General features: G+C 56.2%; 3 protein-coding genes across 8 annotated transcripts; 1 reads left to right on the top strand and 2 right to left on the bottom strand.

The window, feature by feature from the left end:
* The first annotated feature begins 18066 nt into the window (after window positions 1-18066).
* On the top strand, window positions 18067-29466 carry ZFP92 (ZFP92 zinc finger protein). 2 transcript variants are annotated; one of them, XM_032620704.1, is made up of 5 exons: window positions 18067-18479; window positions 23616-23743; window positions 23937-24063; window positions 24422-25231; window positions 25571-29466. In XM_032620704.1, exons 4-5 carry the CDS (start codon window positions 25204-25206, stop codon window positions 26836-26838), a joined length of 1296 nt encoding a protein of 431 aa, XP_032476595.1. In that variant the 5' UTR covers window positions 18067-18479; window positions 23616-23743; window positions 23937-24063; window positions 24422-25203; the 3' UTR covers window positions 26839-29466. The 2 variants fall into 2 exon arrangements, with proteins under 2 accessions (XP_032476595.1, XP_032476594.1); XM_032620703.1 differs by having other exon boundaries at window positions 18093-18479; window positions 23613-23743; window positions 25127-25231.
* A 9540-nt stretch (window positions 29467-39006) lies between these two features.
* Window positions 39007-39664, bottom strand: TREX2 (three prime repair exonuclease 2). Its single transcript, XM_032620964.1, is given in 4 exon segments — window positions 39007-39146; window positions 39149-39270; window positions 39272-39630; window positions 39632-39664. Coding segments are annotated over 4 exon segments (651 nt in total). The 5' UTR covers window positions 39662-39664.
* Window positions 39665-41908: 2244 nt separating this feature from the next.
* HAUS7 (HAUS augmin like complex subunit 7) lies at window positions 41909-59953 on the bottom strand. Of its 5 annotated transcripts, none has more exons than XM_032620230.1 (10): window positions 59831-59953; window positions 58783-58889; window positions 54432-54499; window positions 51911-51972; window positions 48948-49039; window positions 48358-48516; window positions 48147-48243; window positions 47476-47700; window positions 46516-46630; window positions 41909-42224 (listed from the first exon to the last, which is right to left on the bottom strand). In XM_032620230.1, the coding sequence occupies exons 1-10, from the start codon at window positions 59927-59929 to the stop codon at window positions 42154-42156; spliced, it is 1095 nt and encodes a 364-aa protein (XP_032476121.1). In that variant the 5' UTR covers window positions 59930-59953; the 3' UTR covers window positions 41909-42153. The 5 variants fall into 5 exon arrangements, with proteins under 5 accessions (XP_032476121.1, XP_032476120.1, XP_032476122.1 ...); XM_032620229.1 differs by having other exon boundaries at window positions 58774-58889; XM_032620231.1 differs by lacking the exon at window positions 59831-59953 and adding an exon at window positions 59553-59705 and having other exon boundaries at window positions 58774-58889.
* Window positions 59954-68898: the final 8945 nt, after the last annotated feature.

Genomic DNA, 68898 nt, shown 5'->3' on the forward strand with positions numbered 1-68898 from the left:
TGTCACAGCTTCCCCTTCCCCTTCCCCATATCCTCAAGTCCATTCTCTAGTAGGTCTGTGTCTTTATTCCTGTCTTACCCCTAGGTTCTTCATGACGTTTTTTTCCTTAAATTCCATATATGTGTGTTAGCATACGGTATTTGTCTTTCTCTTTCTGACTTACTTCACTCTGTATGACAGACTCTAGGTCCACCCACCTCATTACAAATAGCTCAATTTTGTTTCTTTTTATGGCTGAGTAATATTCCATTGTAGATATGTGCCACATCTTCTTTATCCATTCATCCGATGATGGACACTTAGGTTGTTTCCATCTCCTGGCTATTGTAAATAGAGCTGCAATGAACATTGTGGTACATGACTCTTTTTGAATTTTGGTTTTCTCAGGGTATATGCCCAGTAGTGGGATTGCTGGGTCATATGGTAGTTCTATTTGCAGTTTTTTGAGGAACCTCCGTACTCTCTCCATAGTGGCTGTACCAATTCACACTCCCACCAGCAGTGCAAGAGGGTTCCCTTTTCTCCACACCCTCTCCAGCATTTATTGTTTGTAGATTTTTTGATGATGGCCATTCTGACTGGTGTGAGGTGATACCTCATTGTAGTTTTGATTTGCATTTCTCTAATGATTAATGATGTTGACCATTCTTTCATGTGTTTGTTGGCAATCTGTATATCTTCTTTGGAGAAATGTCTATTTAGGTCTTCTGCCCATTTTTGGATTGGGTTGTTTGTTTTTTTGATATTGAGCTGCATGAGCTGCTTGTATATTTTGGAGATTAATCCTTTGTCAGTTGCTTCATTTGCAAATATTTTCTCCCATTCTGAGGGTTGTCTTTTGATCTTGTTTATGGTTTCCTTTGCTGTGCAAAAGCTTTGAAGTTTCATTAGGTCCCATTTGTTTATTTTTGTTTTTATTTCCATTCCTCTAGGAGGTGGGTCAAAAAGGATCTTGCTGTGATTTATGTCATAGAGCGTTCTGCCTATGTTTTCATCTAAGAGTTTCATAGTGTCTGGCCTTACATTTAGGTCTTTAATCCATTTTGAGTTTATTTTTGTGTATGCTGTTAGGGAGTGCTCTAATCTCATACTTTTACATGTAGCTGTCCAGTTTTCCCAGCACCACTTATTGAAGAGGCTGTCCTTTCTCCACTGTACATTCCTGCCTCCTTTATTATGGTCATCAACTCGTCCCTTTTAGGTGACTGCAGTGGCCCTTCCCTCCATGGGCTGTGATTCTGAGCTCATTGGACCCCAGCTGGGCCAGGACCTTTACAGTCCTTCTCAGTTCCTGAGTAAGCATAATGGAATTCTAGGTACGAGGGACTTGTACAGCCCTTACAGGGATTGAATCTTTTAGGCTGGCTTCCCAGTTCTTACATTCCATTCGGATTGTGCTGTAAATCCCAGCAGAAAGCAGAATTTTCCAGAGGGCGCAGACTCTTCCCTGGCTGTGCTCCCAAGGCTTCTGCACCTCCTGTACTGCTGAGAGCCCCTGTAGCCAAGGGCAGTGGACTTGTGGTGGCCCCCAAAAGATGTCTACGTTCTAATCCCTGGAACCTGTGAATGTGACTTTATACGACAAAAAGCACCTTGCAGTTGTGCTCGAGTTCAGGATGTTGAGACCGGGAGACAACTCTGGATGATCTGTGAGTGCCCTAAGCGATCATGTGAATCCTTATAAGAGGGTGATCTGAGCCGCAGAAGTGAGAAGGCAAAGTGATGGCAGCAGAGAGAGTTAGAAGATGCTGCACCACTGGCATCAAAGATGGACGAAGGGGCCTCCAGCCAAAGGTTGCAGGTGCCTCTAGAAGCTGGAAAAGACCAGAAAACGGATTTTCCCCTAGAGCCTCCAGAGGGAGCACAGGCTTGCTGACACCTCGATTTTGACTCAGTGATACTGATTTCAGACTTCTGACTCCCCCGATTGTATAAGCTCCTTAGCATAGGCTCCTTCTCAGGTCCTGGGAGGGGCACTAGCAATATTGTATTTGTAATTTTATGTTGTTTTTCTTAAACAGGGCCCCCAAATTGCATAAGCTTTAGGCCCCACAAACCCTGGATGCACTCGTGGCCATGCCAAAGCACCCACTGGCACGTGGAATGAGACCCACATGAGTGGCTCACTGTGGTTGGCAGAATTCCTCCTCTGAGCACTCTTCCCCACAAGGCCTCAACCTTGGCTGATAAAGACTTGAACAAAACACTAACACATGATGGGGATGTAAATTGATACAGCCACTATGGAGAACAGTATGGAAATTCCTTAAAAAACTAAAAATAGAACTACCATATGACCCAGCAATCCCACTACTGGGCATATATCCGGAGAAAACCATAATTCAAAAAGACACATGAGGGCTTCCCTGGTGGCGCAGTGGTTGGGAGTCCGCCTGTCGATGCGGGGGACACGGGTTCGGGCCTTGGTCCGGGAGGATCCCACATGCCGCGGAGCGGCTGGGCCCGTGAGCCATGGCCGCTGAGCCTGTGCGTCCGGAGCCTGTGCTCCGCAGCAGGAGAGGCCACAACAGTGAGAGGCCCATGTACACACACACACACAAAAAAAGGCACATGCACCCCAATGTTCATTGCAGCATTATTTACAATAGCCAGGTCATGGAAGCAACCTAAATGCCCATCGACAGACGAATGGATAAAGAAGATGTGGTACATATATACAATGGAATATTACTCAGCCATAAAAAGGAACAAAATTGGGTCATTTGTTGAGATGTGGATGGATCTAGAGACTGTCATACAGAGTGAAGGAAGTCAGAAAGAGAGAAACAAATATCGTATATTAACGCATGTATGTGGAACCTAGAAAAATGGTACAGATGAACCGGTTTTCAGGGCAGAAATAGAGACACAGATGTAGAGAACAAAAGTATGGACACCTGTAGGGCGCGGCCGGATAGCCATTACGCATGCACTAAGTATGCCGCTAGGGCGTATGCACCTAATATGCTAATCAGGTTTTGAAGCAGTGGCCTATCCAAAGTCCGGCTTGCGAAATGCGATAACCATACGGACGAATCAGGGACTTACACGAGTCCTTAAGCCCTTATATAAGCAGACAGGCTCGAGCGTACGGGGTCTTCCTTCCATCCGCCCGAAACCAAGCTGTACTCCAATAAAGTGTGATGCGAGAAGAATCTAGCGTGTGGTGATTCGTCATTCTGCTGGTCAGAAGCGGCTCGCCGCAAGTGGTGCCGAAACCCGGGAACCTGCGCGCCCCGCATGGAGGACCGATTCAGAACTCGACACACGGAGTGAACCGCCATTAAGTAGTCCAGTTTAGGTATGTTTTTTGCTGCAATAGAGCCCGAGATTTTTATTTTCGCTTTTGTTCTCTTCGTAGTTGTCGCACTTTTTGTCTGCGTGTGGCTACGGTGCCATCAGCCCGACCGAGTGTGTCTCCCCTGGCCATTAGATAGGTCAGAGATCTTCCCGCTTTAGCAAGTTGTTCATATATGAGAGTGAACTATGGGGAATAATTCATCCGCGGAACCAACCGTTGGATTCCATGAGCCCATCCAAGCCCTTCTGAACGATCGAGGACTTAAGATTTCACATAAAACTATTAGTAAACTGTTGCAGGATATTGATGGTGCCGCCCCATGGTTTGCGGTGTCTGGAAGCCTGACTGTTCCATCTTGGGAAAAACTGGGGAAGGACTTGGCTGATCGTCACAAAATGGGGGAGCTCTCTCGAGGCACGTTTCCGTTATGGAGAATGATACATTCGTGCTTAAGAGAAGGGAAATGCGAAGATATTGTACAGATGGGCCGTAAAGCTCTTAGCATACATCAAGATAGTGCGTCAGAAAGTGAAAATATAGGGACTACGGTAGATAGGCCTAAGAATCCTAGGAAAAGGAGAGAAAAACAAATAGAAAAATCGGATGCAACGCCAGGATTGTATCCACTTTTAGATGAATTTAAAGCGCTTTATTTGTCTCAAGATGAGTTGAATCCCAAGAAGGAGGCGGATCTGGAAGAAGCAGCTGCCGAATATGAAAGAGGACGATATGGCAGTTCCCCATGTGCTCGTCCGCCATTTTGTGCCTCTGCGGGTGCTCGTCCGCCATTTTGTGCTTCTGCTAAATCAAAAGCTTTAACATGTACTCAGACTTCTGCTTTTATTGCTAGCGCCCCCCCTGGCGCTGCAGTTCGGGAACCGCCAAAGTGTACATTCATACCCAGAGAAGTCTAGTCTCAGGTACCCACAGCTTTTCCGGTGTTTGAAGACCCAGCCACGCGTCAAAGATATTATGAGATGGTGGATTATAAAATACTTAAGGATCTTGCAGAGGCTGCCAGGGGATATTTAAGCAGAAGTTGAATATCCTGCAGCTGAATGCAACCAGAGTGGATCCAGTGACTCTTGGAGAATTTACTGCATGGCTAGCTAGAGCATTTTCCTTTTTTAAGGAATGGGTGGGTGTGGGACTGTTCGCAGCCTGCTGTTTGTTTGGGATAGTGTTGTGTCTCTGGTTGGTCTGTCGTATTCGCATTCGAACCCGGCGAGATAGGATAATGCTCACTCAGGCGCTTGTGGCCATCAGTGAAGGCGAGTCCCCCGCAGCCTGGCTCTCCACCCTAAAAAACATATGATCGCCCTTGCACAGAGGGGCCTTGCCGCCATTGCACCTCTATAGGGGATCGGCCCTAGGGGCTGCCTCTGCACGGAGAGGTCTCGTTACCATTGCACCTCCATGAGGAGCCCATGCCACGTGAAGACAGCCCTTGCACCCTGCAGTTCGATTGCGAGCATTGCACGCAGGAGGGTGTCTGCGAATGCAAGCGGAAACTACCGGTACACCGTGTACATACCCCGGTATGAGCACTGGTACAGGTCAATGTCCGCTGCAATGGTCGAAAAGAAAAAAGGGGGAGATGTAGGGCGCGGCCGGATAGCCATTACGCATGCACTAAGTATGCCGCTAGGGCGTATGCACCTAATATGCTAATCAGGTTTTGAAGCAGTGGCCTATCCAAAGTCCGGCTTGCGAAATGCGATAACCATACGGACGAATCAGGGACTTACACGAGTCCTTAAGCCCTTATATAAGCAGACAGGCTCGAGCGTACGGGGTCTTCCTTCCATCCGCCCGAAACCAAGCTGTACTCCAATAAAGTGTGATGCGAGAAGAATCTAGCGTGTGGTGATTCGTCATTCTGCTGGTCAGAAGCGGCTCGCCGCAGACACCAAGCCGGGAAAGCGGCGGGGGGGTGGGGGTGGTGCGATGAACTGGGAGATTGGGATTGACATGTATACACTGCTGTGTATAAAATTGATGACTAATAAGAACCTGCTGTATAAAAAATTAATTAATTAAATAAAATTAAATTAAAAAAAAAAAAACACTAACACAGTTCCTGACAGCTCCAGACTGCCTCCCTAGAATGACCCTAGCCTCCTTAGAGTGCTGGCCTGGGAAAACTCAAGGCTGCCAAAAGAACTTGCAGTTTGTTCTAGCCCACGCCTAAGGATGGGCCCTGATCTCCCAGCCTCTGTGGGATGGCAGGAGCTTAACTTTGAGAAGCAGCAGTTAGCGAAGCCATGCAGGTTTCACGTGGACCAGCCCCACTTAAAACTCGCAGTCCCCTCTGTATGGATTGGAGTTTTGTGGCGTTCACACTGGGCTCTTTTCCCCAGTGCAATAGTATATCACTGATTAACATTTGTTCTTGCCACTTTAACTAGGGTTCAGCTTTGATTTTTCTCTGACATACCCCAAGTCCCAGCTCCCGTGTGATGCCCCAGCCTGCAAATCTGATGGGCCACCACGCCCATGACTGGGTTGTATTCTAGGACACAGGTGACTTTAAGAAAGAGAAATTATCCCCATTGGACCTGACCTAATCCCAGGAGCCCTTTAAATCTGGGTCTAGTAGCCAGAGACCAGGAAGTCAGAGATTCAAAGCATGAAAGGGATTCAATGAGAAGGAAATTCTCCTACTGTCTTTGAAGATGGAGGGGGCCATGTAGCATGAATGCAGGCAGTCTCGGCAAGCTGAGAGCAGCTCCCAGCTGACAGCCAGCAAGGAAACGGGGATCTTGTTCCTATAGCCACAAGGAGCTGAACGTGGCCAATGACCTTGATGAGACTCCAGACTAGAAGGCAGCCTGGTGACACCTTGAGTGAAACCTGTGAGACCCTGAGAGAGGACCGAGCCATATCATTCCTGGAACTTCTGACCAATAGGGCTATGAGCTAATAAGCGGGTGTTGGTGAAGGCCACTGAGTTTGTGATAATCTGTTATGCAGCCGTAGCTAACTAATACACTTGCCAATCATGATTTGGTCCCTGGCTGAACACATGGCTGCAGCAGGCTAACACCCAAGAGAAGGGACTCTGCTTCTCCTCTTCCTGGAGATCATAGAATAAAAGTCACTTCCTCGAGGCCTCTTTTCTGCCCCCTTTCCTCCCAGACTACACTTGGACCCTTTTGGGCTCTCAGGATGCCTGGCGTTTTCCTACACAGCACTTTATCACCATTTGTAAGCGGTTTTTTAACTGTGAGGTGACTTTCCTGTGTCTGGACTGTGACATCCACGAGGGCAGGGAACTGGCTGATTTGGGTTCCCGGCTCTGTCTCAGTGCCTAGCAGAGTGCCAGGCACACAGTTGGTGCTCAAGAAATGGGATGAATGAGCATCAACGTGGGAGGCAGGGGTGCCGAGGAGGTGGTCAGGGGCAGCCCCGAAATTCCAGGCAGTGAAGAAGGGGAGCCCAGAAGGGGCTGGGCTGGTGCTGTCTCCCATCAAGGTCACGGGAGGGGGGAGGAGAGAAGTGGGGGGAGGACAGAATGAGGAGGTGCTCGGCTGTCAGGGAGGGGGCAGGCCCAGGTTGTGTCCACAGAGCAGGGAACCAAGGGGGGCACAAGCAACAGGGACACTCGACACGCATCTGACCAGAAGGGCCAGAGTGTATACACAGGCAGAAGAATGCAGGTACAGGAAGTGACTCTGTAGGTGGGAAGACAAGAGGAGTGTGAGGTGGTGGCCCCTGGAGACACACGTCAGCTGAAGCAGGAGGTGGAGGAGAGGGGGTTCGGGCTGGAGGAGGGCACACTGGAAGGCCTGGGGAGGGGCACAGAGGAGACGGTGGAGGGAAGTGCAGGGAGCGGGGGGGTGGAGAGGAGGCTCAGGGAGCTGGCATCGTGGCACCCACCAGCAAGAGTGGGCGGTGAGGCTGGTGAGCTCAGCTGTAGCCAAGGTTTCCAAATGGATCTCGGGGCTCCCTGGTGGCCCACTCTCGGGCCTCTAGGTGGGGGTGTGGGGCCCACAGGGAGCTGTCCCGCTCCCCCACCAAACTCTGAGTTCCATGTCTGTGCCCAGAACTCCTGACCCAGGCGGGCCAGAGCGGGTGTTCCACAAACTTCAGTGTCCTAGAATGACACCTGCTGTGCGCAGGCAAAGGGCAGGGAGCTGGGGTGTCTGGGGGAACCACACGTTCCCTGCCCTCACGGAGCTCGTGGTCATGAAAGGGAAATAGTCATCCCGCCAGGAAAGAAGTGGGGTCATAACATAATGGTTCTGGCAAAGGAAGCCTCAGTTTCCCATCGTGTTCCACATTTTGGGTCACACGTGCCACACGAGGCCTTGGCACGTGTGTCTCACTTCCATGGAACAGCCTCCTGCCCCCTACTGCTTGCCCTTCAGGTTTCAGATTCGAGGTCACCTGCTCAGATCGCCTTCCCTGACCCCACCCCTGTTCATCTCTATCCTGTCTGTTCACTTCGGGGCACTTCTCCCAGTCCATTCTTTTCTAATGTGGGAGTGGGATCTTCCATGAATGTCCACCTCCCTGAGTCTGTCCTCTGGGCTTTCATGTGCCCCAAGACCTAGCATGGCGTGGGCCGGGCCTCAGCGACCACTGGCAGAATAAGTGAAGGGAGGGGTTGTAAAGATGAAATGAGGTGAGCTGTGGAAAAGTGCCCAGCACAGCATCTGCTACAAAGTGCTTTTGGCATTTCCTTGAACCGTGAGATCCAAACAGAATGTAAGTTTCGGAAAGTTGGTAACCAAAGCAGTGGGCTTTGATCACTTGACCACGTGGCTACAGAGGTTGCCTCCAGCCCTTCCTGGGAGACCCTGGCCTGAGTCATGGAGCTCTCTAAGTTAGAACACATGTTTCCATCAGCTGAGCTGCTGATCGAGGACAGATCTTGTCAGCACTGGCCACTCTCCCAGACCCTGCCCTTGGAGCTGTGCTCACTGACTGAGGGCCAGTTCTCGACCTCGAGGCCTTAGAGCTCTGAAATAGAAGTCACCAAGGCGGGGCTTCTGGAAATGGCGCCTTCGGGTGGAAGAGGGTCAGTTGGGCTCTGAGAGGTCCCCAAGGGAGGCTCTCAGGCCAGCAGGTGAGACAGAAGTGGCCCATGAGGTCACAGGCAGTAACCGAGGCAAGGCAGGAGACCCCTGGAGAGGGTGCTGTGGCAGGGCGGGCTTCAGAGTCTGGTCCCAAATGTGGAGAGACAACCCTGCCTGGGGAGGAGAGGGCACGGACGGCCAGGGAGGGATGCTAGCATGCCAGGAGCAGAATGTACCTGCGGGCTCCTCTGTGCCACCTTCTTTCTGGTTGGGGCGCTCAGAGACACAAATAGAAGGCAGTGGCACTTCTCACTACATCTCTGCTCCCGAGGGCCCCTCAGAGCCCCCATCACCCGCCCTCACCTAGGCGGGGGACTTGAAACTGGCCTTCAAGGCCTCAGGCAGGACCCAGGGCCCCAGGAGCGCTGAGGGGGCCCCTCTTACGGTCTCTCTCTCCTGGTGCTGCAGCTTCGGGCCTGCCACCCTGTATGTTTCACGTCATCTTGAGAAATGGCTTTCAGCACCAGAGAAATGGCTGCCCCCGCCCATGCGTCCTAACTTGAATCAGGGTTGGGGGAGGTCCGCATGACATTCGAGGGTTGTCAGAAGCGTGCATTTTTGAGGACTCACTAACCCAGCATGGTTACCTGTGCGTTCTCACTGACCAGGATGGATGCAAAGCCACCCGGGAGCTGGTGTTACACCTAATGTTTCCTTTTGTCCTGGTGGCCCTTTTTAAAAATGTCACTGCTGTGGGACCCCATTACCCCAGTTCAAACACCTGGCACCGCCTTGGGATAGACAGCAGAGGGGACACGGACTTGCTGTCCCGAGTTCTGACATCAACAGCAACAGTAAGAGTGTGTGGAGTCCGCCCCCTCCCCGCACCAGCTCCCCTAACGTGGACCACACATATGCGCACCCACCCCAGTTCCCAAGCTCTCCTTGATCATGGCCAGGCTCATGCCCAGGCGGTCCTCTTGCCCTCCTTCCTGCCTGTGTTCTCTTTCCACCCTTTTCTCCCCGAGGCCAACAGCCAGTCCCCTCCATGGGGCTGGGGGTAGGGCAGACCGTGCGAGGTGACATTCACCTTCATGAAGACCTCAGCCCATGGGGCCGCAGGGCTCCAAGGCTCCGGACCTGAGCTCAGACTCACAGACTGCATGGTGCTCCCAGGCCCACGCTTACCCAAACAGAGGGAGCAATGCCTCCTCGCTCTGATTTCAGGGGGCCAGAGATGAGAGCCATGAGCTAGGAGGTGACTGACAGACAATTGGCCTTGGGCCTAAAAATTAGGAATAGGATCAAATCTTAAGCTACAAGGTTTTGTTCTAGAACCTCTGTTCGTCAGAGCTGTTCCGTCTGAGACCCAGCAATGGCGGGCGGCTGCCCGGGTCCCACAGTGAGCTTGACTTGGGACAGCGCGGAGCTTGTTTACAAAGGGCAAGGTGACTTGTGTGGGTTTGCAGACTGAACTAAGCCCCTGAAGCCAGGTCGGGTAGAACGATCCTGTTGTGCTTGGCTGGCTCTGGCAAATTACTTATGTCAAACTCACAGGGGCCTCTGCACCTCTTAAGGACATGGGTTCCAGACTCCACCAGGGTGAAGCCTATTTCACGGTGCAGGATAACCAGGAGCCTGCGACAAAGAAGCTTCGCTCGGCAGGCAGGGAACTAGCGCTCTGCACGCGGTTTTCCTTGCAAATCCCATCTCCCGTGTCAGATGAGCGCTCTGCTGTTGCCGTGGTGAATTGGTATTATACTGTGACCTTGATTCTGAGCAGAAATGTACGTTGCCTTGACCATGATTAGACAAAACTGGTTGTCTGGGAAACAGCACAGTTCTGAGAACAGGAAGGGCTAGATCCTTCTTAGCTTTGACTAGTTACGTTGTACCCAGTGAGGTCTCCGCTTTCCTCAGGGGCCTCTTGTCTTCGTGTTTGTGTGTGTGACACAGAGAGAGGGAGAGAGAGGGGTGGGGAGAGAGACAGAGGCAGAAGGAAAAGGGGGTAGCGCTAGCATCCCTCTGTACCCTGGGAAGTTTCAAGCCAAGACAAGCCTCTGCCGCTGCTGTTTGGAAGTGAAGGGGGCTTGCAGCACCCTCTCCCATCTCTTACTGGGAGGCTGCTGGGGAGGGGGGTAATACTTCTTGATACTTCTGGCCTCCTGCCCATTCCCTTTCACCCAACGCAGCTCCAGAGCTGGGGAGGCGTTGCACTGGGGGAGGCCCCTACTGGGCTCTGGGACACAACCGTTTCCCATAGAGGGTGCCTGTCTCCATCTATGAGAAGCTCCCCCACATACTCCACACACACACACACACACACACACACACACACACACACACACTGCGCCAAGGGCCGATAGATGTAGCTTGTTGGGACTTGAATCTGTTTCTTTCCCCACCTGAACCACGCATGCTACTCAGAGCTGGCTCCCCAGGCCAGCCATGAAAGCCACCTTGACCTAGAAAGAAGCCTTGGAGGATACATGCTACCAGCCTGTGGGCACAGATGCCAGCGTGGCAGGGGAGGCAGTTTCCAGCAGGGCACACTGAGTGAGGACCCGGCAGAGGCTGCGTGCAGGGTGATGTCCTCCTCAACCTGTGCCCTTCCCTCTCCCAACACGAGAGCAGCCCAGGTTAGGAGCACATCGCCTGCCCCCTGATGGACACACCTGCTGACCAGTAACTCCCATCCAGTTGCCCAGGCTGAAAACCTCCCCATCATCCTTGACTCCTCCTTCTTCCTCAACCACAAGCCCATGCCCCTCTCCAGTCCATCACGAACCCTTGTTTTCTCAGCCCCTCGGTGGATCCCCGGTCCAGCCATCCACCCCTTTCCATTATCCCTGCCGATGACTCCAGCCCAGGCGCCGTCCTCCCTCGACTGACAAATGCACGCAGGAGGGGTACAGTAAACGCTTCTCAAATAAATAACTGAGCAGGACTAGCTTTATTGAAATATTCACTTTATCGAGGTAGTCTGGAACCGAACCCGAGACGTGTCTGATGTATGCCTGTATTACACTCATTTAATTTGATTGGGAACGAAGAAAAAGAAATTGCAAGAAACCTGAACTTGTACTAAATGTTTCTGTACGAGGAGTGTTAGTTCCTAAAAGATCTCGCAAAAGTTAAAGAGTGAAATATTATGTTTTAATCTTGATTTATTTATTTTATGTCTTAGGTCATGCCTTACATGGCATGTGGGATCCTAGTTCCCTGACCAGGGACCAAACCCATACCCCCTGCTTTGGGACCTCAGAGTCTTAACCACTGGACCGCCAAGGAAGTCCCTGAAGTATTATGTTAATGATATATTCCAACACAGTATCCAATGACTCTCTGCTCTAACAGATGAACAAATCATTCCACACTCTTCCTGCCGCCCCCTCAGTCCTCCACCTCTGGTTTTGGTTAGATTATTACTTTTACGTTGTCAAGATTTCTGAGATTTACGTTCTGTCCTATAGTAGGGTAAGTATGAATGCATAATTCCACAGTTATGGAATATTAGTTCTGCATATAAATGGATTCAGTGGTCAGGATTGTTCTTCCATTTCTAAGTTCTTTGCTTCAATTCATCTTTTATTTGGCTAGCCTTTATTTTTCAGCAGTAATTTTAACTTTCCGCTTTTAGACTTGAAGGACAAGTTGGATAAATGGAACATTCTCGGAACAAACTGTCTTTTCCTCAGAAGTTTGGAAAACTTTTCCCACTGGTTTCTGGCACAGAGAACTGATTCAGAGAAGTCTAAGGCCAGCATGACTTTTCCCAGGAAGATATTGTTCTCTTGATTGTTCTCTTTTTTAGGAAACCAATTATATATGTGTTGCATCTCCTTTGCTATCTCTCAGATTGTCGTCTGTTCTGCAATCTTCTACTCTCTCCCATTTTGTATTCTGTGATTTCTTCAAGCCTAACTGCTATGTCCCCAGGTGGCCATTATGTACGAGGTCTCCTTGGTCACATTTACTTGAATCGTTATTGCTCTCAGTGTGGCTTTCATCTCAGTAATATTTCTATTTTTCTCTTCTCGTTCTTTTCTGAGTTCTGCTACGTTCCTTTCATTTCCTTCTGCCTTCCTATAGTCTCTTCTTTGAACCCTACATCTCTTCTTCAAATTTTATTCTGAGCAATCATGTTTTCTGAAACTTTTTTGCATCTATGGAGTTTTGGGGTTTTTAAATTTGTTTTCTTTTGTTTTTATCTAGAGTCTTCCTGTATTATTCGTGTAATTCCCCTTGTGATGTGCTTTCCTTTTCCTGTTTGCTTCCGTTCCTTTCCTCCCCTTATTATTTTTGTAATTGTTGCTGTTTCCCTTTTATGTATAGGGCCCATATTGGGCTGTGAATGCCCTTGATTTTGCCAACATGTCCACATCTTCTCCCTGGGTCTCCGCGGTGACATTCCGCTGCTCCGGTGCTCTGTGTCTTTAATTTTCATTAATCTAACCAGATCTTCTGGACTGTAACCTTGGACTTGGGGCAGTCTGATTCCTGCTCCAGTTCTGAGGATGCATTGCTGGCCCAGCTTGCTCCCTATCCCTGTCCAGACATAACAGTGTTTGGTTGGAGAGCTTCCTAATTTGTGGTCTGGGGTTGTAGCCATTTTCCTCTTTGAAGCCAGGCCAGCCCATCATTTTTCTGTTAAACTGGAGGGGGGGGAAAGCCCAAGGCTTTGAAGGAATTTCCTTTCTTAAGTCGGTATGTTTCACAAGCAGCTAAGATTCAGGCAGGAGCACAGAGCACCCAGCTCTGCCAGCTCACAGGCTGTCGACTGGGGAGGGGCCCAGGCTGGAAAGACCTAGCCCGTCCAAGCTGAGAGCTGCTCTATGCGGAAGAAGATGGGTGAGAACTGTCACCCAGCCCAGCCCTCTGCCAGCCATCATACTTGTGGAGGTCATATCCAATGTGTCTGTTACATGTCACACTAGATCTTTGGGAAATGTGTCATGGCTGGGAGCCAGCCCTCAGCTGGCTGCCTCTCAGGGGCCTCACAAGGGAGCTGAAGACTAGCATAGAAGGAGATGTCTGATATCCCAACATGGCTGGACGTGGCGAGTGGGCTCCAGCCCTTTGATGACAAAGTTGGGGGTCTTGGGCAATCCCAAGGCTGAGTGGTTCCTTAAACCGTGACCCAGGGCATTAGATGGCAGACCTTCCCAGCCCCCTGGGAAGAAGTTAAAGAAAAAGTGGCCCGAAGTTACTGCTGAAAGGCAAAGGCAATGAGGACGGCAAGGCACCCCAGGAGGACAAAGCGGAGCAAGGGGCAACAAGGAACCAGCAGCCTGTGGTCAACCCGAACCTGGGACCATAAAGAGCAGGGAATTCTGGGAAAATGAGTTGCAGTTTACCCCAGGCGACACGGTACACTTGACAAGTGCTGTCTCCCAGCTGGGGATGCCTCACTGCTTCCTCCACCCCTCCCCGCTGCCCCTCTATGTGCACCTGGAAACATCCACCTTCTGCTTTAGAAGTACACGTGTGCCCTTGGGTCCCTGAGCCCCCCAGCCCTGAGGGCACCTTTGTCCATGGGCTCCAGAGGGCAGGGCTCGGCGAAAGGATCACTGAGGGGAAATTTCTGGGGCCTGACCTCTTGGGGACCCTGCAGGGCAGCACCGCCCTTTAGCAGTGCTGGCAGCCAGCACGAGTTCCTGATGCAGCCCCCATGGCAAGGTTCTCGGCTCCCCCAAGAGCTTGGAATGAGCCAGATGTCTGGAACGCACCAGATGGAGAGACTGGCAGCTCACATGGCAATGATTGAAGTAGCCTCTCCAGCCCAAAGTCTTCAAAAAGACCAGGCTTTGGGGTCTGCAAGACGGCCACTGGAGTGCAGGCTCACAAGCTCCCTCAAGGCCAACCTGAGCCCAGATCCCTGCTCACCCAGAAGCTGCTGGCTCCTTGGGGGGCCTGGCTGCCGGCAGAGTCCCTGGAGCCCCACTCTGGTGAACTTGTCCCCCAAAGCCGAGTGTCACCAGTAGTGTGTGTCTGCAGAGCAAGGCTTAAGCTCCCACACCAAGCCCCTGTGGGGAGCTGTTCAAGGCCAATTCCACAGTGCCCCCCCAAGGGACAGGCACCGAGGTGTCCACCCAAGCAGCCACTCCATAGGGGGGATCTCAGCGGCCATTTGCTAAATACAGTCTCCCCCTCTGCACACAGGGACTGGGCTGGCACCAAGATGGGACTGGAGCCTGGAGGGGGCACCAGCAGTGTCTGCTTGGGCTTCAGGGAGAGCCGTCCACACAGTGAGCTGCCACCCCTTGGCTGCAGAGCCATGGACATAGCCCTGTCTGCTGGAAAGGGCGTGGCAGGGGTTGGAGGGTGCACCACTCTGTGGGCCTCCGCCAGCTGCCTCGGGTCCCAGCAGGGCCAGGAGGGGCTAGAACAACGTGGGCTTGGACTGCGGGCCAGAGACGGAGAAGGAAATGTGAAAGGATGTCAGGGCCTGTGGAGACGTCTCTGGCCACTCCATGTGGGACATGAGTACAGCACCTGAAGCTTTGGGGAATGGAGACAGGGCAGGACATTGGGGACCGGGTCCCCCCCCCCAACCAGTCTCCTTGGCCCCCTCAGTTGGAAGGAGTCAGCTGATGTGTTCTTCCTCCAGTTCATGGGGAAGAGGGAAGCCACTGGAAGTCTCAGGCTCCCGTCAGAGAAAGTAATTCAGCCTGAGTGCTCCCACACTCACTCACACGTTCATAGAACCACACACACTCACACACACTCACACAAACCCCACACAGAGTCACACACACATTCACACATATTCACATAAACCATTAACGTGGACCACACACACACACCCACATATACACCACATGTGCGCACACACACACACACGCACACTCACTGAAGCTGTGCCTCGAGACTCCCGGTCCCAGGGCCTCCCCGCCCCTCCTCACAGGCTCCTCTCTCCACTGCCGACCAGGCGCACCCGGCCGGCAGGAGGCACCGACTCCACCTGGGCCTGGACGGGCTGCTCGGGCAGTGGTGTGTGCCCTGCCTCTGACCACAGACCGCAGGCCCTGCTCTCACCATCGGACTGGCTCCCCCTCACACTTCAGTTCCAAGAGACAGGAGGCAAAGACCTGGCCCCCGACCCCATTCTCCTAGGGCCCCGCACCTTAAGCCCCCCCACCGCCAGCTTTCCCCCAGACTTGCCCTGCAGGCATTAGCCGTGACCTTCCAGCCCCCAGCCACCCAGCAGGAGCTTGGGGGCTGGGGCTCCTTTCGAGGCGTGTCGTTGGGAGGCCCTTGTACCACTTGGAATCTTTAGCCGTCACACCTCACTGTGGCCAATGGCAGCGCAAAGGGAATTAGCTGAAGGATGGCAGCTGGGACGAGGTCTCCCTGGAGAGTCTCCCATGGCCTGAGTAAAGCGCCATTGAAGGGTCCACCGTGTCCCTGCGGGGCTGAGGCCGGGGGCGGGGAGTGAGAAGAGGGGCCGGCACACTAACTGATGTCGGCTGAGTGAAATGCGAGCGTAAATTTTCAGTCCTGGGGCTGAAAGGAACACAGTGAGTATCAAACTGAAAGAAGACCAGTGTGGCTGGAGCAGGGAGGGAGAGAGGGAGGGAGGGAGAGCGAGAGCGAGAGCCACACACAGAGCGCCACAGAGAGAGAACACCGCGTACTGAAGCTAGAGAACAAGCCGTGTAGGCCTCATGAGCCTCAGGAAGGGGTTGGTCTTTACCTAAGAGTTAGGAACCCACTGAACAGTTTGAAGTCAGAGACGCAAGTGCACTCGTGTGTGTGTGTGTGTGTGTGTGTGTGTGTGTGTGTGTGTGTGTGACATGAGCACGTATTTTCAGGTGTTTTCTCTTGCTTCCTTGTGGAAGAATTATGGGGGGCGGGGCACAGAGTGGATGCAGAAAGCCTATCAAGGGGCAGCTGGGGTTGTCCTGGGAGAGATGATGGTGGCCTGAGCAACACTAGTGGCAGCGTCACAGAGTTGAGCCAATAGGGCAGATATAACGAACCTCAAACATGCGAGAACTAAGCAAACACTGGATGATCAGATGTGGAAGGTGAGTGAGGGACATGTCTCTGATTTCTGGCCTGTGACATGGGTGTGTGGGGGCTCCAGTCACTGTGGCTGAGGACTCAGGGAGAGCATAGAAAATCATGAGTTCTATTTTGGACATATGAGTTGGAAACATCAAAGTGGAGATGACAAGAAGCCAGCTGGATATAAGGGGCAAGGGCTCTGAGGAGAGGTTTGGGCTAGGGACAGAAATAGGGTAGCACGGAGAGCTCCCAGAGCCCCCTCTCCCAGCCTCAGGCCCTCACTTCCTCCTTCCATGAAGGTTGCATGCCAAGGCTCTCTAATAATTGCCCAAAGCCACAGGAGTTGCCTTACCCTGGGCTTGTGGCCACATCCCTCCAGTCTCTGCGTTTGTCTTCACGTGGCTTCTCCTCTGTGTCTGTGTCTCTCCTCTCCTATCTCTTATAAGAACACTTGTCATTGGATTTAAGGCTCACCTGGGTCGGCCAGAATGATCTCACGTTGAGATTCTTAATTTCATCACATCTACAAAGAGTTTTTTCCCGGAAAACTCACATTCACAGGTTCTGGGAGTTAGGGCGTGCACATATCTTTTGAGGGGCTATCGTTCACCCCATTATACCTCTAGAGCCCAGGACCTGGTCTGTCTAGCCAGACTCCTGGCAGGAGGACAAGACTGGGCATCGGAGCCCACAACCAAGGGCCACAGGGGACCTCCCTGCCTCTGCTCCAGGGGAGGGCCCCTGAAGCTGTGCTGCATTTGGCCGCCTGAGAACCCTGCTCCCTGAGGCCAGAAGCACCCTGAGTGGGGATCCCAGCTTCTCCGCTATAAGCCAGGGGCGGGCAGCTGCTGTCCTGGGAGCATCAGCGTGGGGGGGGGGGGATTCTCACTGCAGGCCTGCGCTCTCCTGGTCAGGGCCCATTTGAAGCAAAGAGGATGCCTGAGCTCTGGTTGTGTAAGGAAAGGTACCCACCTTGAGCTCAATTCCCAACAGCCAGGGCGGGGACGGACAAGAACACGCCATCCGGCTGTTTTTCCTCGCTGCTTTTCGTCCACAGTGTTTTTCCCATTCCTAACTTTGGGAGGAACTCATCACTGTCAACGGTAGGGATGTGCACAGTCAGCCCTGGATTTCAAGCCCAGTCCTGTGGGAAAATGCGGACCCCAATGCCTACCCTGTGGCCCGGTTTGACAGTCACATGGGGGGACCAAGGGAAAGACCAATGCACCCAGTAGCTCTTCACTACTCCTTCTCCATCTGTCTGCACACCGCTCTTCCCCGACTCCCCTCTCACTGCCCTCACTTTCTTATCTTTGCCTTCCTGACTCAAGTGGGCTGGTCCCTTATTGGGGTGCCATGGCTGGGCCACATGGTGCTGACTACCCCTCAGGGATCCCGTGGGTCCCAGATGGATGGACGGATGGATAGATGGACGTAAAGTAAAGCCCCAGAGCCTGAGACGTGGGAGGTGCGCAGCAGCCAACACTGCCCCTCCCCTGTCCCCTTGGGGGACTGCGGTGGACGGACCACTGCGACCCCGAGCCCTCGAAGCAGCCCAGACTGAAAGCGGAAGTGCCCCGGGGTACGCAGTGAGCCAGGCCAGAAACCCCACGGGGCGCGCCGGGGCGGCACGGGCCGTCCCTTCCTCCCGCCGCGCCGCGCATGCTCCGTGCCCCCACCCCACCCCACCCCCGCGCCCCGTTCCCACGCCGCCGCCGCCCCGGCCCCGCCCATGCCTCGGCCCCGCTCGTCAGCGCTGGACTGACGGACTGCCGCTCAGAACGCGCCTCCCGAGCGGCGCCCAGCTGCGAGGTCGAGACGCAGCCAGGAGCCCCGCCGCCTCCCGGGGGCGCTGACCCGGAGGGCTTCTTGGAGGTGGCAGCCTTGACCTCGAGCCTGCCCGGAGGCTGGGGCAGGGGGAGGAGGGAAGGACAGCCCAGAGGCCCGCGAGCCGCTCTCGGCAGGTGGCCGAGGGACAACCTAGGAGGTGGCGAGCGTGAGCGCGGAGAGCTGCTGGCCGGCCCTCGGGGCCGCCCCCTTCGCCCGCCGGGGAAGGGCAGCCCGCGTTTCCCAGTTTCTCTCCTCTGACTGCGGTTCGCTGCTGATTCTGGGGCTGGCAGGAGAGCATCCCAACGCCAGGCTGCCTGGTAAGTTTGGATTTCGCGCCTCTGTGTGAGGTCGCAGCACTCCTGCCCAGGGGCACCTGGCGAACCGTCCGCAGGCATGGGCCCTGAGGGTGCCCGGACGTGCGCCTGCGGCTCTCAGGTTTGGGGGTTTGTGCCCCTTGGTGGTGTGGAGTGTTGGCGGGGACGAGCACGCCAGGGGAAGGTACAAGAAGAGGAAGCCAGGGGCCGGACGGAAGGACCGCAAGGGCAAGAGCTGAGCTGGCTGAGCGGGAAAGTGTGCGGGGCTGCCATGCAGGGCCAGCTGTGGCAGCCCTCCCGTCCAACAGACAGCTGCGAAGCACGCCTGCGGGCCAGGCTGTGGGCACTGCAGGTATTTCCTCAGGGAGCAAAACCGCAAAGCCCTGCTCGGGGGTCCAATTCTAGTGGCAGGACACAGGCAATAAAGAGTCAACGTTTCGGGGCTTCCCTGGTGGCGCAGTGGTTGAGGGTCCGCCTGCCGATGCAGGGGACACCAGTTCGTGCCCCGGTGCGGGAAGATCCCACATGCCGCGGAGCGGCTGGGCCCGTGAGCCGTGGCCCCTGAGCCTGCGCGTCCGGAGCCTGTGCTCCGCAACGGGAGAGGCCACAACAGTGAGAGGCCCGCTTACCTCAAAAAAAAAAAAAAGAGAGTCAACGTTTCAAATTAAGAATTACAGAGTACGTTAACCAGGGGGGAAAATGGAGCAAGGGAAGGGAGGTGAGCGGTCGGGCTGCGAGTTTAAGTAGTGTGGTTAGAAGGCAACATTTCCAAAAAACTTGAAGGAGGTGAGAGAGCATTCTGGGCAGAGGGAACAGCCAGTGCAAAGGCAGGAGTGGCCTGGTGCGTGGCCGGAGCAGGGAGAGCAGAAGAGGGCGAGGTCAGGAGATGGACACCCCAGGAAGGGCTGGTAGCAGGTGGCCTCTTTCCGTCCGGGTCAGCCTCTGCCCCCAGAAGGGCAGGGCCTGGAGACACGGGTTTCAGAGTTGCTCCTCAGAGGGCTTTGCTTGGCCGGGCAGCAGGGATGGCCCTGGGCTGACCTGGGGCAGCTCCCAGGCTGGATCTCTGCTCTGGGCTGAGGCTGGGCCGCCCACGGCCTGGGGCCTCCGGCCTTTCCACCAGGTGGGTGGCAGGTGACACAGGTCTCAGAGAATGCTGCGTGGGGCTGAGAGGAGGCAGTTGGGGTCTTGAGGTACCAAACACCAGGGGAAGTTGCAGCAGGAAGGAGGAAGCCCAACCCTAGTGGCCCTGCTTGTCCCTCCTCACAGACGAGAAGGCCCCAATTCCTGATCCGGCCTCAGTGGGATTACTAGATGCCTTTGATGTTGTTTGTTTGTTTGTTTGTTTTCTGTTTTCTTTTTCTGGGGAAATAGCCCCATCTCGTGGTCTTCCAAAGACATCAACGCTGAAGCCCACTGGCTTCTCCCTTTGGGGGCCACGTCGTTTCAGGCTCTCCCCGTTCCCGCCGCCACCTCCGCGTATACTTAGCTTTACTTGGGCTGGGCTCAGCGAGCGGCCTGGGAGTCTGCTCCCCTCCGTGGGGCGGACCGGCGTGGGGGGAGCGCCCAGTTACCCTGGCTCCCGGGGCCTTCCCAGCTTCTTGCCCCAAGTGCTGCTATCTGAGGGACCCTCGCCTGCGTGCCCGGTGTCCTACTTCAGAGAAATCTGAGCGTCAGGGCCTAGAATCATCCTTCAGCTTCTCCTCCGCTCTGGAGGCCCACCGACGTCAAAGGGTCTCAGGAGAAGCCACTCTCCAGTTCCACAAGCTCCTTCCTTCCATTCCTGCTTGGGAGTGTCTCCCTGTTACCACCCCGGGGGAGATCGGGCATTAGGGTCTGTGAGGACAGGGCTTGTCGCGTCTCTTTCCAGGATTTGAAATTACGCTGCCTTTGGGGCGTTAGGTCTCAAGGATAGACACTGCTGTGTGTGAGCGCCTCGCTAGCTGGCGCCACCGATGCGCCTTGTGGTGCTGACCTTGAGCGTTGGTCTCCGTCTACAGGCGAACCCTGCCCATAGCGTTTCTCTCGGCAATCACAGTTCAAGTTTCTTCTCTCTTGGGGGCTTGCACGGCAGCGTGTCTTGGGATGGGGGATAACAGAATAACACCTCTTCTTTTCAGCTTTTCTGTATTTTTCAAAATGGATGGTGACCTGGCAGTACAGTTGTGATAGAGAAAACACAAGCTTGTGATGTGTTTCAAAACAATTTGATGCTAGTGTAAAACCCCTTGCTATTATCAGTATTCTCCCCTCCCCACACCTTTAGCTGGTGCGGGTCCCCCTGTGACTGGTGGTGTGTCCCAATGAAACATGGCCGGCCTGCGGACAAAAGGATGAACTCTTGACAGCGACGTTAAGTATATTTGCAACTTTGTGCGGCCATCACCACCTTCGACCTCCAAAATATTTTTATCACCCCAAAAAAGAAACCCTGTCCTCATGAAGCAGTCACCCCCCCACCCCACCCAATCCCAGGCCCTGGCACCCAGATCTGCTCTCTGGATTTACCTAGGACTCTCTGGACATGTCATATGTTTTATAGGATTTAAAGGGTTTTTTTTATAGCGAGCCACAGGACAGTGGCACTCTGGAGAGATGACAGGCAGAAGGAGGGACGGCTGCCACGAGGGATGGCGCATCTGGGTAGGGGTAGCTAGTGTCCTTGGGGTCCCTGGGCAGCGGCCCGTTTGAACAGTTTCGCAGGCTCCGGTGCGTAGGACCTGTCCTTGGTTGTCTGGTACCTGGCCACTGAGTGTGAGACCCCGATAAGGAGGGTTTGGGGCGTGGGTTTAGTGGCCCCAGAGAGAGGGGCTTTGATACGGGAGGTGGGTGGTGTGGGAAGCTTCACAGGCTCGGCAAACTGCTTGCGAAGGCCAAGGAGAAAGAGTTTCTAGTCATAACTTCAAAACTAGGTCAAGAAAGCCCTTGTGAAATATTATATTACATCATATAAATAGGATCATGCGGTATGTGGCCCTGTGTGCCCGTGTCCGGCTTTTTTCACTTAGCGTCGTGACACTAGGTTCGTCCACATGGTAGCGTGGATCAGTATTTCATCCCTCTCTGGGGCCGAATAGCATTCCATCGTGTGTCCAGGCCATGGTTTGTCATCTACTCTTCTGCTGATGGACGTTGGGTTGTTTCCACCTTTGGGCGACCAGTTCATTCACATGGGTGGACATTTTTGTGAGAACGCTGTTTTCGATTCTTTTGAGCATATACCCAGGAGTGGTTTACTTACTGAAGGACCACTAGACTATTTTCCCTTTTAATTCTGAACACTGTCAAGCAAACAGACGAGTAGAGAGAATAGTCTAACCAAGCCCGCGTACCCACCTCCCAGGGTTAGCAGTGGCCTCCAGCTCCAGCTTGCCTTATTTGCTTGGGTCCCCCCCACCTCGCGCTCTCACTCTCTCTCTTCCTCCCTCCCTCCCTCTCTTTCCTTCTGTCTTTTGTATTTGCTGAAGCACTTTAAAGTCACTTCACATGCCCTTTTCTCCCCAAATGGTGCGAATGTGTCTCTTGAAAAGGACATTTTCTTCCACGACCCGGTGCCACTATCCATCCAACACATGGGCAGCAGTGGCCCCGCTCTCACCCTCCACTCTCCGCAATGCCTTTGACTCCTCTTTTGTTCACGCCAGCATCTCATCAAAGACTCCCATTGCACTTGGCTGTTGGCCCCTTAACTCTCTTTTCATCCAGAACAATCTCCCTACCCAGCCTCCTCTTTCCCCCGTGACACTGATTTGCAGAGGAGACCAGGGAACAGCCCACCTTCTGCATCGGGTGCCTCCCTTGTGGTGCCTTTAACTGGTCTCTCCGTCCCCAAGGTCCTCTGTGAACTGGATGCTGGGTCCCAAGGCTGCATTAGAATCAGGTCAAGCTTTGGCAAGAGCCCTCCTGGGCATCCCCACCAAGGGGACATCCCACTTCTGTCCCACCATTAGGTTCGCTTCCTCTCTTGTGACCAGCAGTAAACGGGGAAGACATCGTGTGGCCGACCCTTCCCCCTCAGGCCTCACCTAATGGTTTTGGCATCCATTCGACCTTAAGAGATTCTTTCTCTCTGATTAGTATAAACTTCTCCATCAGACATGCATTCATTTATTTATTCTGGGCCAGTGTTAACTGACAGCTCATCACAGGTGATAAGGGAATTTGGGGCGATTTAACTTGTTCTGAGGACCCCTTGCCCTCTCTCCTGGGGCAAAAACAGGCCGTGACGCCCACTCCGCCGTCCCCCCGCCACTGCCTGTCTCCTCCGCTCCTCCGCCCGTGACTCCCATGTTGTGGCCGCCAGTTGGGTGGACATATCCTTGGAGCAAACTTTCTTTTGCCCCACTGTCTTCTGGCATTGAGGGCTGGTGTAGAGAAATCTGGTTCTGTCCACTTGGTTGGTGACACGCTCCTCCTGCCTTAGCGTGAGCCCCGGGCAGCCTCACCTTCTGCCCCTCCCACCCCCTCAGCCCGCTCCAATTTTCAGCACCATGACCGCGCAGCTAGGGCCCCTCTCAGGGCCGGGTATGGGCCATGCCATTGGCCAGCTACTCTCTTTATTCACCCCCAGCCTGCAGCTCTCAGCCTGAACGCTACCCCTCCCCCAGCGATGGGGGGGCTCCCTCTTGCACCCCACTAGCTTGGTCTTTCTCTTTCCTTGAGAGCAAGTCTGTTTGCAGGTGAAGGAGGTACGTGTGTTTGGAGTTTTTCTTGTTGTTGTTTTTTTAATTTAATTTTTTTATACAACAGGTTCTTATTAGTTCTCTATTTTATACACAGTAGTGTGTATATCTCAATCCCAAACTCCCAATTCATCCCACCACCATCACCCTCCCCCTGGAGTTTTTCTTTAAGAACCTTGACCTCAGGGGGCAAGGGGGCAGCAGTGGGGCTTCCAGGGATGGCTAGAAAGTCAGGATTGGGGTGCTGGTCACGTGGGAGGAGGGCTGAGAGAGGAAGGAAATGAGAAAAAGGAAAGAAGAAACACACTCCCTTGAAAGCCTGGCTAGGCAGGCTCAGCACGAGGAGACAGAATCCTTGTCTGGTGAAGAGAGGGGACAGAAGCTCAGTTTGAGAAAGTGTTACGGATTGAACTGTGGTCTCCCCCCGCAAAAGATATGCTGAAGTCCTATCCCCCAGCAGCTCTGATTGGGACCCTATCTGGACAAGGTCACACTCAGCGCATGGGCTCAGCTCACACCTGGCTCGCTCCGCATTAGTGTCTCTGCGCCCCTGCGATGGCAGCCATGCTCCTGATGGCCAGACGCAAGGTGAGTGGGGCTCCCTGACTGTGGGCGGCATCTCCCCCAGCAGCCTCTCTCTGCCGCTTCCTCCTGTCCCATCCTCACAGCTATTGCCGAGCTCCCCAGGGCCCCACCCCCACCCCATGTTTAGCTGCTACCAGCTCATCCTGGGGACCACGGAGGTGAATTCCCCTGAAGCCACAGCAATGGGTTGTTTTAGGTGCCGGTATCTTTTGAAGACGTGTCTGTGTACTTCACCAAGACAGAATGGAAGCTTCTGGATCTCAGACAAAGGGTGCTCTACAAGCGAGTGATGCTGGAGAACTACCGCCACTTGGTGTCACTGGGTAAGGACCTCACACACAGCCAGACTCCCACCCTGTGTCTGAACTGTTTATTTCTGAGCTTCTTTGCTAGTTGGTTACTGTGAGTCCAAGAATACATGCATTTCCCCATCAGGTCAGTAATCTATCGATGCCCAACTTTTACCTCAGTAGCAGTGTTTAGCTAAATGGTTTGGGCTTGAAGGTGTTTTAGGTAAATGCGTGGGCCCCCGTCAAACTTCTTTTGATATAAAATCACGAGTTAACTAAATCTCTTCTACCCAAAAGATAGATGCAAATTAGCCTTGAATATTTATATACATTAATGTATACTTATTCCATTTTTACCAAGGTTGCCTTTTACATTCGTTTCATGTTCTAGGGTTTTCAAGCATCTGTTCCTTGCATCAAGCCACAGAGAGCCCAGGACATAGAGGCCCAGGACTTGGAGAAATCGGGAAAGAGCTGGGGCAGGCTCCCCCACTGCGCCCCTGCCTTCGGGGTTGCAGGGGATCCTTTTGTTCTGTTTCTTCTTTTAAACTCTACAGATTCCACCTCAGTCATCTAACCCCACAGAAGGAGACTAGCTTCTTCCCCTTGGTTGTTTTTGACCCTTATCGGGCAGACCTGGGGTTCCCCAGGGAAGTTGTGGATTCCTCAGTGGAGTCTGGCATAAGGAACAGAGACATCTGCTGTGTTTGATGGTGAAACAGGGGGCTTTGGCTTTCGGGACACAGGCAGCCCTTCAGCTCTGTCTGCTTCTTGATACTCCCTGGGGCCTTGCTCCAACCCTCTGTTTGTCCTTTAGGGTCTCCACACTGATCCCCCATTTCCCACAGGCCATCCCGTCCTGCAGGCCAGATAATAACATCATTATCCTCTTGGGCTGAATCACCACCTACTTAAGATTCACCGTGCATGCCTGGCCCCTGTACACTCAGAGCACCTTGCTTCCTTAGAGGGACTCTGCCGTTTCTCTGGACCTTCCCAGTGGCACTTTCTAGAGAGTTCTTCATTCTCTGTTCCTGAAGATATTAATGCTGGACTGAGTCCAGGAGTGACTAACCTGCTTCCTTTCCGTGGACAGGGTTTTCATCCTCCAAGCCTCACCTGGTCTCCCGGCTAGAGCGAGGAGAGGGGCCCTGGGTAGCAGACGTCCACAGGATGGGGACCACCACAGGGATGCAGGCAGGTGAGTGAGGGCCACTTTGTCAGCTTGCCTAAGCCATTGGCGAAGAACAGCAGCTGATGGAGGGTGGCGTGGCCACTTTGGGTGGGACATTCTCTTTCGTGGCAGATTTAAATCTGTCATGGAGTCCCCTGTCTCACACCAGCTCTGGTATTTCTAGCTCGTTGCCATCTCCTCCCCTCTTGCCCTCCTGTCTGCTGACGGTTATCTTGCCTCTTCTCCCTTGTCCTCAACTCCTGGTTCAGCTCTTCTCAGCCTTGGAGTGAGGGTGAGGGTGAAGAACTAACCTAAATAGAGACCCAGGGAGGGAGTGACACTGGTTGGTGCTCTCTGTCTTTACAGGTGACAGGATGAAGAGCAAACCGATCATTTCAAAGCAGAAAAATTGTTCAGAAGAACTCGCAGGGGCTGACCTTCAGGGTGGCAACAAGGGCCAGGTAGCCGGGCAGTCAGAGGAAACGCTTGAGCAGAGACGGAAGCATGCTTATTGTCCACAGGCAGCTTTCAGCAGGGGTGACCCTCCCAGGGAGAAAGGCCAAGGCAGCTCCCCAGGTGAGGAAAGAGAGATACAGAGAAGTAGCTGCAGAGGTAGACAGGGTTTGGTTCTAAGGCAGCAGGGTTCCAAAGGTGCAGAGAAACAGTTCCTGTGTCAGCAGTGTGGAAAATCCTTCAGCCGGAGCTCCAACCTCATCAAGCACCGGATCATCCACAGTGGCGAGAAGCCCTACGAGTGCGGCGAGTGCGGGAAACTCTTCCGGCGCAGCTTCGCGCTCCTGGAGCACCAGCGCATCCACAGCGGCGAGAAGCCCTATGTGTGCGGCGAGTGCGGGAAGACTTTCACACGCAGCTCCAACCTCATCAAGCACCAGATCATCCACAGTGGTGAGAAGCCCTACGAGTGTGGCGAGTGCGGGAAACTCTTCCGGCGCAGCTTCGCGCTCCTGGAGCACCAGCGCATCCACAGCGGCGAGCGGCCCTACACGTGCAGCGTGTGCAGCAAGGCCTTCAGCAGGAGCTCCAACCTCATCGAGCACCAGCGCACACACAGCGGCGAGAAGCCCTACACGTGCAGCCAGTGCCTGAAAGCCTTCAAGGGCATCTCCCAGCTCATTCACCACCAGCGCATCCACAGTGGGGAGAAGCCATTCGAGTGCAAGGAGTGTGGGAAGGCCTTCCGGGGGCGCTCGGGCCTCAGCCAGCACCGGCGGGTGCACAGCGGCGAGAAGCCCTATGAGTGCAGCGAGTGCGGGAAGACCTTCAGCCGGCGATCCAACCTCTTCAAGCACCAGGTGGTGCACAGCGAGGAGAGACCCTACGAGTGTCAAGACTGCAGGAGGGCGTTCCGCAGCGGCTCCGTCCTCCTGGAGCAGCGACGCACCCACGGCAGCCTGCGGCCCAGCGCCTGCGGCCACTGCGGCCAGGCTTCCAAAGGGAAACCGCAGCTCGGCCGGAAGCCAAAAACTCACCGCAGAAGGAAGCTCTCGGAGGGAAGCAACTCAGAAAAGGCGCCGGCCTGCCTGGCCCTCTGGAGAGCCACTGCGGAGCCCCGCCCCGAAGACGAGAAACTCCGTCCAGACTCCGCCCACGCCACCGCCCCCAGCTCCTTCTGACGGGGTGCACCGTGGGAGGGCTGGCTTTAAAATGAGGCCCACGTTCCCCACCTCATCCCCCTCCCTTTGCTCGTTGATGATGCTGCGATTGAAGCACCTAGTGCGCCGCAGGCAGACGGGCCCCTGCGCCCGTGCCAGCTCCTGTGCGGTGCGCACGGGCGTGTGTGTGCCGCCAAGGTGCACGCACATTTGTATTCCACCCTGGAGCCGCTGGAACTGCTCTTGCCCCCTGTGCCTGGGGCCTGAGTGCTGTGGGTGGGAGGGAGCGGGTGCCTTCAATTAGGGAGGAGTGGGGGCCTTCACTTCACCCAAAGACTTGTTAGCGTTTCCAGGTAGAAGACACGAAAAGCACTTTAATCCTTTAATAGCTTAATAGTGGGAGGGACCTGAGGGCATTCAAAATTTGTGGGCTCCACAGCGAGGCTGTGGCTGGACTGTGACATCACCTAAAATTCATCAAGAAATGGCCTGAAAAAGGACTCAGGCAACTGCACGTGCCCGCGTCGGCAGCCCCCGGAGAGTGGCATCTCCTCGGCAGGAAGGCACAGGACAGCTTGCTTCTGGGAGGAGCGGCCCCAGACCCCATCTTCTGGGAGCTCAGGGGATTCTGCCAGATGGCTGGCCTGGGTCCTGCGGAGAGGCTGAGGCCTGGAGACTCTCGGCTTCTCCGCCCCAAGAGAGGAGCCCTTTGGCTCTGGTCCCTCCCAGCTGCCACCAGCTGCCCTGCTGCCTTTGGTCTCCTCCCCGCACCCTGAGCCCCGGAGCTCACCCCACCTGCTGCCTTCAGACCCTGCCTGCAAAGGCCGCACTGGCCTCTCTGCCCCTTCTCTCCACCCTCAGTGCCTAAAGCTCCAAAGTTAGCTGCTCCCCCTGCAGCAGCCGTCCCTTGTGGCTGGTGCCAAATCAGGAGGAAAGCGGCCGGCTTAGGAATTTGCACAGAGCGTGCCCAGTAATGGCTCTCTCTCCTCAGCTCTCTTTCATGTGACATTTCTTAAAATATTAGAGGTTCGGTTGCTTTGAATGTTTTTGCCTTCAGGGGTAATGTAAGTCAAAAATAGAGATTTTTGCCATATGGAAGTGTCAGGTAATCACTCCTTAAATGAGAGTCTGCCCAGCTCTCTGAGAAGGCCCCTCTTCTCACTCCCCCGCCCCCGGCCTTAGCCCCGTAGGGACACGGTGGACCCTTCAATGGCACTTTACTGCAGGCCATGGGAGACTCTCCAGGGAGACCTCGTGCTGCCGGCGAGGGTGGGGGGGGGGCAGCTGCTGGCAGGTTCCACCCTGTCCTGCTCACACTGTCCCCAGAGCTGGGACCAGGAGCTCTGCCACTTGCCATTCTCAGCCCGGCATCCCAGTTGGCTCGCCACCTCCTTCCAGCCCCCTTCACCACCGCCACAGGCTGCCCGAGGGCAGGTGGATGTGATGGAGGCCCCCCACTGGGCCTTTGAGAAGAGCGCACTTTCCCTGCCAGACAGGGGAGGGCCAGACACCATCAGGAGGGTGTGGGAAAGCCTGGAAATACAGGGCTCCTTCAGCACATGCTGCTTGGAGCTCTAACTGCTAGGACAACTCCAGAAGTGAGAGAGACAGGGATAGAGATCGAGGAGTTTTATGTAGATACAGAAGCTTTATATAGATATATTAGAATGACTGTACACACTTGTGACTTACGGAAAGTTCCAGAGTTGTAACTTGCTCTTGTCTCATAGCCTCCTTGTGCCGTGCGTGTCACGTTTTCTTTGAGCCCAGAGCTTGGCACTTAGTAAATACTTGTGAAATGAGTGTTGCCCCCTTAGCACATTGAACTCGGGTTCTAGACCACAGTCGGCTCCAGCCTTACCTTGCGGCAGTGGAAAGTATCTGCAACCTTGGGTTTTCCGATAGAAAAAGAAGTATTAGGAGTGGTGTCTTTGAAATCCACGGTAAGGTAGCTGGGAAGCATGTGTTTATATGAGGTGCCCACAATGTTTGCTCAGCCGGCAGGCTTCAGTAAAGCAGTCCCCACGCAGGGCGGGGGACGGTGCCTGAGGCCTTGTGCTTGGGCTCCGGTGTCTTTTTTGTTCAGCCGGGTCTGCTTAGGATAGGGGCAACAATTGCTACGTGACAGGCCCCGGTAAGAGCATAGATCCGTGCGCACTGCTGCCCATTTCCATCGCTCTAGGAAGTGAACAGTTTCGCTCTTATGGCCCAGTCAGTAACCAACTTTTAATAAACGAGAGTTGTAGCTCCCCAGCATAGCATCATCCCGTTGGTTCTACTGGATAAGCTAACTCGATTTTTAATGTGAGTGCCTTTTTTTCACCTTGGACCCACCCAGAGATGACTAGATACTGGGGGCTGGGGTCGTGATGTCCAGTGCTTTCAACAGAAAGTGGACTTGCCGGGAGAGATGCCAGGCACCTGCACTCCGGTCTCGGAGTGCCCTGAAAGGCTCCAAGGTCTCCAAATGCTTACCCGGACACGTGACATTCCTAATAGCAATGCATCTTTGGTTTGTCCCTTCTGCATCTAACCGCACTCCTGATCATTAGATGTTTACTCTGATGCAGGTTTTTTTTTTTTTTGGTTTGTTGTTTGTTTTGTTTTTGTTTTTGTTTTTGCGGTACGCGGGCCCCTCACCGCCGCCGCCTCTCCCGTTGCGGAGCACAGGCTCCGGACACGCAGGCTCAGCGGCCATGGCTCACGGGCCCAGCCGCTCCGCGGCACGTGGGATCTTCCCGGACCGGGGCACGAACCCGTGTCCCCTGCATCGGCAGGCGGACTCTCAACCGCTGCGCCACCAGGGAAGCCCCTGATGCAATTCTGAGTATCATTTTCTTTTAGATGTGGTCACCAATCAGGTGTGCAACAGGATGTGAACGGGTGTCGCGTGGGATCAGCCAGAGAGTGTCTGGAGAGGATGCTTGCATTTTTCCCTCTACAGTGCCTTGAAATAGGTCTCCCACCAGGCAGGGTGGGGGACTGTGATGGCGGCCCACACTTGCTTTCTGACGACGACTGGAGTGTAAAAGCTGAGACTCTTGGGGGATGTCCTATCTGCTTTCCAGGCCCCCCCCACCACCACCACCACAACGTCCCTGGATGCCAGCCCCTTCACACTTCTGGACTGGGCTTCTGCTCCAGAGATGAACTTGCAGGACGCTGGACCAGCCCATAGCACATCATTTGCTCTTTGAAACTTTGGACACTTTTCAAGAGCTGTTTAATTGCCGTGGCGGTATCTTCACGTAACTGTTAAACTGTCCCACCTGAATTCATTTACTTTGGGTGTTGGCCTTGAACGGCACCCTCTGGTGGAGACGGCATCTATTGTGGTTTGAAGTAACGGCTAGCAATTGGGTGAAAGGTCTCAGGAAAGGCCGCTGACCTAGACGTGGGGGGGAAGACGAGAGAGCATGTCTGGGCGCCCCTTGGCCCCTGCAAACAGAAGGTGGGAACTCCTTGAAGTGGAGCTGCACGGGGGCCAAGGGCAGCCACCCTGAAACGGCATGGATGGTGTCTTAGGACCTTTGGTTAGATTGCCTGCAAGACTTGCTCTACTTTGTGAAGCTGCCAGGACCGCCCCCGCCCTTCACTCCGTTCCTCAGTGGCGGGACACAGTGGCTTTCAGTTGGGGCTGCTAAGTCTACGCCCAGTTAGGTAGCAAGGGGTAACACGCCGTCTCTGGAGGTCAGGGTAGGACTAAGCAGTAGGTGAACTCTCAGGACAGGAAGAGGTCGAGGGACTTCCAGTGGGTTGGAGTAAAGCACAGGGAGCGTGTGGTGCTTTCAGGAACCCTAGAGGGGCGGAGGGCTTTCTGTAGGGCAGTCGTAGGGTAAAAGGTCATTAGAACCTTTTTTAAATATGAAAGAATTATTCTAAGATCAAGGAGGAAAAAAGTTGACGCGGACGATAACTGCTGGAGTGTGTGAATTTACACACGGATGACCACCAAGTATACACGCTAGAGTCACCTAGACAGCTCTGATGCTCACTGGGTGTTCATCCATGGGAATGAATGGCGGCAGCCCACCACTCATAATGCTTTGACACGAGCAGCCTCAAATGGCACTTTGGGGAACTCCCACTTGCCCCGGGAGTTATGAGGAATATCTGGAAAACTTAGATCGTTTTCTCTTACGCTAGCCTCAGTGTGTGCGTGACTTCACAACACAGGGGCCCTCCGGGATTTGAAGGTTGCTGTTTCTTCATCTTTCTTGACAGCCTTATAGACGTATAATTGGCGGACAAGAAACTGCACGTATTTACATTGTACAATTGGGTGAGTTTTGACGGGTATCCACCCGTGAAACCATCACAGCAATGAAGACGGGAAACGTACGCCCATCACCCTGGAGAGTTGCCTTGTCCCCCGGGTGCGCCCTCCTTCCTGCCCCTTCCTCCCCCCACCCCGTCCCCACAACCACTGCCCTTTCTGTCAGTACGCATTCGTTTGCCTTTCCTAGAATTCTGTGTTAATGCACTCTTCTCGCCTGGCCTCTTAGTATAATGATTTTGAAGTTCATCCTGAGTACTATTCCATCGTGTGGATGGACCACAACGCCTGTTGATGGACATTTGGGTTGTTTCCAGGTTTTGGCCTTCACAAATAAAGCTGCTGTGAACATTTGTGTGCGAGTTTTTGTCGTCCCCGACACTTGTTTTTGTCCATCTTTTAGATTCTAGGCCTCCTGGTGGGCGTGAAGTGGTATCACGTTGGTTTTGATTTGCATGCATTTCCCTGATGACTTATGATGTTGAGCACCTTTTAGCGTCCTTGTCAGCCACACTCATATCTTCCTGGGCGATGCGTCCGATCAAATCTTTCGCCTCCTCCTCTGTGTCTGTGTCTCCTCTCCCGTCTCCCGTAAGGATATCTGTCATTGGATTTTGGACCCACCCAGCTAATCCAGGAGGACCTCATCTCAAGATTTGTCATATGTCTGCAGGGACCCTTTCTCCAAATAAGGTCACATTCACGGAGTCCAGGTATTAGGACACGGAGGCCCCCATTTAGAGACAGGAACATTCCGAAGCCCAGGGAGCTGGGGAGGGAGGGGGGCAGCGTGTAGGGTCAGAGGCCATGACGAGAAGAGGACATGCCAAGCATCTAGGCCGGGGTTCCAAGTAGCAGGAGCTGTATCATAGCTGACGCTCACTGCCCAGCTGCTATGTGCCCAGCCCTGGGTGCGATCCATCCTCCGGGCACCACTGTACTGTTTCCATTTTGCAGAGGAGGAAACTGAGGTTGACCTGTGAGGTAATTCTTCCGGCCACAGAGTTGGGGAACAGGGTGGGTAGGGGCAGGGCCCAGCACCCAGGCTCTCCCACGGCAAAATCTGCTCACATCACCAAGAGCCGAGGCTCCCTCCCGACTGCTGGGTCCCTCTCATCACCACCGTGGGGCCCGGGCCAGGGTAGGCACATGTGAGGGGAAAGGTTGATTCCTTGCTTTTTCTCCTCTTTCCACACGAGCAGGATTTCCAGGTTCTCTACCTGACGTGCCCTGGCGGGCAGGTGAGATGCTCCATGTACCCAAGCTGCCAGGGTCAAGGAGTGAGCGAGCAGAGAGCTTCCAGCTTTCCAGCCTCCTCCTGCCTCCCTCCGCCTGGCCCGCTGGCCCATCCTCCCCAGCCGCCGTCACCAGCCATCCTTCTGCGGGTCTGGGCCTCGGGGGCTGCCCGGTCCTCGTGCCCGCACTCCAGGCGGGCTCTTCGCCACGTGGTTTCCAGCCTGGAGCAGCTAAAACAACCAGCCACGCCCTGCCCCCACCCCGCCCCACACCTCGGCCGACACGGATGGGGTCCGCTGACCACTTTGAGTGACGGCCCCGCGCTAGGCCTTTCTAGAGACGATCCATCCCGTCCCGGGAAGGCTTACTGCAGGCTTGCCGAGAGCACTTCCTTTCCCCAGAGCCCCAGTTGTGCTAAGCTTGGTGACCGTGAGAAGCGACAATCCACCGTGGGCCTTTGAGAGGCCACGCGCTGAGTGTGCTCAGGACGCCGAGCCCTTCACCGAGCAGGGAGCTGCCCTTGTGAGGGAGAGGCCACGCAACTCATCAGACTTCCGAGTGTCCCCGGGGAGGCGGGTCTGGTGGGGCAGCACCTGAGGGTCCACAGGGCGGCCGAGGGGGGACGTCGTGCAGCCTTCTGCCGGAGCTCCCCCGTCACCGGCCCAACGAGTCCACAGGCTGGAGGCCTCCGAGGGCCTGAGGGCCGGCGCGGGGCTGCAGGAGCCCTGCAGGCCGAGACTGGTAGTGGAGAGACTGGCAAAGCTTCAGCCGAGCTGCTGGAGGGAAACCTTTCTCACCTCCCTTTCCTTAGAGCTCTTAGGTGAGCCACCGCCCCCTTTGTGAATCAGGGAGATGATTTACATGCATCTCAAATGACCACTTGAGATGTATGTAAATCTTTGTAAACCGAAATAAGCCTCCTGCCGGCCTTACAGCCCAGGAAGGCTCTCCTTCAGAGCCCCGGCACCACCCCCTTGAAATGCAAACCTTCAGGAAGGTACCCTAGCTCCCCTCCAGGCCAAGAGAAAGCTTTCATTGTCCTGAGGATAAAGGGCAATTCACCAGCACTGAGGGCCACCCTGATTACCAGGAGAACTTGCCCTGAGCTAGGAGGGGCGATCTCAGGAAGTACTGCCTGGCTGGATAAAAGGCTGAGGTTTCCTTCTGGCCTTGCGATCTCAGGAGCGGCGGCCTGAGGTGGGCGTGGCAGGCAGTTGAGTTTAACGCTTATTCAGTAGTGAAGCTGTTTGCTTTCTTTTCCGCTTTCGTGGAGAGGACTCTGGGTGGGCAGGGTCCACGGAGAGGGGGCCTAAGTGGGAGGACGTGGATCTGAGGTCTGGGGCAAGGACCGGCGCCAGGCAGAGCTGGGCCCACGGAGGTGCGGGACCCCGCCCTCCCCTCCTGGCCTCCCTGGGACCGCGGTGACTGTCACAGCTCACCCCTCGTCTACACAGTGGGTGGGCTCACCAAGCTCCGAACCAGAGTGGGTGCCTGAGGCGCAGGCATTGCCAAGCGAACATTCCTGAAATCCCAGGAAAACAAGAACCTCTTAGAAGCTTCCGAACAGAAGGAACCTAAAAGTTGAGAATTATGTTTTATTTGTGGGCATTACTGAGGACTGTAGCCCGGGAGACGGGCCTTCAGAGAGCTCTGAGGAACTGTTCCAAAGAGATAAAGGAGGAGCCACGATATACAGGAAGTTTTGCTTTAAAAAACAAACAAACGAGAAACATGTAGCCTAACATCAAAAGATTACTGCTGGGCTTCCCTGGTGGCGCAGTGGTTGAGAATCTGCCTGCCAATGCAGGGGACACAGGTTCGAGCCCTGGTCTGGGAAGATCCCACATGCCGCGGAGCAACCAGGCCCGTGAGCCACAACTACTGAGCCTGCGCGTCTGGAGCTTGTGCTCCGCGACAAGAGAGGCCGCGACAGTGAGAGGCCCGCGCACCGCGATGAAGAGCAGCCCCCACTCGCCGCAACTAGAGAAAGCCCACGCACAGAAACGAAGACCCAACACAGCCATAAATAAATAAATAAATAAATAAATAAATAAAAAATTAAAAAAAAAAAAAAGATTACTGCTAATCACAAAAACCAGCCATCTCAAGTTAACGACGTGCTTTTTCTACGTATGGGGAGATGCAAGAGTCTGGGCTCACTGAAATCATTCCCTTGGTATGCATCTCTAACTATCTAGGGTCAGTATCCTGTTTTTCTCCATCCTGAATGCCCCTCAGGACACTCCGTCAGGAGGGGGGCAACTCTGGAAGCTGGAATCTGGAGACATGTGCAGGTCAGGGGCGCTGCAGCCAGTGGGTCCTGTTCCCAGCCACAGCCACTCACCCAGCAGGGAAAAGAGAGTGAGGACGCAGAAACTGCCTAGCACACCACACAGGACGGAGGCCTCAGGAAAGAAGAGGAGATAAAGGCATCAGTGGTGGGCGGTCACTTTGCAAAGTGTGCGGGTCCATCTCCACGGATGAGGTCATTGTGCTGGAGGGTTTCTGTGTCAAGCTGGCTAGGCTACGGTTCTGTGTTCAGTCAAACATCCGTCTAGATGTCACTGTGAAGGGATTTTTTAGGTGAGATTAACAGGGAAATCAGTAGACTTTGAACAAAGCAGATCGCTCTCCATAATGTGGGCGGGCTGCGTGCAGTCAGCTGAAGGCCTTATGACAAAAGAGGAAGGGATTCTGCCTCCAGGTGGCCTTCGGACCACAACTGCATAAGCTGATTCCATACACACACACGCGCGCACACACACGCACACGCACACACACACACGCACATCTATAGATGTCCTACTGGCCCTGTTTTTCAAGACCTCAGCATGTGACCTTCTTTGCAGACCAGGATTCAGAGGTGGTCAAGTACAGAAGAGGTAAGGTGGGCCCTAATCCAATAGGACTGGGCCTTTATATAAAAGGGAAATTTCTTTCCTATTTGTGGTACTTAGTTACAACTGCCCTAGAAAACTAATGAAGCCCCCCCCCAAAAACCTTAAGCAACACACCCTCAGACCATTATCCAAAACAATTAGAAATACACAATAAAAATGACCACAAAGTCTCAACAACTTGGAAATTAAGACAAACTCTACTATACAAGCAGTAGATGGGTGAGGAAATGAAAACTGAAATTAGAAAGCATCTCCTAATGCAAAGCAAAGAGGAACATTTAATGGCAAACCTATGGGACGCAGGAAAATCTCATTCAGGGCAGAACCGCAGCCTTTGAGTGCCTTAGTTATTCAAGATGGAAGCTGACAAAGGAGGTTAGTGTTTCTCTTAAGAAATTAGGAAAAAAAGAACCAAAAGTGACCCAAAAGAAGATACACAGATGGGATTCATAAAGATACAAGCTGAAGTCCTGTGCGCACGGTGCCTCATGGCCTGCGGCTCCCCGAGGAAACACGTCTCCAGGCTGCTGCTCCAGGCTTCTGCACGGCCTGGTCCAGATTCTGTCCTCGTCACCTCGTCCCTCTGCCTGGATAGTTCTGTTTTCAATCAGGTATGCTTCTGACCACAGCTTCGTCCCCACTGGCAGACACGGATGTGGCTTGTGAGCCAGTGACGCTTCTTGACGAGGGGCAGGTGGCCGGCCAGGGCGAGCTGGAGCAGTGGAGTTGACTCTTTGGGTCTGGCCCTGACTAGAGCTGCCATGAGCAGAGGTGTACGAGTCTTTGTGTGGACACATGAATTCATTTCTCTTGGGTAAATAAATACCCAGGAGTGGAATCATTGGGTCATTATGGTAGGTGCATGTTTAACATCTTAAGGGTCTGTCCCGTCTCCCATCCCCACCAGCACTCAGTATGGCCAGTCTTTTGTATTTTAGCCATTCCAATAGATGTTAAGAGTTCGGGAATTTTGAGAGTTGATTGTTGAACACCGCCATGATTAAAAATTAAATTGTATAACCTTTCATTTAAATTGTATTAAAAAACCAAGGAGATACTCAAAATTCATCATGTCTTATTTCCCGCCTCGTACCCATGTCACAGTGCACCACCCAGAATCTCTTCTCAAGCACATGTTCAATGACGTCACATGAGTAGCCTGAACGTGGCCTGGTGGGAGTATCTACCCCACAGGAATCAGCACAGCCTACAAACCAGGGCAGTAACTACATTGTGAATAGCAAAAAAAAAAAAAAAAAGAAAGAAAGAAAGAAAGAAAGAAAAGAAAAAAGGAAAAACTTCCAATATCAAAAACTACTATCCAGTTCGGCAGAGATTTTGCTCATGTCACCGAGGAACATGCGAGGTTCCGACACACACCTTTGTTGTTTCAGTTTTGTCTTAGATCAGTGAAAATACCAACCAGTGTTTATGTGGGAACCGCACTCAGCCATCAGTTGCAACCGTGGGTCAGGTACAAATACAACAGTTTGTCAAGTCAACTGAAGGGGCTTCGGTGAGACTCAACTGGCCATATGGAATTTAGAAACAGTGTAGCGTATATTTTATTGTATATTTTATATAAATTGTAGATTTTATTTGTAAACTGTGTGCTTGCATCCTTTATGTCAGTACGGTTTATAATAAACTTACATACGTCTGGATGTATCTGTGCACGTGTGTATAGAGACAGAGACAGAGAAATAAATACACCCCACACACGCGTGCGCACACATGCACACACACATAAATAGGCTTACGTTTACTTGTCACCATGTATCAGCACATCACAGCTTTCAGACAGCAGGGGGGCAGGTCCCAGCCTGTCTTCTCGGCGCAGAAGGCACACGGCTTGGCCTGGCCAGTCCGAGCACGGGCTTGGGGAGGGCACCTGAGGCCAGGAGAGCGGGGACTGGTGAGGGAGTAGCACCTGGGCCCTCAAAAGGTGAGAGGGCACGAAACCCGAGACCACAGCGGCAGTGGCCACAGATCAGGCCTTCGACCCGCCCACTCGGGCCTGGAGAGGCCCTCTTGGCCTCAACCGCTCATTGAGTCGGTGGCCGGGAGCCTGCCCGGTCAGATAAAGGAAGCGGGCCCTGCCCGGGCACCAGGGGATCTGAGGGGCCCTGGCCGCCTGCATCCTCACGGCGCCCCTCTCTCTTGGTTCCACCTGCCACAGGCTCCTGGACCAAGGCCCCGCCCTGGCCCTCTCCCGGTGGGTGCTCTCCTGGGGCAGGGGGCAGTGCACAAACCACACCTCCAAACTGTTCCCTGTGGCTCTTTCCCTTATGGCGTAGCCGCCCCACCCCTGCCAGCCTGTGTCCTGGCCACACTGCAGCGGCTCTAGTCACTCTGACCCACTCGGTGTTCCCAGACAGCCCGGTTGGCTCAAAGCTCAAGGCTTTGCTCGTGTGAGTCACTCCTGGTCATGGCTGTCCCACCCCACCCCCGCCCCTTCTCACCTGCTCTCTGCGTCCTGGACAGCCCGCCCCTGCCTTGCCCCATCCTTTGGTGACACAGGTGGGGCCCCAGAGGCAGGTTAGCTGGCTCCCCAGCTGAGGCGGCTGCCGAGAAGCTGACCTCGCACAGAGCAGCCTCGCGGCCCTCCTTGGGCTGTGCCACAAGGCACACGGGGCCCAGAACGGGCTCCTTCCAAGCTGTCGCCCTCAATGCGCCAGCCAGCCACCTCTCCTACACGCTCTGGGTCACCTGGAGCGCGGGGCAGCCTGGAGCCCCCGTGGTACCCACCCCTCATGCTTGACGTGTGCCTTTCAGGCCCTTCCCCAGCACCTCCGCCCTCCCCCCAGACCTACCGTGTCATTTCACCCTGCTGCCACTCGCAGAGCTGGGACAGGGTCTCCAGGAAAGGAAGGAGTGGGGCTTTGCCCCCGGAGGCCGGGGCTGCAGCTCCCTCTTCCCTCTGTCTCCTCGACACAGATTCGGGCCACACAGATGTCCCTTAGGTCCTGCTCGCTGATTTCTTAGGTCTCTGGGGTGACAAGGCAGGGAAGGGGTGATCATCGATGGCACAGTAGGAGACCAGCCAGGGCAGAGGCCCGTGGCTTGAGGTCCACAGCCCCAGCCTGTCGGCCCCTCGGACCAGGCTGTGAACGCCGACGGCTCCCCGACCAGGCTCACCACAGAGATAGGCCACAAGGGGGCAGCCCTGGGGTGCTCTGCTCGTGCCCCTGGCCTGGCTCCCTCTTGGCCCACTCCGGGCAGGGTGTAGGGAGGAGAGCAAGCGAAAGCCAGCTGGTGAGCGGTGGTCAATGTTTATTTATTTTATTTTTTTTTTCGGTACGCGGGCCTCTCTCTGTTGTGGCCTCTGCCGTTGCGGAGCGCAGGCTCCGGACGCGCAGGCTCAGCGGCCACGGCTCACGGGCCCAGCCGCTCCGCGGCATGTGGGATCTTCCCGGACCGGGGCACGAACCCGCGTCCCCTGCATCGGCAGGCGGACTCTCAACCACTGCGCCACCAGGGAAGCCCTGTCAATGTTTATTGAAAGACGAGGTGGAGGGTGGGCGCCAGCGGCAGCAACCTCCACCGGGGCACGGGCCGGGGGAGGGGCCGGGAGAAGGCTCTAGGGCTGAGGGGCGGGTTAGGCCAGGGCCAGGGGAAAGCCTGGCAGGCGCACAGGCCCGCCAGGACGGGCAGCAAGGCACTGGCCCGGGTCCAGCTCCAGGCCACACGGCCCGGCTGAACGGCGGAGGCTGGCACTGCCCTGCCGCAGGGAGTGCGCCTCGTCACCCGGGACAGCAGCGTTACCGAGCCCCTGGCTCAGGCCTTGAGACTCGGGCCGTCGGGTGGCACGTACATGGGCTCGACACGGGCCCAGCTAAGGGCATGCTCGTCAGCCCAGGCAAGCAGCTCGGCGGCGCGGTGCAGAAAAACCATGAGCCGGCTGTGCACGTGGCCCTCGGCTCCGCCTGGACGTAGCGGCGGAAGAGGCTGCCCAGGCTGTAACCCTTGCCGCCCTGGGCCCGGGTGCCATGGCTGTGGGCATGGTCCAGGCCCTGCGGCACCAGCAGCGTACCCAGGCAGCTCCGTGCACAGCAGGGGGAAGTCATAATCAAAGCCGTTGTGCGCCACGAGGCACAAGGGGCCCTCCTGGCAGCTCAGGAAGGCCTGAGGTGTCTGCACCACAGCGCCGTCAAAGCCGGCCTTCGGGCACCTGGCCAGGCCCTCGCTGCTCAGGCCGGTGATCTCGCTGGCCTTGGCAGTGGACGGGCGCTCCGGGCTCCTGCAGAGCGTGAGCTCGTCCGGGACCTGGGGCAGCACCGGGGCGTCAGACTCATCGCGCTTGGGGTTCTCCAGCGAGGAGCGGTGGACGGCAAACGGGGAGATCTCGGCGATCTTGGGGTCCACACTGGGGAGCCCGGTGGCTTCCAGGTCCAAGAAGACAGAAGGTCTCAGCCTGGGGTCCCTTGGACATGGTGATGTTTTCACAGGGACAGTGAAGCCTACAGCTGCCCAAACAAGAGGCACAAAACCCGAGGGCCAAAGAGATGGGGATGCCTGGAGTTGGCCACCCACAGCCGTGCCCATGGCCAAGGTTCCAACCCTTCTGGGTTCACTTCCTGCCACTTCCCAAGCTGGGACCCAGAGACCAGGCCCTGTTACTTCTGTCCAGGATGAGGTGTCCTAGGGGGCTTGTCACCCCATCCATTGTGTCCTTCAGTCCCTCCCCGACCATCCCCACTTCTACCACCCAGTAAACAGCATAAGGAAGGCCTGATGTGCCCAGACCCCGGCCCAGTATACGGACAGGAAGACTATGCCAGGTCCATGTCACTGGGGACTTGGGGAGATGCAGCCCAAGATGGTCACTGACACACAGCGGCCAGGAGCCTCAGGCACACACCCCTGGGGTCGGCTGCCGGGACGCACACAAGAGGGCACCTGAGAAAGCCCTCGCGGTGATCCCCAGCCTCCCTGGCTTGGCCTGTGCCCTGGCACGCGGGTGCTGGCCCCAACCCGGCCCCCCGCCTGTCTCCGGGCCGCCAGCAGCTGCCATGCTGGCTTACCGGGAGCGGGCACTGCTTGGCTTCCTGGGCTGTTGGGCACCCGTCTCCACACAGGCTGCTCCGAGCTGCCTTTAATCTGTGGCCGCGCCCCCCTCCCCCCAGCTGCCTGTCGGGCAACCAGGAGGCCTGAGGCTGCAGGACCTGTGCTGCCAGCTCGCAGCCCCCTCGCTCGCCCACAGCCGCTGGGACACATGCCCCGTGTTTACAGATCGGAAATCCAGCTCCCGGGCCGCAGGCGGGGTCCCAACGATGAGCGAGCAGCGCAGTCCAGGCCGAAGGAACGTGTTGTCACAGGCGCGAGGAGGAAGCCCGAGCCCTCCGCTCAGCCCTGCCTCCCAGTGTGACTTAGGTTCAACACCCAGCCCCAGGCTGGGGCATCTCCCACGGGGGCATCTCCAAGGCACAGCTCCCCCAGTCACCAGTGAGCCAGTTGCCCCTCGTGAAGCTGAAGTGAGCTGTAAGGACAGGCCTTGTGGCTCATCTTCCACCAGGAATGGGAGATGGTATCTGTTTCTCGGACATAATGACCCAGAACTTCTCAGGAGCCTTTAGCAGAGGCTGCCAGGGAAGGAACAAGGGAAGCGAGGCAGGTGGGAGCAGCCCTCCACCGAGCCCTGTGAGAGCGGGGGTGGGGGCAGCCCGGAGCCACCCAGACCCCAGGCTCCGGGGCCTTCCCAGCCCCAATGGCTCAGGCAAGGGTGAAGGGCACAGTCAGAACAGGAGGCGAATGAGACGGCCCTCTGTGATCCAGGAAGCGGGTGACCTCATCCCCGGGACCTCCTCCCAGGGCAAGACATGCCAGCACTTGGCAGTGGGCGCTCCCAGGCCCAGTCTCCTGCCGCAGGTCCTCCAGAGTCCCCTGATCTGTAAAGCTGTCAGTGAACCTGGACTGTGGTGCCCAGGGGCCTGCCCGTCCTCCCACCTCCCAGGGCAGCCATCTAGGGTATGCTCCAGGCAGGCAGGGGACCAGGCCCGGGGGCTCTGGCAGCCCAGGTGGGAGGGGGCCCGGCGCCCAGCCCCTGGAGCCTCCTTGTCTGCAGCAGCCACAGGGGCCTTGGGGAAACGAAGGCGCAGATGCAGGGGCAGGACACCGTGGGCGCAAGCGAGGCGGCGACCAAGCGCCGAGGGATACCCCTCCCCCACGGCCTTCCTCCTGACGCTGGGCTCAGCGAGGCGGGGCCCCACCAGTGGTGCCGGCTCCCGCGCTTGAAGGGAGGGAGGTGGCTGTGAATGGCGCCCTGCTCACGGGAGATACAGAGAACAGCTTCCTGGCCAACCAATCAGGCCACCGGCAAGAATCCCCCAGGCCAGTGCTGGGTGACCTGGGGAGGAAGGAGGAGGAAGCACACGCTCCACTGGCCGCGACCCAGACGCAGCGGGCGCCAGCGGCCAGGCCGTGGGGCAGCAAGGAGACCTCACGGGGCATCCCCAAGGCCGGCCCCAGGGGAGGCAGCGGAACAGGGCGGGGGGCCGGGCGGGGAGCTCTGGCGGCATTCAGCCAGAGGTCGTGACGAGGCATCACCAAGCTTAACAGGCAGTGGCGGTGGCTCGTGGGACGGGCAGGATGGGGCAGACACCTAAGCGGCCCAGGCCGCACAGACGAGGGCAGGATTCACTTGTGATACAACAAGAACTAACACACCACCGTAAAGCAATTATACTTCAAGAAAGATGTTTTTAAAATAAAGTAGGCTGGAGGCAACTTCTTAGAACCTGAGCTTTCTTTTGTCCCCAGCTCACACCGCCCCGCCCCACCTCCGGGCCCTCGTCACGCCCCCCACCAATCGCTGAAGGTACGGAGCACGTGGAGGGCAGCCCCGGGAGCACGTGCAGGGCAGCCCGGGGAGCACGGGGGCTGGCCACTGCCTGGCTCGTCAGGGCAGAGCGCCCTGCTCCCAGGCTACTGCAGGCCATTGGGCAGGCCATCGTTGAAGACCTTGTATTTCCAGGTTACCCCTCCCATTCTGATGGCTGCAGAGAAAAGAAAACAGCAAAGTCAGTCCAGCACTTCCCAGCCCGTCTCTCCACTGGCCTTCCTCAGGTCCCAGGCCCCACCCCCGAGCCAGGAGCCGTGAAGGGAGCCAGGGCCCGGTGAGCACGGCTGGAAGCCCCCGTGGGCGCCAGGCCGAGCCCCAGGCCGGGGTCCACTCGCTTGGCCACGTCCCTGCCCACCCCTGTCCCCGGAGCCCAGGAGCAAGGGCCTGTTCCGATTTTGATGCTGTGTGGATTTTAGTCAGACCAGCAACCGGTGCACACCCGTCCTCTGCCCTCCCAACTGGCATTTGGTCGCGCCCACCCCAAGGGCGACTCTGAAGTCAGGAATCATGCGGTGGGCCTCAGCCACCCTCCCTACTCAGCATCGACACTCCCTCTGGGGACGGTCACGTGTCTCCGCAGATAGGATCTGGGGGTGTCATTTGCCTTTACTAAATCCTCAGGTTTTCCCAACCTCTAGACGCCCCAGCCCCGCTCTGCTCCTGGGGCTCCCCCGACGCCGGGCGCGTCCTCAGCTCACACGTCTCTCCTTTGTTCCGGGCCCTCGTCCTGCCTTGCCTTCTCTTGGCTCAGGGCTTGGCTGGGTCGTGTTGTCTCTGGCAGCCTGGGCCCTGCTGCTGTGTCCCTGCTACTCCAGATTGCAGGAGACTAGGCCTGGGGATGCGTCTTCGGGATCCACCTGCTCTGTACTCAGCCCTCAGCTCTGCGACCTCCGCCCTCCTCCTTCCTTCCTTTCTCCGCACCAGGCCTCTGTGCTGCTTTTCTTTGTCCTCATTTTGTTTATCCGCCCCATTCTTAACTCCTAAGGCTGCCCGCTTGCGCTTCTCCTTGTTGGTTCTTCCTAGTTTCCTAGGTATGTTTGGACAAGATACTATGTTAATTCAACTTGGTCGGAAAGTTCTGTTATCTGAATGACCCATGAAGCCTACTTTTCCAGGTCTTTCTTCTCCCTTCCGTGGTGTTGGTCCAGGCTGGGGAGAGGAGGGCCTCAGAGGCCAGAAGGAGGTGGCTTTCACCTGGCCACCAGCCGTGTCAGGAGCCCGAGCTTGCCATGCATGTCAATCATTTTCCTCACAGAAGAGCAGGCTAGTCTCCCTGGGAGCGCCAATCTGTACGGACCTGCTCTGCTTACGCCCTCTGCTTCCAGCCCACCTGCCACTGTCCCCTCCCTGGGACTGCCGGCCACACAGCCGTGGGGCCGTCCTCTTGGTTGCAGCCTTTTCCCCCCATTGCATCCATCGAATTGTCTCCATGGATTTTGCTGCTTCCAGAAACCTGTTTGTTTTCAAAATGCATTGATATCTTGATGGCCTGGGAGGCAGAAGGGGCTTTGGGTCCGCCCAGTTGAGCCGGTGACGGGTGAATGACGATGGGACGAGCTGCCCGCCCACGTCGCCAAGGCCCTGCCCACACACTCGAGGCCACGGCTCCGGGCGCCAGCCCTGTAGGCGCACCCAGTCCCCTCACTCAAGCCCCTGACTTCAGGTGTGGGGACGTGCGACCAACATAGCCTGGCTACTGGCACCCAGATCGGTGGCCTAGCTTCTTATACGGGGAGGTGAAGTAGCACAGACACACGGACCTCCCACAGTGGCGGGCCCGAGGCCGCACAGACCAAGGCCCTTACTCTCTCAGGTAGACACAAGGGAAACGCCAAGGCCCTTCCAACTGGCCCCTGGTGTGGAGTTGCCAGGGGTCATTTCTCTGCTGTGTCTATAGCCCAAGAACGAGTCTCAGACAACACGAGGAAGCGACACTGACCACGGCTGGGCTGGAGGGCTGAACGGGAAAGGGCGCTCCCCCCTTTGGTGCAGTGCTTGCACTCTAGACTCTCTGGATTCCATGGCAAGCAGACACTTCTCTGCAGGCACAACACAGGGGGGAAGCGGAGGGGTTCACGCAGCTTAGGCGGGAAAGGCGAAGGCTGCCGCTGTCCTGTGAGCACAGGGCAGGTGGCACGCCGTGGAGAGCACTCGTGGTCACTAATGTACTAACGAGAGCATGGGCTGCAAGCACAGTGCTACAAACTACACACACAGGGGCGAGACTCACAGCAACAGCGGTGATGAGGATAAATGTTAGGGTGGATGTTTACATGGGGGCTTCTGCTGCAGTCCAGTCAGAAAGAGACACTCCTGGGTGCCCAGGTATACGTGTGGTGAGTGCGTGCACGAGGCCAAGAGCGGCGAGAAGGCCCGCGAATTCACGCAGACAGCCCCCCAAGGGAGGGCTCGGGGCTATGCGGCCTGAAGCCAGTCCTTGGGGGTGCACTGGGTCGGGGGGATTGACAGGCAAATGCTGGAGTCGCCGTTGCCTCAGGCGGTGGATGAGAGTCGGGGCAAACAGCAGACCAACCAGAAGGCGCAGAAGGAGAGGATGGGAAAGGAGATGCCCACGAGGGCTCTGCAGAGCTCCGACAGTCCTGGGAATCTAGAATGCCACGCGCACGCCCGGGGTTGTGCGGGCACCCGGGAGAGACCTGAGACGGCCCTGAGCCGGTGCCTCTGCTCGGCCTCTAAGAGGGTGGGAGCAACAAGAAGTGCGGAGGCCAGGAGAGTCGTCAGCCACCTGGCCGAGCGTGGATGAGAAACACGAAGCTACGTATACCCAGGGAGCTCAGCAACCTCCAAATGAGAGGAACGCAAAGCGACCCGCACCAAGACACACTATTATCAGACCGCCAAAAGCCAAAGGGCCCTTGCACATTGACGATCAGAGGAGAAACTCTCTGTGTAATACATGTTCACTGGGGAATATGTGCAGGCTGCAGAGCGGGATAAAGAAAGACTAAACGAGGCACGTTCCAGTTCTTAGCCGGGGTTGTGGTTACACAAGTACCGGCTTTAAAGTCATTGGAACTGGATTGAAGGGGAAATATCCAACTTTTCACTTCTCTCTCTCTAAGACTCAGAGAGAGAAAAGGCCATTTTTCTTATCACAAAAGAGCAACAACAACAGAAACCTTTTCTGAGTGTTTTCTTCCCTATGAAAAATAGACTTACTCAGAAAAAGAAGTTTAAAATTAAATTCAGATACAACTTTGCCCCTATCCAACAGCAGAAAGGTTGGAAGGTTCAAAGCCAGCGCTGACGAGGATCAGTAAGATGGAGACCACTGGCCTCACCGACAAGACAGCGGGAGCCCCGCCTCGGGATGGAAGCGCAAATGTCGAAACATGTTCACTGCGACCTTTTTTAAATATTGACGATCAGAGGAGAAATTCCCTGTGTAATACATGTTCACTGGGGGATATGTGCAGGCTGCAGAGCAGGATAAAGAAAGACTAAACGAACTAAAACACCTCTGATTCCAACACAGAGCAAACCAGCGTCCATGTTCTAGCTGAACTCCTAGAAGGGATTCTTCTACATTTTTTTCCCTTTAGATAAGTGAAATCATACTGTATATTTCTTTTTTGTGCGTGTGGTTTTCTTTTGCGGTACGCGGGCCTCTCGCCGCTGTGGCCTCTCCCGTTGCGGAGCACAGGCTCCGGACGCGCAGGCTCAGCGGCCACGGCTCACGGGCCCAGCCGCTCCGCGGCACATGGGATCCTCCCGGACCGGGGCACGAACCCGCGTCCCCTGCATCGGCAGGCGGACTCTCAACCACTGCGCCACCGGGGAAGCCCCTGTATATTTCATTTTTAACCTGCATTTTCCTTTTAGCATTACACGATACACATTTGCTCATGTCAGTATTGTAAATCCTGCGACAGCATCGTGTGGAACGGTATAAAACTAAAAATGACCTACAGGGTCAGTAGTAGAAAATGTTAAGTAAATTATAGCAAATGCCTGAAAGGAAGTGTCTGATGATTAAAAATGTGACTTCAAGAACATGGGAAAACGCTTAAAATGAGATCCAAGGGAAAGAATATAATAGTGTACACATGTTGTAATTTTACTCACCTTACACAAAGAAACAAAAGATGATGAGAGGAAACGGAGTAGAGGGAAACAGACCGAAATATTAACACCGACCATCTCTGGGCCACCACATTACGTAATGTTTTTAGTTTACCTCTGCACGTCTTTACGTTATCCCAATTTCCTACAATTAATGTTTTTATTCTATAATCCGTCAGAAGAGTTTTCAAGGGAAGGAAAACCTTAAGCATTGGAAAAAGAAGAAGAAAAGTGAGGGGCCAGTCCCCAAATGAGGGTCAAGCACAGAAGGAGGCAGGCACTAAGCCGAGGTGCACCGTGAAGGCCCTGTCCCTGCCCACCAGACGGGTGGCCACAGCCACAGAAAAGTGGTGACCACGTACCGAGATTCATCACAGAATTGTTGCTGCCCCAACAGATCTGCTTGCCCTGCTGCTGCTTCGCCATCCGCACGGCTTTCACCGAGGTGTCAGTGACCTCCACGACCGCTTTCAACAGCTGGGAGGGAGGGAGGGAGGGAGGGAGGGGACTTGTGGGTTTGAATGCTGGTGGTCTGACCCACAGAAGGTATCTCCTGCTTCCCACCCAGGTTGACGCCAAACATGTGCGTCCGCCCACCAGCCCAGGGTGGGGGCAGGTCTCCCAGCTGGAGAGTCACCCATCAGAGCTCCCCAGGCTAACTCCCTCCCCCCCGGCCCAGCGGGGACGCCACACTATCACGGACCCCATCCCACACTGAGGCCACGCAAAGCCAGGGTCACGGTGGGAAAAACACTGTCCCAAAGTAAAAGGGCATTTCTGACGGGAGAGGACTGTGCCCTAACTCAGCCTGTTGGTAGAACTGCAAAGGACAAGCTGGTCAGAGGTTTGGAAGTCTAGGAGCTTTTTTGTTAAAAAAAAACCAAGGCCAGCATCATGGAAGCCCTGAGCACGTGTCAGAGTTCCACGCAGCAGCGCGAGGCCACTTTTCCTCATCTGTCTGAACCGGGTCAAGGGCACAGACAGGCAAACATCTGTCTATCTGTCTGGCATAGTTCTTGGCCACACAAGAACGAACAGGCTGTGATACATTTGGGTGTTTCGTGAAGACAGAGTGAGGCCAATACAGGGACAGAAGCTGGAGGCGGGACGAGGGTCTCCCACATTTAGCTAGGACCCAGTGCAGGCCGTGCAACCCGGGGTCTTGGCTCAGTTGGCACTCCCCTCCATGGCACCGTGAGAAGTGCCTGCCCCAACCCGCCACCCACTCGCAGGGAGTCCAAGCCTGTCCAAGCCCTCAGGTCCCTCACTGGGGGCTAGGGTGGCGCCTGGGAGGGAGAGGGAGGGGTGAGGGTGATGCTTACTTGGCTGCATGAGGTCAGAGTCTGGTACACGGCCTGGATGATGGGGCCGCACGGGCGGAGGTTGGGGCCTGGGCGCTGGCAGCAGTCTCCCAGCTCATCGTCGTAGACTTGCAGGAAAGCCACGATGAGCTGCCGGAAGTCAGAGATGACCAGGCGCAGCTTCTGGTCTAGGGTGCTGGCGTCGGCCCCACCCACAGCGGCTCCTTGCTTGTGCTGCGCAAAGCACTGCAAAGCCAGAGGCGGAGGGTCCCTTGAGGCTGCCCTGCCTGTCACGGGGCACCAGGTCCCTAACCCACTTTGTGAGGCGGGGTCTGCCGCCCACTCCATGCTTCCCCAAACTGGGAGACAGACAGAAGACCAGAGGCCTGCATGGGCCTCAACATCCTCCTCGCGACCTCAGTAACGAGGCTGGGTCCAGGGCTGCGGGGAGGGCCACACGCCGAAAGCCCACCCGAGGACGGTCCTGTCCACTCCTCAAAGAGCCTCCCCACTCCTGCCTTCACGGAGCCTGAGTACCCATCACATTCTAGAAACTGGTGGGCACCCACCACCTCGCTTAGGCCTCCCGACACACTCATCGTAAAGATGGGGTGTCTGAGGCTGGGGTGGGCGACGTGCCTCGCCTTGGGACACGTAGTGGGGCCCCTGCGCCCCTACGGCCGGCGCCTCACCTCCACCCTGAGCGACTGCAGCTTCGAGGCACTCTCCTGCAGCTGCCGGGCCAGCTCTGCCACCTTGTCGTCCTCTGACTCGATGGAGGGGCTGGCCCTGCAGGGAGAGAAGGGGGGACACTTCTGCCCTGTGCCATCACGGGCACTGGGGCACCTGTGGGCCACGCACAGAAGGCTCTGTCCCAGGTAACAGACCGAGTGGGGCGTGTACCTCTGCCAGGCGTTGCTCTGCTTGTCGAGAAGTGGCTGCACACCCAGGGGCCACACATCACACTCGGGGCTCAGGAGCGTCTGCAGGTGGGGGCTCAAGAAGAACTCCCCCAGCAGCGCCTCATTCTTCTCCCTGGTGTCCTCGAAGTGCTCTTTCACACTGCAAAGGCAGCCCCAGGGCCACGCCATCATCGGCCAGAGACCCAAGAGGCCAGATGAGACCAGGCAGAGAAGCCAGGAGAAGGCATCTCCTCCAGTCTCCGAGAGCCCACGCACGTGCGGAGACACTGCGGGTGCCCACCCTCCGCCGGGGTCAGCCCACGTTCTCCGAGGCCCGCACCACACCTTCATGCCGACAGCCTGGCACCTCGGGTGGCACCCCGGGTGGCACCCCGGGGTGGGGGTGGGGCTTCCTGCCTAGGCTTGCGGCCCACAGCTCCTGGGCCAGGGAGCAGCCGCCTCTACGGGAGCGGGGAGCGGAGCCCCAGCCGGAGCTGTGCCCGGGGCTGGGCCCCTAGCCCCTCCAGCTCCAGACGGAGGACCCAGGGTGCCCACCGGCCGTTCCAGGGAGGGCCCGTCCCGAGCCTTTACCTGCGGCAGCTGGAGCCTCCAACAGTCAGGCTCCGGACCACGTCCAGCAGCTGGTCCATGAAGCGCAGCTGCTTCTGGGCACAGGCCCGGCCCTGGGCAGGAAAGGCCACATGCACTCACTGGCCAGGCATGCCACGTGCCCCCAGCCCGCAGCTGGCCCCTACCCAGCAGCGTCGTGGACTGGCCTGGGGCCCCTGGCACAGCAAGACAGGCCATGGCTGTGGCCTGTGCCGAACCCACTCCTTGCGGGGAACAGGAGCTCGTCCCCAAGGGGCGGCAAGCAGCCAGGCCTTACAGCCAGGCTTCCCAAGTGGCAGCTGACTCAGCCCCCTACCCCAAAGGCGGCTGGGACTCCCGGCAGGGAGCTGTCCGGCCAGGAGCTCAACTCCTTCCTCCTTCCAGAAAGGGGAGGAGGCTCACGGCTGATCCCCACGGTGTAAATACAACCTGAGGGGCCCAGCCTGCTCCCTAGAGCCCTGCATAAGCAAGGATGCTGGGAAGTAAGTTGGGCCTGGCTCTCCGCTCGAGCTCCTCGCTGGCCTGCCCTGACACACCGCTATTCTGGGGAACGCACCAGAATGATGCGCTCAGCCAGCATCACCGGTGACTCAGTATAAAGCCCTCCAAGAAGCACCTGCATTTAAAGCGGGCTGAGAGCTCGGTGCTCTGTGACCACCTAGAGGGGTGGGAGGGGGAGGGTGGGAGGGAGACGCAAGAGGGAGGAGATGTGGGGATATCTGTATACGTATACCTGATTCACTTTGTTATACAGCAGAAACGGACACACCATCGTAAAGTAATTGTACTCCAATAAAGATGTGTAAAGTAAATAAATAAATAAAGTGGGCTGAGAGGGAGAGGGCTGAGAGGCTCCTGGTGGCATCTCAGGCCGGGCAGCCCTGTGTGGGGAGCAGATCTGGGGACAGGGCCACATTCTGCTATCATGTTTGCAGCTCAGTTCCCCGTTCACGAGTCTCACGGCTGCGGCTGCCTGGCTCTCGGCTGTGTAGCCACGTTGACAGGACCAGTGCCTCCGGAAGCTTCTGGCATCTCCACCTCCTTGCCCTCGGCCTGCCACTGGCTGCTCATCACTACCTCTTGTTGACTCATTCTCCCAGCCTGGCCAAACAGCACTGAGCCTGAATGATACACCTGAGGGGCAGCCTGGGAATAGGAGGTGGGAGGTGGAACACTGTCTAGACAGAGGAAATCCTGGGCCGAAATATGAAACCAAGTGCCACTCAGGATCTCACAAAGCCTTGACCAGTGGCCAGGGTTGCGTGCCGTCCCCTCCTCAACAGACCCGGCTCCAGGAGACCCCCCCAAGCCCAGGAAAGGGTAAGTGCCCCTCACAGCCTGTACACTGAAAGCTGCAAAACATCTCTAAGAAAAACTAAAGAAAACCTAAACACGTGGAAACACAGCCCATGCTCAAGGATAGGAAGAGTTAATATGGTGGATGGTAATACTTGCCAAAGTTATCACATGTCACAATTTCCTACAAAGCTACAGTGATCAAGGCAGTGTGGTACTGGCGTAAGGACAGACATATAAACCAATGGAATAGAATAGAGACTCCAGAAATAAACCCTCACTTTTACGTTAACTGATTTTCCACAAGGATGCCAAGGTCTTTTCAATGGTGCTGGGAAAACTGGATAGCCACATGCAGAAGAATGAAGTTGGATGCGTACCTTACACCACACATAAAACTAACTCAAAATGGGTCAGAGACCTAAATATAAGAGCTAAAACTATAAAACTCTTAGAAGAAAACACAGGTGTCAATCTTAATGGCTGGATTTGGCAATAGAGTCTTATATATGAAACCAAAAGCACAAGCGACAAAGAAAACTAGATAAACCGGATTTCAGCAAATGCTAAAAACCTTTGTGCTCCAAAGGACACATCGAGAAAGTGAAAAGACAATCCACAGAATGGGAGAAAATATTTGTAAGTCAAATATTTGATGCGACTCATATCCAGGATATATAAAGAATTCTTACAACTCAATAATAAAAAGACAAATAACCCAATTAAAAAGTGGGCAACGGAAGCGAATAGAGACTTTTCTCCAAAAGATATATAAATGGCTAAAAAGCACATGAGAAGATGTTCAACATCATTAGTCATCAGGGAAACGCTAACCCTTCACACCCACCAGGATGGCTGGTGTCAAAAAGATGGACAAGAACAAGTGCTGGTGAGGATGCGGAGAAACTGGAACCCTCGCACATTGCTGGTGAGGATGTAAACAATTGTAAAATGGCGGCTCCTCAAAAAGTTAAACAATTCCACTCCTAGCTATATACCCAAGAGAACTGAAAACACGTCTTCTGTCAAAAACATATAAAGAACAGTCACAGCGTTGCTTATAATGGCCAAAATGCGAAAATAATTCTTTCAAATGTTCTTTTTAAATTTTAAGGGTAGGTGGCAGGGTCTCTTTGACTGATATGGGGGTGGATTAGGCCTGTCTCTGCATGGAAGCCCACGGGTGGGCAGCACATGGGGGAAAGTGCAAGGGCTCAGGAGCCAGAAGCCTGGGTTTGAGGCCAGGCTCTGTCACTGGGTAACCTTGAGAGACTTGTCTGTCACCTTCCCCATGAGATGGGGCTAAGACAAGTACCTCCCGCCAGTGTGGGTGTGACACTTACTGGCATGTAAAGTACTTACCACGGTGTCGGTGTGTATGAAGTCATCCACCAAGGACAGGATGTGCTCTCTGCCCCTTCGGTCATCACAAGCCATAGATCCTTCTCGGCCTCCTCAGCCACCCTCCCCTCTCGGCCCTAGGGATGGCTGGGGTCTACCCAAAGGAATCCTATGGGTTCCTGCCCCAGGGGGCTAAGGAGCGGGGACTGTGGGTGCTAGCTCCTGGGCCTGAGGGAAGAAAGCCCTCCCATGCCCACCCCAGCGTCACCGAGGCCCCCGGCCCATGGGGACAGAGGGCCTTCTGTTACCTTCAGGAGCTCGTGGTCATCCAGCCCACACAGCATCAGCTCATGGCCCAGTTTCACCATCTCTGTTGGAACACAAGGACCCAGTTACCACAGACACCCACCCAAACAGGCAAGGACACCACACACCCATGCAGGGTGCCGAGTGCTTCCCTGGTAAGGGTGCTCCTGCTGTAGCGCCAGCAGGCCCAGCGCCCATGAGGCCGGGTTGGGCCTGCAAGACCCAGGTATACAAGGATGCAGGTGGAGGACACGCCAGGTGCCAGGACTGCCTCTTGCTGTGTGACCTATACCCAGTCACTGCCCTTTCCTGGGGGGCCAGTTTCCTCACCTGAAATAAGAGGTCGCACTCAATGCTCTTCCATATAGGGAACTCTTGCTTCTAGCAGAAGCCAGCCAGCTGCCTGAGGAGCCCACAGAGGCCAGGGAACCTTCCAAACATGCTGTGTGTCACCGTTTCAGAGACCTCACCAAGCCAAAGCAAAAGGAACCATCTCACATTTGTCAATCTCCTGCACACCTTTCATGCCAGCATGTCCCTTCATTTTGCTGGCAACCCTAGGAGACGGCAACCCTTTCGTCTCACAGATTGGGAAACTGAGTCCCTGCACGGTGCAAGGAATGCTCGGCCACGTCTTCCAGGGAGCCCTGGGCATTTTCTGAATAACCATCTGATATACGAAGAAAGGCCAGAACTTGGAGCCAGAAAGCCTGGGGTCAATGCTAGCTCCATACCCCCTCCCCCCAGCCCTGCAGCAATGCCCTTACCCTCACAGCTCCCACCCTCATATGCCTCAGTGGCAGGACACACATCTGCTTTGGAAGGTTTGGTGCTAGAAGCAAGCAGAGCATCCATGTGAAAGCATCAGTCATCCTGGAGACACGGTACAAATGCCAGTTATACCCCCAGCACATGTGCTCAGCCCACATCCCTTCACCCCAAATCGTTGCGTACGCCCTGGCCCCCTCTCACTTAGCCCACATCCGAGCCTCATCGTGGCCAGACTCGTGCCCTGTTAGACCCAAAGGCAGGCTGCAGCCCTCCTCAGAATAAAGGCCAACATCCTTCTGCGGCCCACAAGGCCTGGCCTGATCTGGCCCCGTGGCCCCTCTGACCTCATCCCACCCCTTGTCCTCACTCTACACTCTACATCAGCCACCCCGGCCTCCTGGCTGTTCCTCCAAGCTGCCAGCCACACACAAGCCTACCTCAGGCCCCTTGCGCTTGCTGTTCTCCTGCCCTGAACGCTAACCTTCCTGATACCTGCCTGGCTCCCTTCCTCCCTTCCTGCGTGGCTCTGTTTTTTTAAACAAAGGCCTTCCCCAGCCACCTTGTGTCAACAGCTCCACCCTCCTCCCAACCCACCCGAGCACCACCTTGCCTTCACCTGGCTTGTTTACGGCGCTTCTCGCCATCTGATGCACTGAGAATTTGGCCGCCTTCTGTGCATGAGCTGTCCCTCCCAGCTAGCAAGTGAGCTCCGTGAGAGCGGCACGATTCACTGCTGCACCGCCAGCACCTAAAACAGTGCCGGGTGCACAGTGGGTGCTCCATAAACACCCGTCACGTGAATTTGTGGCTTCTAATCCCCCTACCTGTCCCGGTTTCTCCCAATTATACTCTTTCACAAGCACTCGTGTCTACCACCTGCTCTGCCACTCAGCGCACTCCCATGGGGTGGGCAAGGCTGAGAACCCACACTTTACAGAAGAGGAAACTGAGGCTGGGAACGGAAAGGGCCAGGGTTGGCACCTGTGCATGCATGTGTGTTAGAGGATTCAGGTGTGGCCTGATGACCAGGCTCGCCTGGCCTCGACACGGTCCCATCAGGAGGAAAGTGCTGGACATGACAGTGCTGGGGAGAAGGGCAGGCTCCAAGACACAACCCCTGTTCTTCTGGCCCACTGCAGCCTCGGGGACAACTGTCCCCAGATAACTAACTTGGCAGTGCCAGCAGCGGCACGGGTCAGGAATCTGGGGTCCAGCTAACCCACCCTGGAGCTGGTGGGGGGAGGGAACACAGGCCCCTGGAAGGATGGACCTTTGGAAACACTGTTGTGTGGGCGAAGAGCCAGCCACCATCTTGAGGACTGCAATGCACTCCCCTTTACCTAATGTTCATTGCTGGGTTAAGGACAGTTTCTGCCAAAAAACGATCAAAAAGAAGCGGTTCCAAGATAAGGCCCCACAGACCCACAGAGAGCTGCCCAGTGTGCTCCCAGGAATGCCTCGTGTCGCGTGCAGACACACACACCAGTGCAACGTGGACGGACCGCTGGTGGCGTCGGCAAGAATGGCTGTCTCTGCCCCCAGCACCTCCGTGGATGGGCTGGCAGGGTCTCCTTCACGTGTGCAAGGGAGGGTGGGTCCTAGCAGGCTCTGGTAATATCCACGGAGTGCGCACCATGCAGGAGAAACCACCAGTCCAATGGGAAATTCGCGACCTGCTAAGGAGGCCGTGCACCAGGTGGGAATGGCCCCGAATCCGCCATTCAACACGAGACTCCCACAGCGGAGACCCACCTTGGATCTTCACCTCGGCTGAGGCCCGCTTAGGTGAGCTGAACCTGTCTTGCCAGGAGGGACAGACTCTGCAGGGAAAGAGCAAAGCCAGTCAGGCCTGAGTGGGCTGCAGGGGCCCCTCATACCCCTCCTTACACATGCTCTCAAAAGCGAATCTTTGTGCCTAGGTGCTAAATACCACTGGAACACTCACTTTAAAATGGATAATCTTATGTGATCTCAACTCCGTAAATTATCAGAGAAACAGAAAACCAAAATATTTCTGAACGCTTACCTCAGAAATGTGAATGTGAATACCGAAATTAAAATTCTCACAATAAGGCTTCCCTGGTGGCGCAGTGGTTGAGAGTCCGCCTGCCGATGAAGGGGACGCGGGTTCGTGCCCCGGTCCGGGAGGATCCCACGTGCCGCGGAGCGGCTGGGCCCGTGAGCCATGGCCGCTGAGCCCGCGCGTCCGGAGCCTGTGCTCCGCAACGGGAGAGGCCACAGCAGTGAGAGGCCCGCGTACCGCAAAAAAAAAAAAAAAAAAAAAAAAACTCACAATAAAAGACATGAAATGACTGCCCAAGAGAAAACACTGAGTTCCTCAGAGCACTGAGCTCTTTATCAGGAGGAAACCGGGGGCTGGCTTTTCTTGAAATCATGGCGCAGGTCTATTTGGAGGATGTCCGAAACGGCCTTCCCTGCTCTGGCGTCCTTGCAGGCCTGGCTTGGGCCCCCTCTCGCACCTCTACGTGTGTGTCTGCCCTTCTCCGCCTGCAGCGCTTTCTTCCCGCCCAAGCCAAGCACACCGAGTTGGCTCCAACTCATCCCATGAAGCCCACGGCTGACATCACCGCCCCAGGGAAGCCAGGGGCGGGCTGGACATGCCTGCAGCCAGCTTGGCATCCTTCCGTCACTGCGGGGCCTGGGAGCTGTCTTTCCACTGCGCTCTGACCACCCAGACTTCAGGCTCACCGAGGCCAGGAGCTGACTTTCTGTTATGTGTTTCTAGGCCCTAACGTGGCAGCCAGCACTGAAATGGTGGCCAGTGGGCATTAACGAATGGATGACCACAGCCCCATGTCACAGAATAATCTGCCATTAGTAAATGCCCATGCTTAGCTCTCTCAACAGAGGGGATGTTTCTAAACTAACATAAGTTAACAGGAGATGATGCTACCCCAGGTCACAGCTTTGAGCCATTCGAGGGCTCCTAGCGTGGGCTCTGGGGTCACAGTCCCAGCCTCCCAGGTGGGGAAACAGCAATCCCAGCTGTCCCCCTTGGCTTGGTGGAGCCCCAGCCTTGATGATACCACACAGATAAACGGGACGGTGGCCACCTGTAAGCATCTTGCCTTGAGATGCCAAGCTGATGAGCAAGACCATTTCCAGACACAGAGCACATCCAAAGGCAGTAAGGGGTGCAATACACTGGCAGGCGTCACAAGTGACACACAGCACAGGCCTCCCACTGGGTCTCTTCCACGAGAGGGGTGCAGTCTGAGCGCCGCGTCCCCAGCCCCAAGCTCCACGCCTGGCACAACACCGAGGCCATGGGAACTTCGCTCCAGCTGCTTGCCAGGGAGCCCCAGGATGACTGGGGACAGGACCCCGCCCTGCTATGGCAGTACGGGGGACCAAGCCTCAGCCCCAGGGACCTGCTGACTCACTCGTCATGGTGGGAGAGGGCAGGGTCGGTGTTCGGTGGAAAAGGCTCACTGTTCGTTCCCTGTCTTCCCTGTTCCTTCCCATGCCTCCAAAGGCCTGCATCCCAGGTCACGCCTGCCCCAACTACGCTGGGGCCCTGGAAGCGAGTGGAGCCACCCTGACCCGACCTGAGGCACCAGCCGCCCCGCCCCCCTCCCTTGCAGGACTGCAGGGAAGAGGGGGCGGGGCAGCCACCCGTTCTGCCAAAGAGGGCTGGGCGAGTAAGCGCGGGAGGAGGAGCCCCCGCTGTGTGAAAAGCTAGGAGGCTGGCCCTGGGCCTGGTTGCTAGGCAACCTTCCCACTCACAGAGCACCAGAGAGCAGAGAGCGCTCAGTGATCCATCAGGCTGGACCTCAGCAAACCACTTCAACACGCTAAAGAATAAATCCCCGAAAGCCTGAGTGACCTCACTCAGAAAGGGCTTTCATTAGAGTTGATTTTCCTGAAGCAGCAGGGAGCAGGGCAGAAACTAACGGTGCTCAAGGCCTTGAACGCAAGTACAGCTCTTCGGGAGCCTTAACCTCAGCAATCTAGGGGCCCCACGGCTCTGCCCCGCCCGTGCTGAGGGCCAGCTTGGCATAGAGGACCCCAAGAGCCACCACGCCCAGCCCCCCAGCCAATGCCGCGTGCAGTTTCCAGGTTCCGCCCAGACAGGGGTGAATAGGTGGCCCTAAAGGAGGCTGAAGTGGTGAAGCCACGTGCAAAGAAGCCAGCAGGAAACTGGGAGAAACCGGACTGTGCAATCCTCTGGCCACCGAAAGGCCTACGGCACTTCTGCCGGCTTGGGAATCATAAAAAGCAACCGGACATTCCCTGGTTGCTTCTTAAAAGGATTCTGTTTCTTGTATTTAAAAAAGCACTGGGCTTCCCTGGTGGCGCAGTGGTTGAGAGTCCGCCTGCCGTTGCAGGGGACGCGGGTTCGTGCCCCGGTCCGGGAGGATCCCGCGTGCCGCGGAGCGGCTGGGCCCGTGAGCCGTGGCCGCTGGGCCTGCGCGTCCGGAGCCTGTGCTCCGCGACGGGAGAGGCCACAGCAGTGAGAGGCCCGCGTACCGCAAAAAAAAAAAAAAAAAAAAGCACTGAAAGCACCTGAGGACTGCAGCCAGAGGCTCTCACCCATGCCCCCTACGGCCAGCAGAGGGACCCAGTCCCCAGCTTCCACCTGGGCCAGGCAACTCTGGGCTGCCTCCCACAGCCTAAGACCTGACTCTGGCCTCCCTCCTCCTGGGAGCGTGTTCAAGACCCCCGAACTAGCCCAGGCCATCCCCACTACTATCTCTCCTCCCAGGTCCCTGGACCAGGCGCTGGTACCTCCAGGGCCAACAGTGCCTGTCATGAGAGCCATTGCCATTCCAAGCCAGGCTCCTGCCATCTTTTCCCAGCCTCCTTTGCAGCAGCCTCCGTTACTGGTCTCCCTGCCTCCAGCCTCTCCCCTCCAAATCCATCCACCACAGGACTCCCAAGTCACCCTGCCAAAAATGCCAATTTCAGTATGTCACTCCCCTGGTCCCGTGCCTGTCCTGCCCAGAGCGTAAAGTTCAAAGGCCTTCACGTGGCTTGGAAGGCTCCACATGAGCTGCCCTGGGCTGCCATTCAGGCCACTGCTGCCCGGCTCTCCCTCCCACACCTTGACTCCCCGCTCTTGTGGAAACGAGTGCCCACCATGTCTCGTTCCCTCCCAGATCAAATGCCACCTCCTCCCTGCCAAGGTCCACAGCACTCAAGACTGCAGAGGTGCGCCCAACACTGGGATCAGTGCCTGAGCCTCTGTGGCCACTAAAGTCCCAGCTCCTTGAGGACACCCATCCGTGTCTGAGGCACCTGGAATGGAACCCCAGTGAGCATGTGTCTGTGCACCTACTCGTCACCCCACAGCCTGGAGCATGTTTTACATATGTTCAACGCTGCACTGCGACCTGAGGCTGATGGCGGGGGTGGGGGTCCCACCTGGTGCCTGCCCTCCAGCAGCTCCCAGTGCTCTGGAGAGCCAGACAGGGCAGCAGGCCAAGACCCAGCCAACAGGCTGAGGGCTCTGGCAGGGGTGCGCTCAAAAGGCTGTGGGTGTCCCGAGGAAGGAGGAATACGTTTTGCCCTGGGAACTGGAGACTTCTTAAAAGGAGACAGGACGTGTGAGCTGGGTCTTTGAAGGCTGTATAGGAGTATGTGTGACATGCAGAGGCCTGGGCAGGCTTTGCTTCCCTTGCACGGTGCCAGGCACACACACCCAGCTGCACCTTGACCCAAAGGACTTGGAAATGGGGTCTTGGCCCTGCCTGCCACTCCTCGGTGGCAAGACCTGAGACAGTTCCCCACTCCAGCCTGACCCTCAGCTTCCCAGTCTGAAAATGAAAGGACTGAAGTACATCATTTCCCAGGTCCCTGCCAGCTCTGAAACTAGTAGTTACAGCAAGAAAAAAACGCTCAGAAGCCAAGCTCAGCTTCTGTGAGGCGGCAAACAGAGGAGCTGAAGCATTTCGCGGGGCACTTTCTTCCCAGATCTGAGCACGGCTTCACTTCTTATCTAAGCAGCTGCTCTCACAGTGACGGGGGATGGAGGACAGCTCCTCAGATAAAGAACAAACCCCATCTTCCCCCCAGCGGGTTGAGTGGTGCCCGTGTACCCCAGGGGTGGGGGAGGAAGAAACCAGGCTGTTACCGTGCATACATCCACTCCAGGATTTCCAAGCGGTACTTCGAGGGGCTACACAGCAGTTCCTGAATGGTCTTTGGTTCTGTGATATAAAGACCCTGGAGGAAGGGGCAGCTGAGGTCCTAAGCAAGGAAAGGGAAAGCCAGGAAGCTTTAGAAAGCCAACATCAGCGAAGGGCTGAAACGCACATCTGCAGTCAGGCTCTCAGCGCACCTCCGTTCACGCACGTTCCCGGCCGCCCAGCACCCACCAGGCGGGTCACACACACCCCACCACCCCTGCCGGGCGCGCCCGGCACACTGGCAGCGCTGTCGATCGCGCCCAGAGTTCAGTCCCCCTCATCCGCGGCTCCGGCCGCCCGCCACTCCCCCTCCTTTACGGACGCCCCCTCGGAGCGCAAGCGGTAGTTTGACGTGGTGGCAACTAGGGGCTTCGGAGAGATTCCGATCCCGGCTCCAGGCTGTGGGAGAAAAGGGAAAGGGGAGGGAAAGGGCCGACGGGGCCGATCGCGGACGGGAGGGAGGTGTCGCGGGGCGGGGGGGAGAGGAGAGGGGATGAGGGGAGAGCCGGGACGGGGTGGGAGAGGGGAGGGGCGCGCGGGTAGCGGCCCGGGACCGCTGCCTGACCTCGCGGGGCGGGCCTCCTCACCACCGCTGTCACGGGCACTGGCCGCTGACTCGGAGGGGGAGGCATGGACCCCGCCCACCTGTCTCCCCCGGACCCCGCGAGCTCCTCGAGTGCCGGGCCTGTGGCCCCCGATCCCCGCCGCCCGCCCCTGCACTCACTCCGCGCGCCCGGCCGGGTCTTGCAGCGACAGAAGCTCAGGTGCGGTAGGCGCAAGGCGCCTGCCTGAAGTACCAGGCAGTACCAGAATGAAGGCCTGGGGCCGCCCAAGGAGCCAAGAAGGACGCCCCACAAGCCTTCCCCCGCAGCAGGACACAGGGCGCAGCCTGCAGCGGCGACTGGGGCGGCGCGCCCGGCGCCGCCGACTTCCGCAGCAGGCCCTGCCCGCCCCGCCGCCCGGCCCCAGCCGCCCCGGGGCGGCTTCTCGGCCCCGCAGCACCTTCAGCTTCGCGAAGACCTCCACGGCCGCCTCGAACATGCTGTCGTCCCCCTCCTCCTCGTAGCCTCCGCAGCCGCCGCCAGCACCCAGCAAGGCCATGTTTCGCGCTCGGAGCCGCGCCCCGCCCCCACGCCCCAGGCTGACTGGCCGGCCCAGCTGCCAATCAAGCGCCAGCCGGTGCTCCTCCCGCCCGCCCGCCTTCACCGGGGCCGGGAGCGGCCCAGAGACGCGGCCCACCCCTCCCCCACTGCGCCTTTCCCCTGGGCCGCGGCTCCGCCCAGGAGGCTGACCTCAAGGAAGGGGACGGAGCTGGGGCTGGCGCTCAGTAGGCCGCCCTCCCGCCACCCTCCCGCCCGCGGCCGGGGCGGAGGACTCGGCCGGGAGAGCGCCTTCCAGGAGAGGGCGCTCCTACCCTAGTCGGTTTCTCCGCGGGAGGACGAAGCGGGGCCTGGGTGACCGGACAGAACTGGGACTTGAGCGCCCCATCTCCCAGCGCGGGGCTCTGTCTCCGTTTTCCCACACTCACAACTGTAGTCAGAGGGAGGTTTCATGGGTTCGAATCCGGCCCCAGCTGTGTGACTTTGGGCGGGTTACCTAACCTCTCTGTGCCTCCTTACCCTCACCTAATGTGGATAATGAAACCACTTACCTCCTTGGGTTGCTATGAGGATGGAATGAGGTAATAATTCCTATAAAATACCTAGAACAATACCTGGCATGCAAAAAACACTATGTGCATGTTCACTATTATTATGCTGGGCCCTGCTCCTTCCACCTACCCTTCCTCCAGTCTGTCTTCGACCTTCTGGAAGGTTCTGTGCCTCCTTCCTGCCCTGTCCACTTACAAATGTCTCTGCATCTCTCATGCCCCTCAAACTCAATGAGTCCGAAATGACATTTGTCAGCCTGTCCTCCCCACACACCTCCAAAACCCCCAGCTCAGTGAATGCCCCCATCCCCCGGACCTGCCGATCAGATGAGGTAGGAAGGAGCTGGAGGGTGGCTGGTGCCCAAGGAGTGGGGAAGCAGCAGCAGGCAGCTGCTGCCAGCCCTCCTTGATCCTCTCCAGAGTCTGTCCCTGCTCTGTGCCCCACCCTGCCATCTCCTGGAGGGTGGGATCAGGGGCAGGTCTAGAGGCGAGGAGACCTAGGGACCTGGCAGGAGGCAACTGCAGTCCTCTGAGTGACAGGAGAGGACTTAGCCCTGTTCTGGGAGAAGGGGATGGGCAGGCGTCTGGGCTAACAGGAAGGGACCCCAGCCCGGCCTTGCGGGGCAGGGCCTGATTCCCTACTGAATGGTTTGGAATTGCAAGCTATTCTGAGGACACAGAGCCTCTGAACTTGAGCTGCAGGGGTGCCCCAGCCCAGGGACCCAGAGACTTGAGCTGCAGGGATGCCCCAGCCCAGGGGCCCAGGAACCCAGAGACTCACAAAGCAAGTCTGCTCCGACGTGGCTGCTGACTTGGGCCCTTCTGGCAGCTGAAGGCTGGAGGGGTCTTTGGGTTGTTTTTTTAAATCTTTTTTTTTTTCCTTTTCTGTTTTTCTTTCTTTTTAAAAAATTTCATTTCCATCACAGCCCCAGCTCAGACGTTCAAATTCTTGTGGGTTTTCCTGTGGATCTTTCCTAGGACTAGGGAATTTGGCGGGAGAAACCATGGCAGTGTGGTGGCCTTCCCCACCCTCCCCATATCCTCTGCTCCTGAGGATCGGGGAAAAACCAGCCCCTGTGTATTCTGGAAGAAAATTCCCCTTCTCCACCCAGCTCCACGGAGCCAGTAGTCTAAACAGCCCTTCCCCGACTCAGCAGCTCTGTCTATGGCACAGGGTGGGACGTGGAGGGATTGTCAGGGCCTTGATGGGAGAAGACCGTCTTAAAGGGTCATGGGCTTCGTCCCGTGCATGGAGAACCCGCTGGCCAGCCCTAAGCTCATGGAGATGGCAGCTGAAGGCGCAGCAGCAGGCCGCAGCCTCCCCAGCCCCGAATCGTGGTGCCTCCCAGGCGTCCTCCACCGGAAAGACTGGAGGCTGGGATGGGAACAGAGACTACTGGGCCTCTCTAGGAGGGGGGAGAAAGGGCTGCCGAGTGGTAGAAGCTTCTGGAAATGTGGACTCAAACTCAATACAAAGAAGTGCTTCTCTCAGAGGGCGCTGTCTAAACACTAGCTGGCTGCCTGGAAAGAGAGGAGGAGCTCTCTGTCTCGGGATGTATGCAAGCTCAAGGAGGCAGGGAGGGATGTGGGGTGGCTTGCTACGGCGAGCAGGGAGTGGACAGCTCTGTAGGGCGCATCCCTGCCCAGAGCCCCTGGCTTCTGTGAGGGAGGCCTGGGCCGGTCAGGGGCTGAAAATGGGGCTGAAGGACAGGTCCACCTGGGAGGGGATGCAGCTGGGGGGCAGATGTCAGCAGAGGCTGTGGGGCCCTGAGCAGACCCGAGCACTGAGCCAACCTCCTGATCATGGGGGAAACTTGGCCATGTGTCAGTGCTTGGAAAACAGGTTGGAAAATGAGACCAGTTGACAGGTACTGGCCTCACTGTGTCAGGGATGGGCTGGCAGCAAGCAGTGGTGGCTGAGGCAGCCAGCCACGTGATGCACCTCGCCTTGTGCCTCGGGCACCGGAATGTATAGCCAACCAGGTGGCTTCACCCCATGGCTTCCCTGCCCTGGAGCAGAGGGCTGTTGGCCAGAGGTGCGCAGGTCATCAGACAAGAGGAAGGGTCCCTAGAGCATCTCAGCCCCGACGTTCCAGCTGCCTTTAGCAGCAGATCCCAGGGTGCTGGGGGAATCTGACCCCCCAACAGCCAGTCGAAGAAAGCTGAAGTTCAAGTGTTACCTCTCCAGCAAGGAAGAGAAGGCGGATTGGCTTCTGCTGCATCTGACAGGGATTGAAGGCCTTGTTCCCAAAAAGGGGAGCTTTTGAGGGACGGGGGGGGGGGTCCCTTCAGCCCCCACTTTCCCCACCCCTGAGATTCCCCAGTAAGAAAAGGAGATTAAAGGACTCCTCACCACATCCTCTGGTGAGCACCAAATGCAGGCTCCTGGAGAAAAGGCAGGTGGAGAGCGTATGTGTGAGAGAGAGAGGGACAGAGGGAGAGAGGTTTTCAGGGGAAGAATTCTGTTAGTTATGGGATGAGAAGCTCTATGGGAGAAGTAAGTGGCAGGGCCTGGCACTGGATCTGGGGGAGAAATGATACAGGGTAATGAGGCCAGGCTGAGGATGGTCTGAGTTCAAGGTTCTCCAGGAGAGGCAAAGTGAGAGGGCTGTCTCTCCCCTCACTCTCCCCCGCTCCCCCTTCCCGAACCTCTCTCATCTGCTCAAGACTGAGCCGCCAGGCTGGGCTGTTGGTCACCCATCCACCCAGGTGCCTGGGGCTTGCAGCCAGCCCACGCCATCTGTGCCAGCCGGAAGCCCACTCAAAAACAAACCATCTTCACGCAGATGGGAGGAGGGGTAGAGAACAGGAAAGTGGGGGGCGCTTGCAAATGAGATTGGGAAGAGCCTCAAGGCCGCAGGGACCCCAAACTTTGACCTGAGCAATGAGACCCAAAGGGTTCCAGGAACAAGAATGACACCAACTTTCCTTCGGGTGGCTGTCATTCAGCATCCCAGAGGCCCTGGGGACTGGCCTGGCCAAGCACAAGCTACTGGGGTGGCAGAAGTCTGGAGGGCCCCAGAGCTGCCACTATGGGCCGGACAGACGTGGGCCTGCCACGAGGGTAGTCTTGGGGGGAGCCTAGTGGTCTCTGGTCCTAGCACTGGGTGGATAAGAATGTCAACCTAGGAGCTGCCTGGTGACTGCCAGTTCTGGAACGCTCTCATTCTAGGCCTGTGTCCACATTGAGAGACTATCGGCACAAAAGGATGGAGAAGCTGCCCTGGGACCTTGGCCTCCTCTTCCTGTCGCGTCTGATCCCTATGCTGGGGCAGGAACCACAGCAGCCCAAGGTAGGGGCAGCTGAAGAGCCAGCCCTTGAGAGGGGCAGGTGGCTCCCTGCCCATGGGACACCTAGGCAAGGCTGCCCTCACAGCAGGTCAAACCCTGGATCTCCTGCTTTAGGGCCCCACTCCCATGTCCTGCTGCTCAGGGGCCCTTGGGAGCTCAGAGGACCCCACCCGCTCCCAGGCCACAAGCTCCTGCGAGAGCACGTTTCGTATGCCCAGGACCCGGATCGGATCCCAGCCCACTCCGAGGGCCTGCGAGGGTCTGCGGGTCCGCTTGGAGGCCCGAGGCGCTTGTGCGGGTGCGGACGCTGGGCGGGGCTGTCCCCACCAGGGCGCTCCCGGCCCGGGTGGAGCCTGGGGTGAGCCACCGGGGCGGGGTGGGGGTGGGGGTGGGGCGGACTGGGCCTCTGGGGGTTTGGGGACTCCCCGCTCGCGCCCTCGCGCTCAGGGTCTCTGGCGATCCAGGCGCACGCGCCCAGCGCAGCGAAGGGTGAACAAGCCGGGGCGCGTGCACGCGGCGCGGGCGAGGCGGGGACGCGCGGCTGCACATGCGCTGGGGGCTCGGCGGCCCCCGGGCGGCGGCGGAGGAAATGGCGGGCGGGACGGCCCCCTCCACGGGGAGACGCTCGGGTCTAGACGGCTTGGCAAGGCCGGCGGGGCTGAGTCACATGCGTCTGGAGCTGGAGACGCGGGCGCCAGGACTGGAACGTGAACGTGCCCACTCGGGAGGGCCGGCGGCGGGCGGTGGACCTCGCCTTCCCTCTCCCTCGCCCCCAGTCCTCACTCGAGCCCCAGTGTCTGCCCAGACTCTGTCCCATGTCTGAGGCCCCTCCATGCCCACCTGGAGGGGCAGAGGCAACTTCTACAGGGAGTCAAGCAGGGCCCACGTTATTGGCAAGAACCATCTGGAATTTCAGACGGGAAGGAGGATGGAAAAGTGGCCTTCACGTGCCCCTGTCCCAGCCATGGCCCTGCTCCCTCGACCCAGCCACATCGGCCACCTGGGACCTTTTTGCCCCCAAACCACTCTTGCTGCTTTCCACCTCCTCCGGCCCACCTTCCACTGGCACCCTCCCCAGGGATGCCCACAGCCCAGCAGCTGAAGGTGTCGGCTTCTCTCCGCTGACCGCCAGGACTTCTAACTACCCACCACTGCATCCCCAGCCATCACTGGGGTTCTGTGTTCCCTTTTCCTCCTTCTTTCTCTGTCCCTGCCTCAGTGTCTCCCCCCGCCCCCCACCTCCATGGCTTGCTCCCTCAGGAGCGCTAGGTCTCAAGCAAGGAAGCATGACACATGAGTCCGGATCGCCTGATGTATTTAGTTTTCACAAAAGCATCTGCAAGAAAAGTTGTTTAATTGGGACCAGATCCTCTGAGGTTTTAATGACATTAAAACAAGATGGGTTTTCTCTAAGGAAGCAACTGCTGGCAACAGGAAGAGGGCATGGAAAGTTTGGCTTTCTTCTTCTCCAAGTTTGAAGAGGGAAAAAGCCACTGTACCTTTATTTATATACAATAGATGCCCAAACACATTCTGGAGGGACCCTCCCACATACCCCCCCCATGGGTAGACCTGGCATCCATGTGCACATCCGTACACACACACGCACACATACACAGGCTTTGATGTTACTGGGACACATTGTGGAAGGCACAAGAGCAGGCCTGTTCCCTTGCTCTGGGGGTCACCCCAAGGGTGTGTCTTTGGCTGCAGAGCCACTGTTCTGCCCTGGGCCCTGGCAGAAGGCCTGGTACATAGGAGGGGCTCAGTGAACTTGTCAAATGACAGACAGCAGGAGGGCAGGCCTGGCAGTGCAGACCTTGGCCCTGAGCTCCAGATTCATACACGGAACTGCCTTATAGATGTTACCGCTTGGCTGTCTAATCACCAGCCTCCCACCTGGGAGGTCAGGGGCTGGCCTCCCCAGCTTCTGCCCCAGGCTCACTCCACCCACAGTGTTCTGGCTCCACCCACTTCTCCCACCAGCCCGCCCCACCCTGGGCCAGACACGGTGACCTCTCCCGTGGAGGGTGCAGCTGCCTCCACACTGGCTCTCTCCTTCTGCCCTTGTGCCCCCAACAAGTCTGTGCTCCACCCTGTAGCCCGAGGGACCCTCTTACAATATAAGTCAGATCACAACCTATGGACTGGGAGAAAATATTTGCAAATGATGCGCCCGACAAGGGCTTAATATCCAAAATATACAAGCAATTCATATAATTCAATAACCAAAAAAACCAACAACCCAATCGAAAAATGGGCAGAAGACCTAAATGGGCAGAAGACCTAAATAGACAGTTCTCCAAAGAAGACATACAGATTGCCAATAGGCACATGAAAAGATGCTCAACATCACTAATTACTAGAGAATAGTAAATCAAAACTGCCATGAGGTACCACCTCACACCAGTCAGAATGGCCATCATCAAAAAGTCTACAAACAGTAAATGCTGGAGAGGGTGTGAAGAAAAGGGAACCCTCCTACACTGTTGGTGGGAATGTAAATTGATGCAGCCACTATGGAGAACAGTATGGAGGTTCCTTAAAAAACTAAAAACAGAACTACCATATGATCCAGCAATCCCACTCCTGGCCATATACTGGAAAAGACAAAAACTCTAATTAGAAAATATACATGCATCCCCCATGTTCATAGCAGCACTATTCACAATAACCAAGACATGCAAACAACCTAAATGCCCATCGACAGAGGAATGGATAAAGAAGATGTGGTACACATATACAATGGAATATTACTCAGCCATTAAAAAGAATGAAATTCTTTGCAGCAACATGGATTTGCAGCAACATGGATGGACCTAGAGATTATCATACTAAGTCAAGTAAGTCAGAAAGAGAAAGACAAATACCATAGGATATCACTTATATGTGGTATCTAAAATACGACACAAATGAACATATCTACGAAACAGAAACAGACTCACAGATACAGAGAACAGACTTGTGGTTGCCACTGGGGTGGGAGGGGAGGGAGGGAAGGATCGCGAGTTTGGGATTAGTAGCTGCAAACTATTATATATAGGATGGATAAACGACGCAATCCTACTTTATAGCACAGGAAACTATATTCAATATCCTGTGATAAACCGTAATGGAAAAGAATATGAAGAAAGAAAGAATATATATATATATATATGTATCTGAGTCACTTTGCGGGACAGCAGAAATTTACACAACATCGTAAATCAACTAGACTTCAATACGAATTTTTTTAAAGAGTCAGATCATGTGTGACTCCTCTGCTCAGAAGTCCACAATGGCTCCCTGCTTCCCTCAAGGTCAAAGGCAAAGTCCACCCGCCACCCTATCAAGCTGGCCCTCCTGCCCTTCCCCACCCTCACCCCTCACTTAGCCCACTCCACCTCACTGGTCTCTTTGCTGGTTCTCAAACTGGGCCAAAGCCTTGCCTGCCTCAAGGCCTTCGCACTGCTGTCCCTCCTTTTTGGAGGGCTCTTTACTGGAGCCCTTTTTGCGTGGCTATCTCCTTTTCACTCACATCTCCACCCAAATGTCACTTTCTCACAGTCCTCATCTGATCCCCTGTCGAAAGTGTTTCTTCCTGCAGTCACCCTGACCAGCCGTTTCCTTCTGATGGGGTCCTCGTGCACCCCACTAGACGGCCAGCTCTGTGAGCACAGGGGAGCTGGCCATGTAGTTCACCATCGTACTGCACGCTGTGCTGGGGAACGGTGCCTGGCCCACCACAGGGGCTCAGGAATGTTCTGTGAGCAAAGAATCCATTCTCCAATCCTCCCTTGACAGGAGGGGAGCTTTCCGCTGTGCAGTTCTCAGGAGGCTTAAGGGACAAAGGGCATTGCTTTGGCATCCTCCGGGCTGCCAATTGTGAGGGAATGTGTCCTGACTTGTGAGGGTATGTGTGTTCTTGGGGGGCAAGTGTGTGTGGACAGTGGGCCACGTGTAAGGGAAGGACAGGAGGAGAGGAGGGGGCAGGAGTCCCTTCCTAGCCCTCAGAACCCTGCGATTGTGCAGCCAGAAGCAACCGTGATCATCTTATGCAGCTTCTCTAGGCCCCTTCCAGGTCTCAGATTCTAGAACTTTCTAAGCAGCCCATAGCCACCACATCGAGATGGGGAAACTGAGGTCCTGAGCAGGGAGGCTTCCTCCTGACATCACATGGCCAGGCCGTCCAGGGCAGAGCTGGGAGCCCAAAACCCTTCCAGCAACACCCGGGCTGCATCTCTGGTTCCTGGAAAATCCTGACAACCCTCCCGCCCTGCGCTCCAGACACCAAGCTCAGGGTTAGTGTTGGCCAGGGGCCCTGCCTGTCTCAGCCCAAGTCCACGACCAAGCTCTGTGTGCAGGAGGGGCGGGGCAGGACGGCACCTCTGGTCCTGCTGAGCCCCTGCAAGCTGGCTTTGCTCTGTGCGGGTTCTTTCAAGGTCCCCACGATGGTCAGGCCCCCTGACACGGGGCCCCCGGTGGGGGAAGGGCAGCGAGGACAGGACTCCACAGGACCTGGGGAACTGAGAGCGCTCCAGGCCTCGCCCCTTCCTGCCTAGGTGGGTAGGAGCGGGGGTCCCTCCCTCCTCCAGGCCACTGTGCCAGAGAAACCTGGGAGCAGGCCTCCCCCACCTCCAGCCCTGCTAATGGGAACCAGATGGCAGGATGTTTAGTCAGCGCCTGGGGAGCGGCGCGAACAGGGGAAATGGGTTGGGGGCCAGGATTCCAGAATCCATCCCTAGGCAGGGGGAGGTTCAGAGCCAGGGCTCCCGCCACAGTCTATCTACAGGGTCCCGCATCAGGCTGGGTCCTACCACCTCCTCAAGTGATGCCCGACCAGGAGGCAGGAGGCAGGAGGCCTGGCGCCTGGCATCGGAGTTGGGCGAGCCCTACCCCCTCAGTCCCTTTTGCGCAAGGGGGGAGGGGGGTCGTGCTCGCTCGTCCAGCACATCCTGTGTCACCCACGGGCGCTCAGGCAGACGGTGGCTTCATCCCTGGCGCCCAGGGTGCTTGCTTACAATCCCCAGCCGGGCTCTGTCTCTGGTCTGCGTGCGGCGCGGCCCCAAATTCAGGCCTGAAACCAGAGACCTGGACAGGACAGGGGAGGGGGGTGCCGGCAGACCCTGTGAGTCCCTGCCACACCCCG

Source organism: Phocoena sinus, chromosome X (genome assembly GCF_008692025.1).
Source record: "Phocoena sinus isolate mPhoSin1 chromosome X, mPhoSin1.pri, whole genome shotgun sequence".
In the NCBI taxonomy this organism is placed as follows: Eukaryota; Metazoa; Chordata; class Mammalia; order Artiodactyla; family Phocoenidae; genus Phocoena; species Phocoena sinus.

Coding starts and splice junctions, on each gene's coding strand:
- ZFP92 (XM_032620703.1), top strand. CDS start 23,711: ATGGCAGCCATGCTCCTGATGGCCAGACGCAAG. Junction 24,064..25,126: donor CCGCCACTTGGTGTCACTGG/GTAAGGACCTCA, acceptor TTCCGTGGACAG/GGTTTTCATCCTCCAAGCCT. Junction 25,232..25,570: donor CACCACAGGGATGCAGGCAG/GTGAGTGAGGGC, acceptor CTGTCTTTACAG/GTGACAGGATGAAGAGCAAA.
- HAUS7 (XM_032620229.1), bottom strand. CDS start 59,929: ATGGCCTTGCTGGGTGCTGGCGGCGGCTGCGGAGGCTACGAGGAGGAG. Junction 46,631..47,475: donor CTCTGACCTCATGCAGCCAA/GTAAGCATCACC, acceptor CCTCCCTCCCAG/CTGTTGAAAGCGGTCGTGGA. Junction 42,225..46,515: donor CAATTCTGTGATGAATCTCG/GTACGTGGTCAC, acceptor TTTTCTCTGCAG/CCATCAGAATGGGAGGGGTA.